The sequence below is a fragment of the Melanostigma gelatinosum genome, assembly GCF_949748355.1.
Source record: "Melanostigma gelatinosum genome assembly, chromosome: 20".
NCBI lineage: Eukaryota > Metazoa > Chordata > Actinopteri > Perciformes > Zoarcidae > Melanostigma > Melanostigma gelatinosum.
The window spans coordinates 19,168,477-19,240,565 of record NC_136653.1 but is presented as its reverse complement, the minus strand read 5'-3'; the positions used below and the strand labels follow the sequence as shown (position 1 = coordinate 19,240,565).

At 42.9% G+C, this 72,089-nt stretch overlaps 1 protein-coding gene across 1 annotated transcript; it reads left to right on the top strand.

Moving 5' to 3' along the window:
* Positions 1-18,334: 18,334 nt before the first annotated feature.
* On the top strand, positions 18,335-67,569 carry LOC306794138 (cadherin-12-like; the record flags this gene model as incomplete). The annotated part of the gene is made up of 11 exons (XM_079292070.1): positions 18,335-18,583; positions 32,589-32,883; positions 35,984-36,103; positions 38,025-38,192; positions 40,748-40,935; positions 51,253-51,506; positions 54,869-55,005; positions 59,078-59,199; positions 62,801-62,918; positions 64,643-64,894; positions 67,058-67,569. Exons 1-11 carry the CDS (start codon positions 18,338-18,340, stop codon positions 67,567-67,569), a joined length of 2,412 nt encoding a protein of 803 aa, XP_079148196.1. The 5' UTR covers positions 18,335-18,337.
* Between the last annotated feature and the right edge of the window lie 4,520 nt (positions 67,570-72,089).

Below are 72,089 nucleotides of genomic sequence, written 5' to 3'. Positions count from 1 at the left end.
CTGTGATGAAACACGACGCTGCTGGTTGAACATTGACATCCATCTCATAAAGCAATTATAAAACAACCTGGCAAGGCCAATTTTTTACAAGCGTTACAGCCCTCTCCAGGGGATGTCACTGAGCAACTCCTGCCTCCATGCCCCGTCTTCAGACCCCCCCCCCCCCCCACACACACACACACACACACACACCTGCTACCAACCCCTCTGAGCCCCTCGTTAACTTTTTTTTCAAAATGCTGCAGTAGGTGGTCTCGGGCACTTTAAATAAGTGCTGTAATGAGGATCTAATGTATGCCAATGTCAAGAGTGGTTCATGTGGATTTTGAAAAGTACCTCTTTGAAAAATGAACGGCTAAATATTTAAGTAGACGTTGATTCAACTTTCAAGTGTTGAGTTTAAGAACACAGTGTTGTGGTAGAATGAGAATACGTTTTTTTGCAACACGGAGAGAGATGAAAAGGAAAAAGTACGGCGTTGTATATATTTTTTAACAGTCGATACGACTTTCTCATTGCTAAAACGTGGGCATTGACTGCAGAGGGCCATTATAACTCCAATTAGGGACTTATTTGTGATAAAACAACCACTCAGTTGTCACTGGCAATCATCACCAGATGTCTGGATGCCTCTCATTGAGCACTCGGTATGCTGTCATATGATGAAACAAGGGATGAACATTCTGTAGGCTTTGAAAAGCCATAATCGTCTGGAATTCTAATTATATTACCTGTGAATACTACAGTCATGAATGTGACATTGTACACTTTCTAATTTGCCCTTGCAGTACGTGGGGGATGTTGCCGATACGATCCTCTGTCTAGCAAATTAATGGCATGGCATTAAAATCCATTTTGAAGCAGTTATTGTTTATGCATCAGACTTAATTTAGGCTTCGTTGCTCACAGAGGTATCACAATTAGAACCGAGCAGTCGGCATCTGCACTGCATCGAATACTGACATGAAAACACAGATGTGTTTAATGGTGTATGATGCTAACATTTTAATGTGCAATGCACTCGTTGCAGTGTGTTTGCTTGTTTATCAGCGGAACAGGAAAGTTGTTTAAGTGCACAATAACACTCTCTGCACTCCCCTTAATTCCCCTAATAAAGTCGTCATCGAGGAGGCAGACAGGTGTAGAATGTTGCTGACCTTAAGCGATGCATTCCCTCGTGTCCGTCCCTTGTGATCACACTGTTCCCTGCACTTGATGCCAAATGAGAAGGCCGCTCTGTCGGGAGGGTGGAGGGGAGAAAAGGACTTGTCGCGTGTGGAATGACTGAACCGGCGTGACACGCGGTTCTTCAGTTGATTACATTTGACTGAAATCTGTTGTGCTGACATTCTGACACTTTGAGCCGAGGGAAATATCGATCAGCAGACTCCAGGGGCATTTGCGTAACTACCTCTGCGTGTTATCTAAAACCTATCAAAATGTAGATTGTTGAAAATCTATTCATTATTAGAGCAAGACCAGCAAAACTGCATATTTCTGTCTGATGCCGGCACATTATTGCTCATCAGCCAGTCATGTCATCTGCCTCAGATTGAAAGGAACTTTCATCCTGGCTGCAGCCCGTTAAACCCACGCACTATATTTTCATAGAACTGGCCTTTGAGGTTTATTTTTATTAACTGTTCATTAATGCACATAATGTATCCCAGAGCTCTCTGCGCCATGGAAGAGATGCTTTGTGGCCCCTCTGCTTTGAAAGATTGTTTTTCTTTTCATGTACAGCACTATGGGCTTATGTTCTTAGTTTGATGGTTGTATTAATTAGCGTCAAAGAAAAGAGGAGCGCTCAGATAGCCCGGTAGGTTTGCTGTAAGTTAAACACAATTATCTAAAAATCATTATTTGGAGGAGAGACTTTAACCTTCTGAACCCAAAACTCACCAGCTGGATTGAAAAGCATGTTTTCTTCAAACAATCGCCAAAACTACACCGTTTATCCTCGCCAGAAGCTATGAAAACGGTTGTTATTGTCAGAGTTTTGTCTTTCTGACGGTCCTTGAACACATCATGTGCACAAAAAGCAACAAACGGAGCTTAAATTTTTTGATATTTCATTAAAACCATTTGTCATTTGAAATCTTGCCCCCAAAAAAACTGTTTGCTTTAATCAGGTAATGTGAAAAACAATAAATTCTTCACTCTTCAGCGCAACTAGGAAGCCATGACTGATTTGCCTGAGACCAAGAGTCACGTGACAAAAATTCCATGAAAGTTCCACTGAACTTCTGGCTGCTGAGGACAGGATGTATGTCACGGGAACCGTTATACTGCACGCAACACATTGTTGTCTCTATGATGGTGTTGTTGCCATAGAGATGCAGAAATGACATATAATATTTAATATATAGCAGTTAAAACCAAAGCCCCAGAGGGGAAAATGTGACAGGAGCAAAGAAACGCACCAAAACTGCTCGGTTCAGAGGGTTAAAGTGAATGCATTAAATGTCTGTTACAAGTGTTGGATGTATTACGTGGGAGCATGAATGCATAGCGACTAAGTAAAGGGTCAAGTTGAGCAGACAACTCTGCAATGTCTATTCATTGTTTGCAACAGTTGTGTCACTGCCAAGCAGTTTAGACCATGAAAACGTTTGTATTGTTCAGATGGAAAAGTGCAAAGATATTTGGAATCAATACATAACCCTCCCTCCCCACATTATTGGCAGATAAAGTGCAGCGCAAAAAAACCTGAAGAAGCCCATAGGTTGAAGGGTGGATGAAATGCCCTCCGAGTCCAACGTCTCAAACAATAGGAAAGGTGTGCAACGACATGGCACGTGTGATCCATGCTCATCTGTAATGACACTCATCCATCTGGACAAAGCTTTGCATGGGTTTCATAAGGTCAGGGTATCCTTGGTTGCCCCATAATAAAACATTAAACTTTTCATCCCTACAGCACCGATCAATAGTTTATTCCTTTGTCGCACCGGGTCATTAGGAGAACACTGAATCTGCTTAGTGGCTCTGTGTAATAAACCTCGATGTTAGGGCGCAGCTCTCGGTACCGGGATCACAGCAGACCTCCTGCAGTCACTCTGCATCTTCGGCATTATCTGCCGCAGCAGATGTAACCCAACAGCAGAGAGACATGTGGAGTTTGCTTACCTTGAATTTGTCAAAACCTGGAGACTCCAACATAATCAGAGCTTATCACAGCTTGCCTCTGTTGGTTTTGCATGTGTACCTTTGGGTTCTGCTAGTCGGCTGAGTAATAAAAAACGAGTTCATTAGTCTTTGCAGTCAGTGTCTGTGCTCCCTGGGATGTGCTTGTGTGCAGGTGAAAATTCAAAAGAAAATACATAATTGACAACAAATGATCAAACAAATGTGGCAAAGCCTCATCTTCTGTGTGTGATGGATTACATGCGTGTAAGAAACAATGTTCTCTTCCCACAAGATTCAGCTGATTCAGAAGTGCTGTGGTGGAATAACAGATCTCCTTATCCTCCGTTTGATGTTCATCCATTTGATCTAGCTTACTGAATCCATTTGATGTATTAAATAATTAAGCAGACCTTTCTTTGTGAGTAAAAAAGATTCTCATTGATTATTCTTACTGCTTCTTGTACTAGAGGATATGCCCTGAAACATACTCCTCAGCTGAAATGATTAGTGTTTGCATGAACTCATTTCTCTTTCTGAAGAGAAGCTCAACATGTGAATGTCAATATATATATTATTGGATTATTATCAAATGCTGACAAAACCTGAATTCCTACGTTTGCTGTGGGGAAGGTTCCTATCACAATTCAATGTCTATATGTTGCCTCGTTTGATAGAACTTACATAATTGAATTATATTAGTGTGTGTATTTATTTGCGCTGGTACTTGACTACCAGGGCTAACCTGGTGAGGGTGTTTGAGGCAGTTATGTGGTGAGAATCATTCACCTTATCAATGTCAGTGAGCTGTCCTTCATGACCATGCTGTGTTGATAATACAAGGGGAAGAAAGACTGTGAATTGTTTTTTTTGTATCGTTATGTGCACCTTCTAAAAACACTGAGTAGTGTTTGCCGATGCTTCTATCCGCGATGCTCATTCTACATTCTACATTCAACAAGACTCCCCCCAGCCCGCCTCACAATAATCTGGAGTTCATTCAGCCGTGGCTAAAGGGTAATTGCTAGTTCACCTTTAAGTGTGTTAAACTATTTCTGGGGTGAAATTGGGTCCAATCACTAGTAATTGTGTTTTCAAGAAAAATTCAATTCACACTCCTGCATACCTGCCGCTTTATCCTACACACCCTCGAGTCACTGACTGACGGTAGTCTGGCTCCAAAAAGCCAATATTTTTTCTCTTTTCTTTGATTCAATAAATATAGGAGCTCCGCTGCATTATTTAGTAGTACTTAGGCTCTTGTTACTGTACATCTGCCTCGTGTTGTACCAATCTACTCCTTAGCTGTTCTGAGTATCCATTAAATGCCAAGATATGAATTGAAACATGAAATCCAACTTTATGTTCCAACACCATGCACACAAACAGCTGAGTTTGTCAGCAGAGACTGTAAAAGGTATAATTCGCCTAAATTGAGAGCGCCGTCACTAATCAGTCTCCTATCAGGTACTTCTGCCAGCTCTCATAGCACCGACAGTGTTGGCGTTACTCAGGCCTTTTGATTCTCGTCTTCGATTAAAGGAAAAATACTACGCTTTCATGGTCGTCCTATTCAAACCTTCCTAGAGGACTTAAAAAAGATTTGGATTATCACAATACACCTGAATGTACCATAGGAATACCTCTACAAAATATTTTTTTATTCTGTCGCATGCTGTCTAACTGTATGTGTTATTCCTTCCCAAGACAGTTTAAATTCCTGCTGACAATGCACAAAAAAAGAAGGAAAATAAAACACACTGGCAAGCAGACATCTGAAATACTGTTCCATCGCTCTCCCCGAAAGTAAACAGAACAAGTTCTGTTGAGCAGACATTGTTCCCGCTGGAAGGTAAAACACAAAAAAGGCCAAATTGATAAAAAAAAACAATTTTAAACCGTGCATTGTGAAAGTTTTGGAAGACGTGGCTCGAATTCACTCAAAATAATCTTGTCTGAAAGCCCTCTAGACTGTGAAAAAGTAAAGAGTTTGCAGTCTTGTTTAAACAGCTTTGACATTTTATACCTGCGCGATGCAAGCTGATTTTTTTGTCGTATTTATCAGATACATTTTTGTAGGTTTGGCCTTCATACAATACTTCTGCTTTGCCAGCTCGGGCCAAGATTTGGCATTCAGTCCTGAACTACGAATATCCTGCGACCCTTCTGGGAAAGCTGTGATGCATTATTGGACACTAACTCTATGTTACAGGCCAACATTGTGATATCAGCTCATGCGCTTCCTTTCAGATAATTATGTTTTCCTGATACAAACAGAGCTTTGTTTCCAGAAGAGATGTTACAATTTAACAGTTTAACAATGATATTAGTTTATTTGAAAACTGAGGTTTCAGAGTAGTTTTATAAATGAGTACATGAGTACAGTATGGGACCAGATACAGGTATCGGTGAATCCCTATGACTGTGGCCTAGACAGTGAGTAAATGAATGATGCGGATGGAGACATTGAACAGCCTTCCCTCCGCTAATGACTAGGCGATGATAAACAAGGTCACAGCAGGCATCCCTGACCACGCTGATGGAGTACAATCGAGTGGCAATGCCGAAGCAGCGACGTGCAGAGGAAGATTCTTGGTATCAGACCACCAACACGTGGGTTTAAAGTTGCACGAGGACGGGCACGTTCCGGCTGCTGCGCCGCGGCTGTATTTACAGTGCCGAGGAAGAGCGGAGATAGGAGGAAGCGACTCACCGGGTGTCACTCAGGACCATATCCATGCAGGGACAAATTAATGGCAGGGCCAAGAAGGAAGGCAGGAATGATGGAGCCTTTCACTGCTACCAATCCTTATCAGTGCATCCAGGATAGCTGTGGCATCACAATGCGTGTACAGTGTGTATCGTGTGCATTGCCCCATTCCCAGTGCAAAAAAATAACTAGGCCGACACCTTAAGAGGGTAAAACTCTGCAACGCTTCCATTTAGGTACAGATGGCAAATGCAGCATGTCCCCAATTTACTACATTCAAACATCATATTTAACAAGGACTAGATGTGTGAGCCATACTTTGATTACATTTAAAATCTGGATCATCGAAGAGTACCACCATGGATCCATAATATGGTTATCTTAGTAGAACATTCCCCTCTTTACTCATCCCTGTGGTTCAAAGATGGTCTCCTGTAGTTTGACACAGCTGACTGCGTCTAGCTCTGTATACGCAGACAAGCAATGTCAGAATTTAACTGCAAGGCATTATTTTTCATTCAATTTCTGGCATCTCTTCTTTTACGTTTGTCAACATGATAAGCAGTCTCCATTCAAGATGAAATTCCCATGTAGAGGTGGAATAAAAGGGGGAGAACACGTCTCTATTCGAGTGCATACACTGTGCCAGAAGCATCATCCTGGTGGAAAAAGGGACAGTTCAAATTTGCATTTAGATTACTGTGGTAATAGAAAAAACCCATGGTGATGAATCCTGTCCTGAAAAAAAGAGGCTAATGTTGTATTCTGAATGAAACTGTAAAGTTAAACACTGAATCTGGATGAAAAGATGGGAATCTATCACAATTAAATTAAAAACAACAACAGCAGCGAAGTCATAGTTGTTCAACATGTAGGAAACTCGACCATGCGTGAATATGCACAGTGTTCATGCTGTACAGTGACGACTGTATATAGACCATTTCTAAACAATGACTGCGTACGCTGGGTGTGCGCACGCAGCTTGGAACTACGGCGGAGTGCAACAGTTTGGGATGAAGCCTGAGCAAAAGGACTTGCTAGATGCGTGAACTACGAGTGAGAATACATTAGTAAGTGGCGGGATATGGCTGTGTATTAGCTGGAGAAACAGAGCGTGAAATGTTACATGAGTCAAAAGGTACGAGGGTGAAAGTCATTCGATTTTTCCAGTTACATTTCAACACATAACAGCTTGCAGCCAGAGAAGCCATCCGGTGTTTCAGATAAACGAGTGACCGTGTTAACTGGTGACTCCATTGTAGCTTATAGTGACGGTGTTGAAAACAAACATCTGTGTTTACATCTACATCTGTGTTTACATCTACATCAACCAAATCAAGGCCACTCATTTAACTAAAGCAGCTGTTGCTCTGAAACAGGCAACACATTGTCACACCAACGCATAAAGCAATGCAGCCTGGTCGCTGGCAACAACCTTCAAACTATGATGCTCTTCATACACCTCTCGTGTAAGCAATACACGTTTGCAGTTGGCTCTATCTCAGGTCAAGTTAAACTGATTCTTAAATAAATACCAATGCCAGGTTGTAATGTCGGGTCATTTCCGACGTTCTTTCTGCTACCTTACCATCGACCTATCATGTCCACACAAGAAACAAGAACACCATATCCAGTGGGTAGCTGTGTGCATGTGATTATGTTACTGTAAGATGAGTTGAGGGTTATTCAATTAAGCTAAGTTCAATGTTTGTTTTGTTTGTATATATGTTTGGTAACACGTGTCGCAGGGCACTTTTGATAAATAAAACACCTTTTGATATCGGAACAAAGTCTCGCGTGTCTGCCTCCTACCACTTCAGAAGCCACTCAGGTCAGGTTTCACCACAAATACTCAAATTATAAGTTCATCGTCTGGGAGTTCCCCCTTCCACTGCACTCATTACCTTGGTGGGGAGAATGTAAACAAAAGGGGAAAAAAAGACACACAACTGAACACAAGTTGGGGAAAATGTATTGAGCCGTAACTTTGTCGAGTTAAGAGAACTTTATGATGCAGCACAGCGTGGCTACGAGCTGGCTGTTCCTCCGCACCGCACAGTAGAAGGAGTTTCATTCCTGTAATGTGTAAACACAAGTCTCACAAATGGCCAACCCTGTACTTTCACATTCCATTAGCATTCAGTGGGCTGCAGAGGTGAATATGTTTGCTTCAGTTAATGACCATGTTGAGGAGCTCGCCATTCATTTCTTTGTGAGTGCTTAAAATGAACAGTTGAGCGATTCTATTAGACACATACTTGCAAGATTCTTTTTCCACTTCGCCGACCTCAGGAGAGAGTTCCGTCGGTTCGGTGTGACATGTGAGTTATCGCAGAGGCTGTGTAGAGAAAGAACCTTTTGATCTAAATGTTGACTATGAAGCCATGCATAACAGCATCCGTTTCAAGTACGTAACCGGAGCGCTGATTGAGAAACACAATAACAGGAGGAGGGAGATGGTGTGAGGTGAAACGGCTCATAAAACTGATAATTGTTGATTAAAATACAGACTGGCACTTTCAAAAATGCCACGAGAGTAAACATGGCAGCTTCAGAATTCTGCTACCATTAAACAGGTATCCAGTAATTGTTTAGGCCACTGCCCTTTTTCTCTCTCTCTCCCTCATGTCTAATGTATTGCCATCTGCTCAGCCGGGCTGTTAATCTGAACGCAGGCTGACTTGCTCGCCCAAGCTTTATCTGTTAACATTTAGCAATGTCTAATTAAGCGAAAATGGGAAACGCATTGGCTGAGAAATGCTGCGGCCTGATAATGATAGTCATAATAGTTTGGGATGTATGTCTGTCACAGCAAGCAAATGCACTTATTAGATCAGGGTAATTAGAAGAAGACAACAGCTGTAATAGGCACGAGTGGATTGAGCTGTGGTTGACGAGGCAAACTCGCGCTACATCAATTGTTTTCTCATAAAAAGACTCCGCTGTGCGAATGAAGGATGAAGGTCACAAAAGACTTGAGGAATAATTACAAATACAGAAAATGTCCTTTTGGATCATCGGATGAAGACAACAGTGATTAACTGTGCTGAATCAGCACTATGTTGGCTCAATACAAGGTTGTATTGTGACGGTGCGTCCACCGGCAGCCAGCGAAACAGCTGAGCATTTAACTACATGCATTACTTTCTATCTCTACAGACAAGAATGGACAGGGTACATTTCTGTGCTTGCTGACTCAGTATTTTGTCTGTGACATGACACGCTGATGTTGCAAATAAAACAACATTGTCTGCTAAATAACAGCTGGTCCAACGTATCCTCATTTTAGGAAAGGTTACTTCTCATTTCCTGTGTGGTTTCCTACAAAAGCCTTCAACAGGCGTCAATGTCTGCTTCATGCGGCCTTTTCAAAATAACGCCTTCACAGTTAGGTTTAAAGCAAAAGATCGGGAAATACTTCGTTAGGTTTAGGAAAAGATCGTTGTTTGGGTTAAAATAACCACGGAAGTGCCGTTACTGAAGCACGCAAGTTAAAGGCGAACTCAGCACCAAGCACAACCACTGAGCAGAATAAGCCGATTCCAAACGCAATCACAAGAAGTCCTTTAGTGCAGGCTGTTTTGCATGTGTTTTAATGGGTGTGGCATGTAACAACGTTGCTTATTTTATTCTGATATTCCTGAAAAAGCCAAGAGAGCTTGTAGCGAAGGAAGTGAGCTCACCGCTTGCTGATCTTGCCTCAGCGTTCCTGTTACTGGTGCAATTGCAAACAGAGATAAAAGCCCTTTAAGGCAGGGGACTCAAACTCCCGGCCCGCGGGCCGAATCCGGCCCGCTACGTCATTTTATGTGGCCCGCGAATCCACCAGCAAAAAAAAAAAAAAAGTTTAAATTATTTATTATTATTATAATTTTTTTTAAGTTAGACTTGACAATAAAAATATCCCCAGAGTCGAAATTCTGAGATTGAAAGTCGAAGTTATGAGATAGAAAGTCATAACTATGCTAGAAAGTCAAAATTCTAGATAGAAAGTCAAAATTCTGAGATTGAAAGTCAAAAGTATGAGATTGAAAGTCAAAATGATGAGATTGAAAGTCAAAATTATGAGATTGAAAGTCAAAATTATGAGATACTTAAACAGTCATAGAAGCAGCTCTTTGGCTGGTTACTGTACGTTTAACATGGAAATGTATGTGAGTACATTGACGACTACTTTAAACTGTGAATGCAGACAGTTATTTAACAATATGTTACGAGTAGTGACATTTACAACCGGCCCTTTGTGGGCGACCATGATGCTGATGTGGCCCGGAGTGAAAATGAGTTTGAGACCCCTGCTTTAAGGTATGTCATTGGGGCGGGGGGGCGCTTCCTAGAAGTTCTTTTTAGGGAGTCTGCAGAACTGACTGAACACTACAGGACAAAAGCCTGTTTTTTGGAGACCATTACTTTTTTTGCTTTGCAGAGACAATGTGTGCTGATTACAAATCTGTTTTTTCCACCTAGAAAAGAGCAGGTGCTGGACCACTTGCCCAATGCAGTCCGTCTTGTTATAATCTGCTTGTCCTCCAATCACCTCCTCTGTCAATAGTTGGCATCGCCGCTGGCCAAACTTAATGACACACAAACAAAGCAACGGGGTTCAAAATGCAGCCTGGGAGTTTGTCTTTTCTTAGTTCACACCGAAGCAGCACCATGCGAGTCTGCAGTGCACATCCTGTAGTAGCAGGTACATCACCAGTCTTATGGCTGCTGGGTTCACAGTCAAGCTGAGTGCCGACAGGTTCTCCACGTTCACTGCTTTTATTGTAATGTACATTCATTAAGTTCAGATCAGAGAACAGCGGCAGCTCCGAGTCAAACAACAGGAAGGCTTTTATTCGTTTTTCGGAAGTGCACGCGTGTCAACAATATGTCACAGATTATCCACAGCATCTAACAGAGAAAAATCCATAATTCAGATCCTGGGTGCCCATCTGAAGTTAATGTTTCCTTTTTAATCACAACCTTTCATTGGAGCCATATCTGTTGCATCACACTCTGCTGGCAGGGGATCCAGACGCGTTCACGCTGGGGAGAGCTGAGTCAGTGTGCTGCTTCTTCTTTACCACCTCGGGCCACTTTTATCTCTGCAGCTCAGCCTTCCACATCTTCAGGGGGGAAAAGTTCAGCGACTAACGGAGAGGCAACCTTCGTTCAGTGGGACACGCGGCCAATTCATTTTTCATCATCACTGGAATATATTCAAGGTAATATACCATCTCAGGGAGCGCATGTGCCCAATGATATGCAGGCTTCCTAAGAGAATTGAATTGATGGAGCAGTTTCTCGTCAGTCTACAATCTAGTCCGTCTTTCCTGAATCAGAGTTTGATGGAAATATTCTAAGATGAGGTAACGTAGGGCTGCAACAACATGCCAGAGGCAACATGGCCTCTGAGAAGTCGCTTATCAGTATCCAATTGATTTGTGACAGAAACAGACTTCTCGTTATGTAAAAAAAACAACACAAACACACACGGGCAGAAGGATGAGGCCAAAAAGTACCAAGTGAGATAGGAGAGAAGAGCCTCCACCAAACAGGTTCAAGCAGTAGAAGTCCCAGGCCAGAAACTAGTGGTAGCGCTCCATGCTGGAGAGCTGTCAGCAGGGTCATGTGCACTGATGGAGCTCCATCCTTGGGGCAACAGGGCTGCTTCATTTCATCTCTGGCTGCCAGTCTTTCACTGCTCCTGAATGAGATCAGGCGTGCCTCCCGACTCTGAATAGTTGCATCTGTCAAAACGTCAGATGTCAAAGACATGATACAAGATAGCCGAGCACTGGATTATCAGGATAAAGAAAAGGAAATATGGTAAATGGACTTGCGCTTTACTTGCCTTGTCGAGGCTGAAACTCACACCCCACAGAGAGAAGGCCGGAGCACGTGTGTCCGGCTGCTTTGTGCAGTCGACACGCTCCAATAAGAAATCTACCAAGACTGGTTTACAATTATAAGGAATTTAATTCCACTGATGAAAGTACGATTACAGTTAAACATTGGAGTACATACTCCTACGAAATATTACAATATTAACCCCCTTTGGAAAAAAACTACCTCTGGTCCCATGAGACACAGCCGTCCCAGGAAACCGCATGCTAGTAAAAGGCAGAAAAACACTTCTAACCCCCCCACACATTCGTTCGCGACTCCTCCCCTTCCGTCTATCTCAATTGCTATTGGCCAATTTCCCTACGCACTTCTGTAAACGCCTATCTCACATCTCTCTCTCCCTGAGCAGCTAACACATTCAAATCCTGTCAGTTATGACTTACTCCCTTCTATGATAGTCCTTCAGTATATAAGCTAGACTTCTGCAACTTGGCAGAAGCTTCATTTCTTTTAGCTACTAATCCTACATCACTTTATGTTTATCTTAATTATGCATTCCCAAAACCCTTATGATTATGACTAATTATGAATTCTTAATTATGAATTATTAAACACTTTTATTATATCTACTAACTACAGTTTTTTGCTCAAATTTCTTACAGCCTTCCTAGCACTCAAAGCACTTTACTTAAAGTAAAAGTAATATCCTACCCCCCTCCCCCCCTGTTGATTTGCACTTAATTGGTTTGGGTTTCGGTAAACACCTTTGTATCCTGCAGAAAAGTGTCAAAGTGAAAACATAGCGGTGATTGAGTGAGACTTTTCATAGAATATATATAGAGACAAGTTGACACCTTTTGTGCTTCTGCTGTGACAAACCTAACCTTGTCCTGATGCTTTCATTGCCAGGCTCTGATTCCTGACAGTCACTCGTCACTATATTTCCATTGTGAACACTGTGCACATCGAACTCTAACATCTCCGAGTCCCCCGTCTGTCCTTCGATTTTCTAGACAGCCTTTCATCCGATCCTCTTCACACTTTGTGTTCGATGTTTTTGTGAGCTTTTGCACCCAAATGACACGTATACTTAAGCGCAGCCGGGGCATGCGGCTAACGTCACGGCAGGTGTACTGCTCAGGACCCGAGGAAGCGCAGTGTCAGGCGTGTCGCTTTTTAAGACTAGCAGTGCTCGAGAAAGCTTTAAGCAGAAATACTAAAGGCCAAGCAATCAACCTGTTCTGAACAGGGACTTTTGAATGGGCACTGCAGCACTAGTAGTTCCTTAAACTGGGTCCGAGTTGAACATTGGGTATTTATCGATTCAGAGTCTGATCCGATACTTTCACAGAGCTCCCTGCTCCACCAAAACCAACCTACGGTTTGGCTTCTGCAATGTCCGAACCATGTTTGAAGCTGGGAAGCATGTTGCTACCCTACGCGTCAGTGTAGATCAATGAGAGAAATCACAGCACTCTGTTGGAGTAGTTCAATCTACAAGAAGTCTCGTAGTTGTACAATGGTGCAACAGAGTGGAGGTTCTTCCCTCACAAGACAGAGAGCTCTTCAACCGACAAGTTGAGTTGTATCGTACAATCCTTAAAATCAGCAAGAGAGAGAGATAATCGGCACTAGCTAGGAATGAGAAGCTGCCGCCTAAATGGTTTGTAGAGTTTAATCTAGAGACAATAAGAATCACTGTCAAACAGAGAAGGACTTTTTTTAGAAGATCTAGCAACCTGTCGTTTGAATTGTTAACGATTGCCGTGTCATGTTTCAATAGCTTTTAACTTATGTGATGAATTACGCGTAACATTTCCTCGTTTGTGTTACCGCCAATGTTTTTTTCTTTTCTTTTATGTTTTTTTTCTGTGCATTTGTTGTTTGTTTTGATGTTTTTCTATACCGCTCTTGAAAATCTTCAAAGCCCAATAAGTGGTGATTAAATGTCTGTGTATTCTCTTTATTCTTTCTAATGTAGATACAATTTGCCACTGAGACTTCTTTTTTTTTTTTTTACGCCAACATATCCGTAGTCCAACATTTTCCAATATTAAGTGTGTCAAAAAAACACGACAGAAACCCTCTGCAAAGTCTCTTTCCAAGCTTGGTTCTGTCGACACAGCAATTTCAAAAAAGGCACATTCATCACAGAAATAGCCTTGGCAACAGGAGTAGTTGCTATTTATCACTATTAAAAGAATGTGCTTCGGCTTACTGTCTCCGTGTTCTAATGAAGTCAATGAAAGATAGAGGTGCTCTTCATCAGGACAAATCTATGGTTCAAAAAACGTAATAACGGCATTCAATAGTGGCATCATTTCTTTAAAAGGTTCTTATTTATGGCCGTTTTCAGTTTTTCAGCTAGGCAGTTCATTCCAAGTGTTTTGCTGGCAGACAAAAAGCCTGTAGTTTGTAAAACAAGCTGCACAAGGTGTGGACAAAAAAAGAGAAACTCTTTACACTAAAAAGATGAGTACAAAACCCAAATAAGTACAAAACCACTTTTTTTAAGGTTTGGGTGGAACATTATTATATATTAATTGGAGTTGTATCACTGGCACGCTGAGGGGCGACTTTATCTCAGTAAAATATCACAATATTGCTGGGATTAGTGGCCACTGTATATCACATCCACCACCAAGTTTAACAACTGGTCGGACATAATGTGAGTGGAAGGCATCACTCGGATCTCCCCAAACATAATGTGCGTGGGACGCGAGGAGAAGCCGGGAAGACAACTCATCACATCATATTAATGTTTCCATTGTTCAGAGAACCTTGTGCTGCTCACAGCTTTGTGCACAAGGCTCATCTCCGAGCAGCTCTCCAAAGAATACCTTCAAGAATATGAAACAGCCGCCAAGTATCGACTGCAGTGCTTCGCATCTACCAGCGCGATTGTTTCACACCTGGACGGGGATAAAACAGCTCGTTTCCTTTGTTTTGCCAAGCCAACAGAAGGGTCGAGGCCAAACTTCATCGTAAATGTATCCGAGTAACTGACGGAGCCATTTCATTGGCTATTACTTTGGTTGCGCTATAACCTACGCATGAGGATTTCTTTGATCATTTAGCTCGACTGGCCAGCTGCGTGGTTACTCCCATTTTCATTACATTGCTTCCACCTACACTTCTCGCCACCCACTCATCCCCCGAAGGGCTCCAAATGATATTACAGTCTCCTTTGGCCTGAGCCGTGCAAAAAGCAATGTCTTCACAGTGATTTCCCTGATTCCCTTTTTTTCCTCCGTCTCATCAGTCTCAACATATTTTCTCATGAGTCAAGAGCGTAGTTCAATTCCGGCCACTGTTGTGATCATTGTGGTGACAGTGCTGACCTCAACACATCTGTTATAATAATAGAAGCCTTCACTGTTATTACAATCAGGTACAAAAACAATATGATCCATACCAACATGCTGCAGCTCCTTTGATGCATGTGCAGAGAAACATTAACACAGTGACCTGAAGTATGTTGCCAGTCGGTTTCTACTTTTATTCTTTTAATTGACCGAAATGCATGCCTGATGTGGTGTTTATGACAGCCATACTCAGACAGGTGAATGCAAACGGGCAACTACACACACTTCTAGATTTTTGCATTTTTCTCTCGATCGTGTAATTTGAGAAGAAACACAAAATTAGTTGTTAAAATATTTAGTAATAAAAAACAATTACTATATTTGTGGTGTTTAAATAATTTGCATTCACCAACATTGATCAACAAATATATAAATATAGCGTGAAATATGTTTCTATAAACTGACAAACCAAGTGCTGAACCCTCATTTACACATGAAGATTTTTCATCAAAATGAAATATTGTAGTTCTACATTCACAAACTCTAACAAGCTTCTACTCTGAAGGTGAATCACAAAAACTAAATCACCAAACGAACGTCCCTGCCCACACATCCTTCAGGAAATGAAAGAGTATACAAAACAAGAACTTGATCCAGGTGACTCATCTCTCCCCTCCATTCCAGAAGTCAATGCCCACTTATTTGTTTGTCATGTTTATGGCAGCCTTGACGACGACTAACTTTCGGTGGGAGTCTCTTGTGGGTGGTGATCTGCTCCAGCAGATCGGCTGGCCATATGCTCTCCGGTTGTTGAAGGTGATGCGCGAGAGCGCTGTCAGCCCACTGCGCCACGTTGTCTGAAGTAGACGTGCGGGTCAAGGCTCGCAACCGGAGCCCAACACATGCTAATGAACTTACCTCATACAATATGCATGAGGTCCTCCCAGGGCCGTGCAGCGGCAGAGGCGTGATCTTGCAGGAATTACGGGAACAGTCATTTTCCATTATGTCGGCGCTAAATGAGGAGTGACCTGCGGGAGAGGCATGTCTGACCCGTGTCAAGACAGTTCCTGCCAATTTTGCACGGGGAACTTTGCAGATCAGTTCTGACTTTTAAGATAGTGCGATGACAGAGAATAAATGAATCTAGGTGCACCGCTAACCTTGTTCAAGTAATCTCCCTCTGAAGACGATGTTCCAAGTCAGGATAATTAATCAACAGACAATGATGTCAATGAGGGCCCCGGTTATGAAATTAGAGGCATGCTGTCTTCCATTACTGTACAGCTTATAAGTGCATCAGGAGGGAGAGCGGAACAATAAACCAGGTGTGGAAACCATTAGCTCCCTTCTTCATTCCAACCATTTGTGGCTCCCTTCTCTTGTTTTCAGCACAATTAAGTGTCTCGTGGCAAAGCCAGAGCCGAGCGCCTGGGTGTTGATATGGTCGCCTGGCTTGACAACGAGGTGTGAACAGCAACAGTTGTTTGCTCAATAATGAATGAGGCTTCAACAAATGAGGTTATTTCTGTAATATGTCTTTGTCTTTCTGTAACGTCTAATACGCATTCGTCTGTGTAATGAATGATGGTTAATTAAGAGATGACACTTAAGGCCTTTTCATGATTAAAAATGTGCTGCCTGTCCAAACATAAGTTAATACAGGTAAACAACTTAACAATACAATTTGTAGATTCAGCAGTTTATTAGCTGAGATTAATCTGCAAACAGCTTTCAAGGGTTGCAACGTGTAGAGCAACCTAATCTACCTAGATCGACTTTTGTAATCCTGTTTTTCACCTCATTTCTCTTATTGCTGTTGTAATAAATGCGCTTGCACGTACTGCTAATATGACAAGTTATATAGTACCTGCAGTCCTTATATGTTTGTATTCAAGAACAATGGATGCACTGTATTATGTCACTACTCTGAAGTATACCACACATGGTCTGTTTTAAGACCGATCAGAGATCAACGTGATCTCCTTGTATTGTTCTGAAATGGAAATATGCAGCATAAAGAAGTGAGGTATTGCCAAACTTTCTGAATATTTTTGGGGTTTTTTCCTGTCTCAATCGTGCTTCACTCATGCATCCCGAATCAGACTCAACGGCATGACATGAGACAGCCATCTCACAGCCCCGTTGGTAATTCAGCTGAGCTATGTGCAGACTAGAACAAAGCACATTGGAAGAAAAATAATTAAATATGCTTGTCTGTGAGCTGGATTATATATTAGTAATATTCTGTACGAGTTGCCTCTTTCATGGAACGTGTCTCTGACAAATGACATGCTGCGGCAACCGAGACAATCTCCTGTGGCCACCGCTTGTCAGAATATGTTGTGCTCCTCGCCGGAGCGATGTCTGAGAGAAAAGCACCTTAAAGGAGTCACTGCGAGCACCGGCATCCCGTACAGTACACACGTCAGTTTGATGTATGAACTGCCAATGCATCATGCTGCGGCTTATGATGGGAACAACTGCACGCGTGTGTGTTTTTGAGAAGGGTTCGTCGCCATTCACAGGGGCTTTCTGTCGGGTTTGATGAAAAGACATTAGGGCGAGGTTTGCCAGGCCAAAACAGAAAAGCTCCTCAGCACCCTCTCATCAAAGTCTCATTAAATAATATATGACTTTCGACCTCTCTGGGCAATCAAGGAACTGCAGTAACACAGACAGGCCTGCAGTAACACAGACAGTCACAGTTTCCACCGCAGAGACGAGTAATCTAGCTAATTAGAGGATAAATCCCAGAGAACTGTCTAGTACACTTGTGTTTATGATTGAGAACTCCAGTACAGCGGAAACCACGTCTGTACAAGTCAAATGAATCACTAGAAGCAGAACATTATAATTAGTACTTTTTGTGTTGTTTTCCTTTAGCCCCATTTCTCATACAGAAAACCATCTAATTGACATTAGTATATTTATCACATGAATACAAAATAATGCTTGGCTATTTATTGGCTCGCTGCCAGTTCTTGTGCCGTGTCCCTCACCAAGGGCTCACTCGGGGCGAGGCTTTCCTGTTCTTCCTGCTGGCTCGGTGTCACTGCAGCGTGGGTGGTGCATGCAGATGAATGGCGAGCCTTTTTGCCGGGGGATCCTCGCTCACCCAGTTAGCGGCACGGAGCAAGGCGTTGTGCTTGCCAGCCGGAGGTAAACAGCAAACGGCTAACTTTCTAACTATGTATTTGTTCTGTTTCCTTCAGGTGATGAGCTCCATATCTCTCTGAGTGGGATCCTGCTTTTTGGGCACCGGCTCACCCCTTCCCCATACCCACCCACACAAGTCGTTTCAGCGTGGCTCAGCTCTCGTTACTGGACTTTAACTTGGGGACCTGAACCTCACAGATCGCCAATGCTAACAAGGAACTGCCTGCTGCTGTTCCTTTGGATTCTCGTCGACGAAGGCTCCGTCTCTTCTTTACGTCCACCTTCGTCGGCACTGGGACGGAGCAGGCCGGGGCGGGAGCACGCCAGAGGCTTGGTGGGCCCGATGAGGAATGGGGCGGCTGGATTTCAACGGGTCAAAAGGGGCTGGGTGTGGAACCAGTTCTTTGTACTGGAGGAGTACATGGGGTCAGACCCGCAGTATGTGGGCAAGGTAAAAAGCCTTATTTTTCCAGCTTTTTATGGTGCAGGAGAAGTCATAAATCACATAGTAAGGAGCTCAGGAGAAATTGAATTGGTGGTAAATAGAGGGAGCGATAGAATGTGAGGGCGATAAAATAGAAGAAAACAGAAAAGCACTGTAATATATAGCGTTTGAACTACTTTGGCTTCAGATGGGCAATATCAACTCCATAAAATATCACAATATTTATTTATAATTTTACGTGTATAAAAGCACTATGTCACAATCGTTTGGGCAAGGCTGTCCTTCTGAAACAAAATAACATACAAACACATTCACACTACCCCATCTCTGATGGCAACTGTTGCCCATTTTCATTTGGCCCCTGGAACTAAGCCTGGACTTTTTTTAATCTAATAATGCCCTTGTTGTAAAGCTGTCCCCGTTTGTTAGTGTTTTAAGACATTAATGGTCTCAGGCTTTGGAGGAAAATCTATACATGCTAATGGAGCTGTGCGTTCATTTCTATGTTGGACTAAACATGACATTGAAGTGGTGAGAGAATCGATGGCCCGGTAGAAATAAATTAAAATGACGGCCCTTGTAAAGCTGTCAGAACATCACAGTTATGAGCCTGGGGATATGCTGACAGCAATAACAAAACAGCAGAGAGGGCCGATAGCCTGAACTGAATCCAGACTGAGATATACATCCAGTCAGACACACTTTTTCTGTCCCCACTCAAACCTCAGCCATCTTGGTTTTTGGTGATTCTATATATTTTTTTGGTCTCTGCTGTGGCTTAACACATTCATGAGTAAACTCTGTTGGGGTTTAAGTCTAAAGTTGTAATTTGGCACTCCTGTCTTACGTAGGATAATAGTAAGACTGACTTATCTGCCCCAGTGCCGCTGCAATCAGCCCTGACAAGCCATGCTGTTTGTGGAAGTCTCTGAGGCTAAGAGCTGCTGTCTGCTGCTCTCCTAAATCACTTAATCCTGGGCTGCTGCACTGCTTCAAAATAATTGACTGATTCTTCGCCATATGAAAAGCATTTGTAGATGACATCCTCAGACCTTTGTCAGGACAACCTTAAGGGAAGGGCTTCTGCTCCGAAATGATTCGTAGCTTTACCGGGATACAAGTTAGACAGAATGCCTGGAGACTGGGAGAGCAGGCTGTTAGTGATATGTCTTCCAAGGAGTTATCAGGTACTGTCACAGAGGCTTGTGAGGGTAACAGGTTTGCTTTCAAGGCACATAAATGAACTCTAATGGGCCGTGAGTCTCTGTGCAATGAATGCTCGTGCTATAATAAATCAATGCCTTATTGTGATAATGTATTCACTCTACAATGTAAACACGATTTCCATTCACTAACTTGCAGAGAGTGGCGCTATAGTGGCTCAAGAGACTACTGACCAATCATAGGAATAAGAAATGATCTAAATTATTTTAGGATAATTTCTTAGGCGTCAGCTTTCATTTCTTTCAGTGACTGGATTTAAGAAGAACTTACTTTTCCCCTCTACACCTTTCTTTCTTCTTGAAATGAAAGTTGTGACTATTACACTCTTTGGTTCTCATTTATCAGTTCATTAGCACACCAGATGGCTGCTGTCTAAAATAAGTCACGCAGCAACAACACACTTATTAATCAGACACTTATGGTATTGTAATTCCTGCCCATACATTCTGCTCAGAGTAAACGCATGTTTTTATTGTTAAATGCAATCATTTATTTGCTATTTGAACTTTATTTTTTATAGTTTGTACCGACTTCAGGATGGTTGAAATTATTTTTCAGGACTCTCTTTGAAGGTGGTGAAGTTAGTCTGGAGCCTTGCTGTAAATTGATCATTCTCTAAGCCCCGCCCCTTGCTGCTACTCTGCTAATCTTAGCTCCACAGGTGTATCTCCAGTCTTTATCAGTTGAATCGTGCAATTCTTTTTTTAACTGCATCATTGTTATAAGAGCCACACACGTGCAACACACATGTATTCTGTATGATGTCAGCGCTGACATCATACAGAATACAAGACAACCACTGACAGAGGAAGTGAGGAGGGGGACAACAACTACTGAGTGGAGCTTCAGAGTACGGGTGTTACGGATCAAATGGTTTGCCTATTAACTGGCGTCTGGATGCACCACTGGTTGCTTGTAGTGATGGCAGATGTTTGGAGACAACTTGATAACATTTGGTTGTCCTAGTGAATGCATAATTGTTTTCTTTTCATTCAAATTTCAAAACATACTCATCCCGAGTCTGAGACTGCACTGAACCCGTTGATCAACTGAAAAAGTATCCCCAACTATTTAAAATGAATATTTGTAATGAAAGTACACATTAGTTGCAGCTCTTCAAAAAACGAACTCTCTTGATTTGATTGTTTTGGTTTTACATTTTGACAGAGATGCATATTGAGCAGAATATTTCACAGTTGAAAAGTTAACTCGTCAGTGCTGCTTGATGTGAAGGTGACATGTTTAAATCACCTCAAGCCTAGTTTGGCATTTCTGTACTGCATTTTTATTGCATGACAACAATACTGATATATCTGGAATAGGCCAACATCAGCATATTGAAGGAATTATTATGACTGCATATTATTAAAACATACATCCACTGTTTATGTGTACCTTCTCATGTTGCAATCACATGAGGTAGAGGTAAAGACGATTAGTCCTGAGCAGGGAAGGAGTCCTAAAAACATCCATCTTTCCAGGCTGTGGTCTATTTCAGATTAATGAGTACAAGCAAAGCAACATTTATTTTGTTCTGCGACACCAAGAGAAAAATATGCCATGACTGCATTTCCACTTATTTTGGTGGTATGATAGGACTACAAAATAAGAGAATGAATTTATACTCTGGGTTTTATACCATTTAATGAATGCGACCCAATTTGAGAAATAAAACTGCAAAAAACAACAAGAAGCCGTAATATATTCATTTGACGCAGACTACATCTTGATATTTATGCCAGAATGTATGTATTATTGCTTCTTGGTCAGTTAAATTGAGGTGGAAACTTATTCGACACGTATAGACTCGGAGCCTGTTAGAAAACCTAGTCAGGCCTCAGACTGAGAGCTGCTCCTTGTGAGGTGCAAATAAGGTCATGACAAGATTCAGTGTGGTGTTTAGCACGACTAGTCCCTCCTGCATCCATTAAGAAGGGAGCAACTGCTCCGGGTCTCGAGAGTCTCTGAGGCAATAAGATTCCTCCATGGAAAATGCAACCAGAAATTTAGAGTGAATCAAATGTAACTGCAGTAATACTGCAACAAAGGGGTTCAAGTTTATTGTCAGCTCTGTGTAACTCAAGGGCGTTAACCTCCGGGTTGTGAAAGGTGAAAGCAATGCGGAGGTGCCTTAAACTTCCTTCTTTCAAATGGACATTAGAGGACTACTCCTCTGGGAGGAAAAAGAAGTTTGAGCAAGAGTGTATAGAAGTGTATGAGAAAATGATGCGACTTCTGACTTTTATTGATTTATTACGTCAGTAAACATGAGTTTATGGTCTCTAGCACGAGTTTCATTTCTGCTTCAATACAGCATGATGTTCATTTCGTAAATTATGCTCCAATGTAAAGTAAAATAGATGAAAAAGCTGGGTATACTTTAAGGCTTGGCTATGTCGTGATTGACAGGTCCTTACCACGGCGTTGTCCGGTCTGGGAGTTGTCTGTGATTTTGTAGAAGTAATTGTAACATTTTCTTTGCCAAAAACCGCAATGGCTAAAAAAATTTTAAAAATCAAGATAGCAAGAGTCAGAATGGCAAACTGAAGGCATTAAGACACACACCAATGGGTGACGTCAGGGTGAGTAGGTCCACTTATATACTCATACGCAGTCCAGGTTGACTCCGTACTTTCCAATGCCATTAACAATAAATAAACTGTGATAAATCATAAATTTATGACAGTCTTCCTCTACCGTTTTTAATAGATATGAATAAAGACCCGCAGGAACATATTTATTAATAGAACTCACTTTCAACCATTTCACATTGAATACAAGCCCACATGCTGTGAAACCTCCGACAATCTCCTGGTGACAACAACCACATTATTGCAGATTAGCAATTGAAGCCCAGAAGGCTTACAACGTAAATGTAACAACCCTGTGCGCTCACAATTAGATAATGCTGGGGCCTTTCCTATGCTGAGCAGTGATTATCTGCGAGAAAAATCAGCCATTAGTGGCGTGTCTAAAGCCAAGCCGCCTCATCTCACCCTCTATTAAACTCTCTGCAGCTATTTTCACCATTCGTTTCTAGCAACAAGCCACTCTCCATTTGAACATAATGGTCATAAATTAATGTTTGACATATTGTCTCTATTATTAAAATAATTTGGCAATTCGGAATTCACTTAAAGGAACGGTGCTCATCATTTCTGCGCAGGGCAACTATAATGAGCACTTACGACGCCTGAGGTTTCATTGAGTCTATATGTGGCTTTGCTGTTGTAAACATTACTGTTGCTGCTCTATAAACATTTAGTTGTATTTAACATCCAATATAAGTTATTATTACTTTAAATATGTTAAGAAGCACTTATTTAGTAATAAAAAAAGAGTATTGATAAATAAGCGTACAGAAAAGGAGCAACGAAAAGAGTCGATATAATCCGAACAATACCCGTCCCTACAAATTATACACAACAGCGCTGAAGGTTAAAGACAAATCCAATCAGTTTAGACAGTCACACTTAGGAAAGGGGAAAAAGTCTCAGTACCCTTTACTGCAATACAGAGCATGTGATGGCATGCAGTGGCATGCTCCAATGCCCCATTTCACACACTTGCAGACAAAAGGTCTCATTTAAATACAAGTCAATAAACTACTTTCCCTAGAAAGGGCAGCCCTGTTTCTCCCACAACTTGTTTATTCCTTGGCTTCCTGGCTGCCAAGGACGGACCATCCTTCTCTTTATTGATGGCTCTTCCTCAGTCCCACCCCACACCTGGCTGAGATGTATTACCGACGTGTAGCCCGCAATTTAATCTTTCAATGAGGACCTATAAGAAGGACATCAAAGACGTTTCAACAAGATGTATTCACCAGGCCCAACAAAGACGGATTCCACCACCTGACCGGATGAAATTTACCGGCCCTGCTGGTGATACCGTGTTACACGCTGTTAAATATAGTTCAGTTTAAGTGCTCAAGTGTAAAATGCATGAAAACCTGAAGAGGTCTGTATAAAAGCAGCAAACCTGTTTACACACTACGGTGATTATAGCCGCCGTTGCAAAAATCCTTCAGCTGGACTGACTGCAAAGCCAGCAGGTAATTAACACAGACTGCAAAATCTTTGTGACTTGATTGCTTTGCACTGTCCTGTGCAGAGGTCTATTCAGTGGCATAGAGCGGAGAGAGTCTGAGTGGCAGACAATAATCTCGTTGATCTGTCCATGACATCCATGAAGCATGTTTGAAGTAGTGACTGATTTTCTGACATAAATAATGTGGACGGGGAACAAGTAGCACACAAATACATCCTATATCAGCATAACCCCTTGACTCTATTGTTAATACAGTGATTTTATGTATCCACAGAATATCGGTTTAAATGCCAAAAAAACTGCAGTACAATGTGTGGATTGTGTGTATTAAACGCTCTCCGACAAAATGACGTGATCTTCTCCCTAAATTCATGTGGAAATGTGCTGCCGTAGTGATTCACTGTCAAGTGCAAAGTAATGTGAAAGGATAGCTCTGCTGCAGGTTTTGCACGGTGTGCCAGTGATTCAGCAGCTCGTTAGGACATATTAAGAGGTTGAGGGCCTTTACAATTGTATTGCGTGTTGATGAATGTCGCGGGGAAATTCTGAGAAGAACATGCGAAATAAAAGCTAATGACGCCATTCATCTGTCCTGCCAAAGTAATATATTTCACACATTTTTTGTCTTCGTGGATAATGGACTTTCCTCCTGAATTGCCTGGATCATATTTCCAAACGGTGTGCTAATGCCCCCAATCAGTATCACTTACAACCCTGGTCAACTTTTTCCATTTGTTCCTTGACATTGATGGGCAATATTGTTGCGATTCTGGGTAGAAAATTGCATTCTGTATGTTGTATCAATATCACTGGATAGTGTAATCAAGTGTGATATGAGAAAGGGGAATCAAGCCTTAACCGCGGCCTCCGAGATCAATAACAATCATGTACATTAATGTGATGTGTCAAAAATCATTCTTGTACCATGTTATTTGCTATGCGAAAGATAACCTCAGATGAAAACTCGTTTTTTGGAAAGGTTTTGTAATGTATGCTGAAGCTGCTGATGGAATCCTGTTAGTTCCTCAGATTGTTGACATAGGTAACCGTTATATCAACAACCATGTTTATGGGTTCTGATGAACACCTCTCAGCAACTGCAGGTGAGACGCACTGAATTTAAATTACTGTAATTCCAGAGGTAGCAGCTCAGGAGCTTCAACCTCGACTATAGATGAGTCAATCAATCAAATTTGGTCCTCTCTCCCTCATTACGAATACACACACATCCCTACATGTTTTCTTATGTTGCATATAAACCTCCTGTGAGTGTGTGCATTTTTCCTCCACCCCTATTACCTGACAGGCATGACACAACCCAGATAGCATCCTGAGCTGTCAGCAGCAAAGAAGAGGCCCGCCAGCCAATATCGATCAGCTATAATAAGCCCCGCGGAGTTTGACACAGAGGTTTCTTTCCACCAGCAGCTCCCCGACGCACCGACCGCCCGCCCGCCAAAACTTACCACGCAAGCAGCCGTGATGCGCTATGACAGGGCACTAGCAAGACGATGCACAAACTCGGAACATATACCGACACTCTGTCATCACTGGGTTGAACGCTTGTTGGATTGAAGGGTGGCGTCAGAGCTAATAATGAACAGCAGCATAAATTCATGACAGCGGTCGGGCCAGGGAAGCACAGAACGCCCCAACGGATGCAGAATGATTTACACTGATTAACAGCACGTTGTAGGAATTCTGATGGGGGATACGGAGTGCTTTTTTGCATAAAGCGTGATACGGAGAATGTATTTATTCACACTTTTAGAAATATACAATATGACTTGTGGCATCAGTAGGGTTTACATATTTATACTGCATGCCAGGAAATACCACTCCAACAAGGTGCAGGACAAGATGTGCGTTTGTGTTTGTCGGTTAGACAAGGAGACTTCAGTTAGTGTGCGTTAGTGTCGTCACAACACCAAGACTTCAGTAAGACACCCTGCCTACATATCTGTTTTTAACAGCAGGCTATTGGCCTACATGTCGAGTAGCGTGTCGTTGTGGCTCTAGTGTAGTGTAGCAGGCTGCTGCCTCGCTCACTGGGGCCGTCGGTCGCTGACGTCACTGCTTTATTCAAGATCTGATTGATTGTATTGAAATCAGGCAATCATCTATGTCTCTGTCTGATTAAGGCAAAACTAGGTAGCGCCATCATGAAAGCAACAAACACATTCAATGATCCATTTTGATTGATGATTTTCTCTTTTCTTTAAAGAGGAGAACACAGGACAAATGCTTTACAGTGCATTTATGTTTTAGATTAAAGACAATGCTATTTAATCTCTGTTGAACTTTACATGACATAATCCACACATATATTTAGACTAAAGTATGTTCCTGAGAGGAGCGCCACATTATCCTGGCTGCAGAAATCCAATTACAGCATTTTCTACAGCGGTTGGCTACATTCTCCTCCGAAATCACTCAAATTAATCAATATGCGTGTTTACTGCATAACAAATGAGGGGGCCGTGTGCTGCAAATCCTGGAAGTATAACCGGGAACGCCACAGAGCCAAGAATTCCCCCGTATGGTGCAATCACCGACCTACGTGTGTGACTGTTTCACAGCCAGCAGAGATGAGCCATCATTCGTCCCCGTAGTTGAGCAGCGTCGGTCAATACAAGTATTTTCCCTCATACGAGGTGAGTAATGGGCCTGCCGATATTTGTTTTGACAACAGTGCTGATGCACTGGGCTCTGCATTGCCTCTACAACGTCGAATGCAATGTCCATAAACAGCTACAAATCCGGGAAAGAATGAGGCGAAGAAAGACTCTGAGCAACACCTTTTGTGAAACAAACAGGCCAAAAATGCTAAACGTTTAATGGTCTCGGAAAATGTGTGAACACCGAGAAGAAGAAAACAACAGAAAAACACCCTGAATGCAAACACCATTACTCAAAACAGATGGTGCGAGTTTGGCTGCTAACAGGAATCTTACTCCATTTCCTCGCACTACCCGTTTCTTTTTATAGCTGCCGCCATGTCAACTGGTACCCGGAGCACAGCGTCTTGCTAATTACGCTTATCATGAAAAATGGAGAGTGGAGACATGCTCGCCGTAATACGGGTGCATATGATCACAGCGTCCGTACGAGCCGGCTCCCGCTCACTCATTCCCGTTAACCACATTTGCTTTTGGGATCGACACACTGTTATCACTGAAGCCATCGTTTGAATTCTGCACGCAGAGGCTCTCCTTTTTCTCCATGCGATTGTTGTAAATTGTGAACAACTGTTACGGGAGAGGAAAGGACATTTCTTCTCTTTGCTCTTTGGTGAAATCCCTCTCTCTTTTGACCTTCCTTTAAAGGCGACTGTGACTGTGATTCTGCCGCTCGTCTATTGAGCCCACTGAGTGCTTTGTAGTTTAAAAGAAGCCCTCGTCTGCCTCCCTGTTAATGAATCTTTTCTTCATATAATTAATTACCATTGTTAGAGTAATGGCATTTATAATTAATATCAGTCAACTTTCACTTGGCCTATAATTAATGAGGCAATGTGCATAATGCTTTTTAATGTTTGCATTTCTTCTTCATCTTTAACTGTGCGGAGTCTTTTGCGGGTGCCTCTCCTACTTGTATTGATTAAACTGCAAACGGGAAAAATACGCTCCAAGTTTATTTTCTTTTTCTGGTCAGTCAAAGGACAACCACATATAAACACCCCATTAAATCATAAATACAAAGTGATAATTCATCCAGCAGCACACACAAACATCAGTCTGTCTGTTACAGAGTACACTAATCCAGCTTCAGGTCATGCAAGTACTTTGGGCTGATGATGATGATTATTATTATTATTATTATTATTCGGACTGAACAGCTCGTTAAACTAAACAGCTCGAGGAGTTATCAACACACAGCAGTAATTATTATTTCCATGGAAATGGTAACATATGATGAACACCTAAGCAGCAGTATGCAATCAAGAAACAGCTGCTGCTGGGAGACGAGCAACGCTTCAGAAAGGTGTTGATTAAGCTCTACAAGGTACAGACTTCATTGTCAGGTTATTTTGTCCATTGGGAGCGGGTGACAGATACATATGAACATATTGTGACGCAATGCCCGTATCAAAGATTTTGACAACAGTATTTGTTGCAGTGTGTGAGTATGAGTGATAGGTCTTCTGTCAGCAACGCGTTTGTCTCGGCTCGTTGTGACAAGTAAAAGATTGCGGGCCCCATTATGCCTCCATTGTTGCTACAGTCCATCTGCCAGTCCGATCTCTCCTGCTACGCCTCGAGCACAAAGGAGCGACAACTTTCACCACGCTCACAAACGGGAGTGCTGCTCACGTGGCGTCGTCATGTCGTCGGCCCGATGGGACAGAAAGCCCACTGAATGACGCTGTGGGTCATGTGAATGGATTGTAGAAAGATTACGGGATTACAAAAACAAAAACTAGCGTCTGATGTAAGCGTGGGGCGCGGGAACGCACCGTTGTTTTATTAAAGACAAGAGTACACCTCGAAGCACAGGTTCCTGGGGAGCACCGGAGGGCAACAACACTAACCAGACTGCTGACAGACAAAAGGCTCACATGAAATAGTTTGCTGTTATTTGGCTCAACTGACAATGCAGTTGCCGGATGATTGTTTTCTGTCTGTATCATCTTTGGCTACAAAAATAACAAAAAACATCTTCTGGTGCATCGACACTTTACAAGTCAAAGCTTGCAAATGAGAACACTTAAGAAGATTCGTACCCCTCTCGCTCACTTTGTTTGTCCAGGATTTACACACACACACACACACACACACGGCTGAAATCTCAGTGGGTTTGTGTGAGTAATTATTCCTCTGCTGCCTCACCAACAGACGTGCCAGACGCTTCGTTTCACACAACCACACGGTGATAGAGTACTACGGTCATTACTGCTCCAATAAGCACTTCACAGCTCTTTTTTGTTGCTTTTTTTTCCCTGATGAGCACTTTAATTAGAGGGGGCTCTCTGCCCAATTTTACAGTAGACGGTGTAACCCATTTCCAACAAAGCCAGATACAAAGACACAGTTGGCAACACACACAAGCTAATGGTACAGTGACCAAGATAATGGCACAACGGACTGAACACAAGCAGCATTGACGAGATCAGAATAGAAAAGAAGAATAGATGTACGCACAGAAGACATGTTGAGGGCTTGGTGTACATGTGCTGCAGTTCAATCCATCACAGTAACCATTTGTAACTTGCCATCAAAGTTTCTTCCTGGGAATAAAACACTCCTGCAAGTACATTTCACAAGTCAACAATTACAACCCAAATCCCCCACAGCAGGTGGGAGAAAACCATGACATGCGTGCATGCATGTAACTGGGTGGTGCAGCGACCAACACTTGCATCATGGCACGGCGGCCAAGCAGCACAGAAGAGAATAGAAACACATTATCCGACCTTATTTGTAGTCAGAGGTGTGTGCGGAAAAAAAGACACATCAAAGAAGCAACGCAAGATTTGTGATCAGCAAACAATTCAAGCAAATGAGTGGCACAGCAGCCAGCCAGCCACAGCAGCATGGAACATGGAACCACACAGCATGGAATACATCAGCACAGCACGACATCAATATCCCACTATCAATATTGTTTTTACTACAATATCATGAGTCACATGAATAAAATAGGCTCTCGACTTTGATGAATGCAGTAGACTGAGTTGCACAGCATTACGTCAGACAACGTCAGCAAGTCATGTTGTTAGCCTCAGACAACTTAATGAATAGAATCCTGTTATACACACACACACACACACACACACACACACACACACACACACACACCAGTCCCTCTGCAGGTCAATGCATTGTTATGAGTTATCGCCCAGCCATTCATGTACTCTCACCACATACGCGCGCGCGCACACACACACACACACACACACACACACAATGTAGCAAATGTAAACACAGCCAGCAGCCGAATAATGATCAGCACGGCGGCTTTTCACCAAGCAGCACTGTATGCAACAGGAAAAAAAGACCCGTCGGCCTCCAAGAATTATGGAATATTATCCTACTTGTATGAAGTCACGAGCCACCCTGTCCACAGCCAGCTCCGTCCTCGGAATCCCGTGTTGACGTGAGGCCTACCTGGAGATGTCCACTGAAGCTCAGCCTCCGCAGTTGTGTCATTTCTAAGTTCCGGTGCAGAACAAGAAGCGGTTGTTCTGCTTGCACTGGTCCCGTCACTCATTCCGGTATTAGTTTAACGTGTCCCAGTGGGAAACCTGCACAATGTAACGTTAAGCTCGCGATGTAAAGTTAAGCACGGACGTTTACCTGCGTGGCTTTTGCACAAGAAAGGCATAAAAGTCAGCAACGTTACTTCCACATGCGTTTTCCTTAAACGGCATGCAATGCTCTATATCTGTATCCAGGTTGCATTTTTAACTTTCAATGCATTTTCTTTTTTGTAATGAGGGTTCTCATCTTCTTTCAGCTCCCTGTCCTCCTTCTGCACCTGCGCAGTACATTTACCGGTGCGTTTGTCCATTCGGCCCTTCTCATATGCAGTCTAGGATTCAGCCAAGTGAAACAGCCACACTCTGCAGCCTCGACGCGTGTCCGTGCGGGTCGTCTTGGCTTTGGTAAACCGCTGAGTTTGACTTCAACGCGTCCACCTGGAAGCAGATTGCTTCCCCTGGAAGTGAGGAGGGGAAACCCCAAATTGTCCGACATAACTATGGCCCCCTCGTTCGGTTCCATTTCTTTTGAACTCCCCTTGTTGTGTCTCCTTGCAGCAAGGGTACAACGTGTTGGCTGGATTGAATAATACAATAAACACCCTGGGGTTAATGCTACACTATTTTCCCGTTGTTCATGTTAATCACAGTGTGCCATAGATGGAGATATCAGTATAACACCAATACTAATAATTATGTTAACCCTCAGCTTTAGTGCCGACAATTCAATTGTAGATAATACACATTCTAAATAGGCTACATTGAGATACATGCTATATTTCATATTGCATGTATCTTAATTAACAAGTGTATCATGATAAATGAGTGAGTATAAATTATTAGTGATTTAAGTTTGCAATCTACGTTGATACATTGGTTTTGATTGTATTTATGTTTTATTATTTTTTTACAGAGGAGCAGTATATTGTCCACAGTATTCATAAAGACAATACTAATAATCTACATTTCAGATTTTGTGCTCATTGCATAAATTGTTGAGACTTGTCATGCAACAAGGGTCATACTTTGCACATTTCAATATCGATGAATAATGCATTATGGGTGAGGACATCTAACGCCCTGCTATGCTTGTGTGAACTGGGCAATTTGCACCGAAACACCAACGTCTGCGCTTGTGTCTGCGTGTCTTGGTTTGTGTTCAGTAACCTACAGAGCATTTATAGCTGCATCCCAAACATCCTCTCCTCTCCATGGCTGCAATTGTCACAGAGATACACCGGATAATTGGCCGTGTGCAAATGACAGCTTATTTACCTGTGGGGCAGAAAGACAACTACAAAAAGAAAGACAGTGTCAGTGTGAGGACTCATTCAGTCATTAGCTCGTGCATGGCAGCTGCACCATGGTCGAGGTTAACGAAAGCTCGCGGCTATGGCACTACATGCAACTAAATCATTTAGATAAGGACAGGGAAAGATTGTGGTCGGTGTGACGGGAGGCAAACTCACCAGCATCAAATTGTGCTGCGTTGGCCCTGAACATTGGCATTGGGCATGAATATAATGTTGTTATATTATATAATCATGTGTACGGCCCAATATGGACGTAATCCAAGGCTAATAAATCTGAATGTGATTACAGGAAAGACGCGGTTTGAAGCCAGCATACCAACAGTCCCAATATCCAATCAGATGAGTTTTACAAAACATCCAAAGCAACCGGAAAAAAAGTAGCCGTGGCCATTAGCAGTGCTAGAAAATAAGCCAAAGTGTAGAATTCAAGGTGGCTAAATGCCCCTGCTTCAGTGCTTAATATCTGTACTTGTCTCTCAGAATAATACTGCTATTCAACGGTGTAGGCGGAAATTCCATGCCATTGATAAGAAGGCAAAACATCCTCATCCATCTATGGTGACAATCACATTGCATTAGACCCCTTAAATATTTAAAAGGCTTTGAATTGTATGACTGATGTCCCCCGGGGAGGTAAACATAAGTAGGTCAATAGGCGTTCTGCCATTGGCCCAGAGTGTGTTTGTCTTGTACAAAGAGAGCTGCCGTGGCCCTGGATCTATATTAACAAAGATGTTCTCTGGCTGCAGTAGGGAGATTTGGCAACGCTGAGAGTCATCTGGTCACAGACCTCCGCTGTCAGGCGACAGAATTATAAATTGATCTCGTTGAGTATTTACCTCTATTTTTCACAGCCCAGATCTGTGCCACTTTGAGGGGGAAAAAACATCTCGCGGAGTCCTCCCTGAATAGAAATGGTCCATGATGTTGAAGAGTTATCACTGCAGCGTAATTGCACAGAGAAGGATACATTATTTATGAGAGATTTAGCCTCATTAATCTGTGAAACGTTCTGGAAGTACGATCATTTCATTTTTCCTCATGACTTAGTGTTTTGCAGATCTTTGCAGAGACATGAATTTGCCCTTTGATGCGCAGCCAGTTTCCTTGACTGTCTTGGTGAAATAGTGTTCTTTGACAGCTCTTCCCCAGTGCTTACAATGAATCATTATCTGTGCCAATGTTTGCACTCAACCTGTCTTTTCTTCTCTCTTTTGTCTTGCAGCTGCACACTGACCTCGATAGGGGGGACAGTGAGGTGAAGTACACTCTCTCGGGAGACGGGGCTGGCTCCATTTTCACAATTGACGCAACAACTGGGGACATCCATGCCTTAAGGAGCCTTGACAGGGAGGAGAAGCCTTACTACACCCTACGCGCCCAGGTTGTTGACATCGACACCAATAGGCCCCTAGAGCCTGAATCTGAATTTGTCATCAAGGTTCAAGACATCAACGACAATGAGCCAAAATTCCTGGAGGGACCATACACAGCCAGTGTCCCCGAGATGTCCCCAGTAGGTCAGTGACCATGTGTAGGGATTTGAGAGGCCAGTACTTTGCTTAATTAATAAGAATCATTTGCACTTTGTTTTCTCCTCTTGAACTACGGAATAAGAAAGTTTCAGGAGCATCACAGGTACCACAATGCTGCTCCCCACCAGATTTTGACACTTCACAGCTCGTTATTCTTGGTATGCCCTGAGTATTTTCCACAGCTTTATCTTCATACATTCCCCCCAACAGATCAACGTAATTTGCCGCAAGAATGGTTCCTCCTGATCTAAACGCAGATGAAACCCTCAAATCTCTGACACTCAGCAGTCTCTAGAGTATGTATGAGTATGATAAGAAAAAAACAAGCCAGTGAACAACAGTTCACTACAGAATCAGAGAAGCTTTCCTGTTTGTCTTCAACACATCTAGACGGGCGACCCGATGGGGTAGTGGCTAGCAATGGGTCTCGAACCCGCTGGCCGGACCTTGTGTGTGATGTTTGCACGTTCTCCCTGTGTCGGCGTGTCTTCCTCCCACAGTCCAGAGACATGCAGCTTAGCTTGATTGATGACTCTAAATTGCCCGTCGGCGTCAAATCATTTTCAAAATGTTTCGATCCTTATTATAGGATGCATGCTTCATGTATCAGTATTATTATCTAATTTGATGCTGGGCCATCTGCAAAAGCCATCGCTTTGATGCTTTCTTTGTATGAATGGAGACCTGCCATTAACTTTAAGAGGGTAGTCCATTGATGAAGGGTTTCATTTAGTTGTTGTACTTGTGAGAGACAGATTAAAAAAAAATGGTCAAAAGCAGAGGTAATGGTATCCTGACTTTCAGTCCCTATATAATGCTGCAGTTTTTGGAGGCCAACAGGAAGTCAGCATCGCTCTGGTTCCCCTGACATAAAGCCAATGGGATTTTTCCATTGGAATTTGGATTATTGCAGAAAATAAACTCTGTGGCAAACACAAGTTTGTGATACTTACACATTTTGTTCAGCAAGATAATCTCCACAAATTGTAATAACTTCAAAACTCACAAGTGACGTATTTACTGATTCACATTGACTTTGAGACGAGGGAACAGGAAGTGGAACTAATTTCTGAGGTTTAGGACTCATTTACTGCACTCTGTTATGAGTCATATCCCCAAACCTCTGGAACCCACATTTCCCATAATCCAACAGGATAGCACCTTTCATTAGATGCCCCCTGTCTCATGTAGTGCATAGCATGGTATGTCAGATGCATGAAGCATCAATTCATTTAAATGAATGAACAAATAAGTCTAACTGCACAAATCCTGAAGTGCTTCTGTGTCCTGGAACTGGAGATTTTGACTGATTAGAAAATATTTAATAGACAGTTAAAGCCATAAAAAAGTGGGAATGATAAGCATTGCAAAATGATGCAGAGTGACGCCACTATAGGAAATAGGTTCAATGGGTTCATTAACGTCCTCTTGATGTCTTTGGCTAGAATCCCCTTTGGATGTTTTTTTTATGTTAGCAGGGAGAAACAAAAACTAAAAGGGAGAGATGAGCATAAATATGCACTAATGGTTGTTAATGAAGACTATGGACAGATATTATGAAATCACCCATGGCAACAATCCCTTAGAGTTATGTGCAATTAGTTTATCCCTGAATCACGAAGAAAGCGACAGATTAAACAACAACAAAAAACAATTTCAGTGAGTGATGAATTAGTTGATTTCACTCCTCGTCTCCAAACATTCCAAATAGTTCATATCAGATTTGTACATGTAACTCCACAGAAGTCCTCCCCACATCGGATCAGCCTTTCAGTTGCACTCCTCTCTTTCTCCTCATAATACAAAATCGGTATGCATTATGTATTGTGCCATGTTAATTGGCTCCCCCTGCATTACATTTCAGTAATTTGTTGAATATTGTGATATAAACAACATTTAATTAAGTCAGATAGATAATCCATATTTCGCTGTACTCTGTATTCTCCTCCTGTGTTTATCAGCGATGACCTTTCAAGCCATTTCCTCCACCTAGCTCTCACTCACGCACCAGGAATTCCACGATTGCGTGAATAGAATTGAACCGTCTTGTTTATTGTCTCACACTGAGGAGAGAGGCTCTTGCCTTCGTCACCTGGATATGCGTGGGTGTCTACGAAGCTCAAAGGCATTCAAACTTTCCCTGCACCTGAGCTCACGTATCTGTGGATTTCCTCTCTGTAGCTGTACTGAAAAACATGTTATTATTATATATAAACATGTATCATCTCATCTGGTGTTGATGTGTGTTGGAGTACGATGCTGTCCTTCCCTGGTACGTCTAATCAGCCACGCGTTTAATGTACAGCAGGCTCTTTACAGACGACTAGGAGCTTACCGGAATTCAAAATGACCATGTAGATGCCCTCCCTCTGGTCAGTGTCTCCTGTTCACATAAGTCCTCCACAAACCCTGCGCTTGAAAAAACATTTTTCACACAGCATGTTTGTGATCGACACGTGTGCACCGAGCTGTCGGCCTGTGAAGTCATCCGTGTTAAACTTGTCTGCCACTAGTCTTTCTAAAAAAAACAGGCTTGTAGAGTTATAAAATAGTCCGGCTGACGAGGCACTTTTTTATTGGTTACCCCTCCCCTTCAACTGGAAACTTCGGATTGAGTCTGCTGAATTTAAATACATCGTAAATAAGTGTTCAATGTCAGCTAGTTGATGAGGATGAGCCAAACCTCCAACAATTAATTATTATGTCCTCTTTGGAACACTGCCACTAACGCTATTCTTGCCATGGCCCTTTGTTTTCTTCATGGTAGCATTGTTTCACAGGAGCCTTTTCTTTTTTTACCCTTCCTTTATTTGGTTTGTTAAAAATAATGGCCACTTAGTAATGCTACAAATGTGCAACTCCAAACATACAGCAGGACAATCGACACATCCCTTCTCCTCATTATACTGCATCAGCGACATCAGTGACAGTTCATTATTACCTGCGGCTCTCTCGGCTGTTCATCATTCATTCGTGTCAGGTGAGATCGCTCGGTAAACTGATGAACTTCAAAGAGTTTGGATTGCAGTCTCAGGAGGAAACAAATTAAGTCAAAGTCAATATGTCTTCCCGCTCCTTTCCCCAGGGACGTATGTGACGCAAGTGACAGCCACAGACGCAGACGACCCGACATATGGAAACAGTGCCCGAGTGGTTTACAGCATCCTCCATGGCCAGCCGTACTTCTCTGTTGATCCTAAAACAGGTAAAGCACCTCATCCCTTCCTGATTTATGTGACAGAAAAGTGATTCAGTCAGTGTAAAGTTCACAAACATCTGCACATTTACAAGTCAACAATAACTACCTCTGTTTCTTTGTGCACCTGGTGCAGTGACATAAGTTATATCGGCCATTAGTCCTGTAATATAATGTATGATTGAGTGTGTTCCAAACCGCTCATTCCCAAAGAATATATACGCAGGAGATTTTATTAGGGTAGCCAAACAAATTTGCATAAATTCTTCCAGTCTTTTATTTATTATTTATATCTGCACTACCCCTTTGAGTCACATAAGGTTGTTTGCATTGTTGTGTGATAATTACTACTTATAAGATTGAATATGAAAGGCTAGCTTTGTGTTTGTTATACTGAGAGAGCCTGTTAACTCTGCCTAGTGTTATGTTGTTTAACTTATACCTGAAAAGAATGAGATGCATTTATTTGCTCTCATTCATAAAGTATTTAAAATGAAACAAAGTTGCGATTTATAAACTCTGTATCTCTTGAAAATGGCTGGTTTACCTACTGAAGATAATATAAGGGGATGCGGAAATGATGTTAATAATACTCAAGAACGTTACTCACAAATTGTCTCCTCTCACAATTTATAGATTAGGCCTATGTCGTGAAAGGCCGACTGGGAATTGAGTCGTTTAGGAACACAGTTCTGCACAGTGTGGTGTGGACCAGTGCAAGCATATATCATGAGAATAAAACTGGTCCTAGAATCGACCCCACAAACTCAGATCTCAAAAACACCAGTGACTTTCTGAATCTTTTCCGCAAGGATACTGAGTAGTCAGTGTTGTGTGGAGTTAGCCAGCAAACCGCTATAGCTGGTAGCTTGAATTAAAACGACAAATAACACAATGACAATGACCGGTGCTGCGTTACAAACACGCGTAGGCGGCCGGTGTCGTAGGAGGGAAATGGCAGTAAAAAAGGTTGCGGAGTCGCAGCATGGCGGGGCTGAAAAACCCTGCTAAATCTGAAACACCTTCACACCACCAGTGTTCGCCGGCAGCGGGCTGCTGCTGGCTTCCTATCTGGGGCAGTTCAAAGCATAGGGAAATAGGTTGACACGTGGCAGATACGGTGGAATCTGTTGCTGATTACTTCGCTCATCCCTGAGCGTTACAGAGCGCGTACTGTGACTGTATTTCAAACTGATGCTGGGGAGGAAAAAAAAAAAATCAAAGTATGAAAGTAAATGTTTGCCCTGCTGGGCCTGCATATATATCTCCAAACGCACATCAGCAACAGGAGTAAACGCTGCAAGGAAAAGGTGAAGAAGGGGAGGGGGAGACAGCAGCATGCTGAAATCTACCTGCATGTTACAGAATTATTCATCTCAGAGACAGACACCACCCATGTCCAAAAAAAAGAAGAAGATGAACTGAATTGAATTGATTTTGTGTCCACGCATGTTAGGGGTCTGCGGATCAAATTGTACCTCCTCACATCCTCACTGTATTAAATGGGAAAAAGTGCAGACCCACCTCGCTGCCCACTTCCTTTTAGCCTGCCAACCTCCCACTGACCTAGCTATTAACCTGCAGTACAAACGCTCTCTGATCTCAGGGTCTCTGATCCTCAAGTGAATCATTATCTGGCTCCTCCAGAGTTCCCTATTGAATGTCAAGTGTCTCCAGGTTGTGAAATGACCTCTATTTTAGCCTTGGTGAGAGCCGCACAAGCAGCTTCTTCCTGGGGAGTGAGCTCCTTGGGTGGAAATACATTGTGCATTTTAAGGAAAATTGTGCAATTGGCATCAAATATATTTCAAAGGATTGTATGTTTACCATGTCTTCCCTTTTGTCTTTTTTATCCCACTGTCTCTTCTTCTCTTCCTCTACGTCTCTCTCCTTATTATCTTTATTCCCTATTCATCTTGCTGTACACCAGGTGTTATAAAGACAGCCTTGCCCAATATGGACAGAGAGGTGAAGGAACAGTACCAGGTACTAATCCAGGCCAAGGACATGGGGGGCCAGCTGGGGGGGCTGGCCGGGACCACCACCATCAACATCACCCTCAGCGACGTCAACGATAATCCGCCCAGGTTCTCTAAAAGTGAGTGAGCCCTTTTGTTGATTTCCAAAACAATATTAATGCAGATGACCTCACGCAGGTTCACTCGTTTTATGATCGGGGAATAAACACTGTGCAATTACAACAGGGCAGGGGGTGTTCATCACGTCTACTCCCTGTAATTGGCTTTCATTATTTGTCATTATGTGCTGTCGTAAGCAAACGCTGTTTATTTAACATGGTTGCACATACTGCTGGTGAATAAAGCAGGATTGGTGTTACTTTGCTCATGGGGCGGCCTTCTATATTTAGATCAGGTTTGAGCAGGATGGTGCTGCACCAGGGATTGAGTCAGTGTATTTAAACACTGTATTTCATCCGGTATTTTGAATAAGCTGCTAAACCAGATTAATTCGATTGTACCGTTCACCAGGTCATGTAGAAAGCCAAGCAGGGGAAAAAATATACTGTAAATACGTTGATCTGTAAAAGCGTCTCTGCTTATACTCAGCATAACGGTTAAATTGTGTGCAGAACATGCACTCCAAAATCAGCAAGTACGACAGGAAAGCAAAACTGCTGCTCTGTGTAAGGATGCGGTCTCTTCAGGTATTGTGAGGCGACACCGAGTGGTCTCCTCTGAATTTAAATACAAGCAGTCTGACGGTCAAGCTCCTGTGGCTGCGGGGAAAAGATGATATTTCCATGATGCTGTCACAGCACAGAGGTGTGGGCCAAGTATGGCGGCTCCTCTGCCCCGTCCCAAATCCTCGCTTTGTCGCCTTCTCTCTTCCATCTATAGAAGGCTTACAGGTTAGAACATAACAAGAAGAGACACGTGTGGTTGCCGTCCTGCTGGACCTCATCAGATGATTCAGTTTACTTATATTATTGCTGCATGGATCCATCCCACATCTGTCTTTTCTATAAAGACAGACATGTCTTTTTGGAAGCGTATCTAAATTAGCACATACATAGTAATACAATGGCTAATTTGCATATCTAAACGTACAATTTGAGAAAACTTGAATAATAATAGTTTAAATATAAGTAATGAACTGGGGAGTTTCCATGGAGGTGTATATATTATATATATATATTTATATCTTTCGCCCTGTTCATCTGGGGTGTCTGCCCTGAACAGCTGTTTGTTAACTGTTTACTTGTTAACTTCAACAGCAGCGCCCCGTTTTGGCACTGGCGCTGTGTCCTGTCTTTCAAAGGACATGAACCTATAAAAGACTTTTGAAATGAATGCATGTCCTTGAAAGTACTTGATTATTTATTGAAATCACGGCAGCCGAATTCATCCATTTGCCTCAGCTCACCTCTCAAAATCCTCGGATCAACACCGAGGGAAAAGCTCAGATCCATAGGAAAATTGAGGAATAACAAAGGAGAGGGAGTGCAATGACATGGTGTAGCGTAAAGTATCGTACTCATGAGAAACAACATGTATTTTATTTTCCAATAACCTAAGCAAAGGCTGGTATTTTGGTCTTGATTCAGAACCTATATTCCTCCACCAACAACAAGAAATGTCTCTGCCAAGCAGCTTCCCTTGTCACACTACGAGTGCCTCGACACTCTTATTGTAGACATGTGTGTTCAAGTTCATCCATCTCCAACGTTGATGCTGTTTTATGTCAAGCAGCACGATCCCCAGAAGGAGCTTCAAAGAGACTCGTACACACTCTTCTCTCCTGCACAGCCTTCCCCATTCGTCGGGTTTGTTTGTCACATCGGGGCCAAATGAAGCAAATTCCAGGAAGCAAATCATGTTTTTTTTTTTGGTTGTGGCTGATTGTCTGTTGCTGCAGCGGAGGAATGTATTAAATGAATGTTAACAATACAGTGAAGGATTGCGGGAGCTACACTGAGTTTGAGGAATTCATTCACAGCGAATAGTCCCAAATACACGTGTGTAACCTTTTGACTGAGCACCAGTTTCAGAATAAATGTTCAAAATGAATGGCACACTGAAGTCTGTAACATTTCCTGAACGAACAAGATGGAGTGCTACAATGAGGGATGTGAAACATTCCAAGTCCTGAGAATCATTTCAACACCATCATCGTGTTTTACTGGATTGCCAGCGGCGTCACCGTGATGCCACCAGGTGTTCTCACTGGATTTGTAGTGCAAAAGTTTTCCCGTCTCTGGCATGAGCAGATGCTGTTGTTCAAACAGCTAGCCGTCTCAGAGAGTGAAGCGCAGAAAGAAAAGATGAATTCCCACCCATTGTCTGGTGTAAGTGATAATCAATCAATCCACACAGTTTGTTTGGTTGTAGATTCATTCCCTCGTCTTGCTGCCGTTGGGAGCATCAGAGCCCCAAGGCTCTTGTGTTCGTAGTACAGGTTGAGCCCTCCAATTACAAGGAGCGAGCAGCCATGCTGGTCAAACACGTTAGCTTTGAATAATGTCGTGCCCACAGAGCCGGCTTCAGATAGAGCATATCAGCTGCTTGCCTATGGGTGATGAAGACCGGTGTGTGAGAGAGACTGCGTAAAGGACAGAGGATGTGAAGAGCTCAGTATTCCATCCGATGCCGAGTGATAATCAATAAGTCCGGTCTGATGTTTGTTCGCCGACAGGTTTCTTCCACCTACGAGTTCCCGAGTCTTCTTCAGTGGGGTCCGCTGTCGGCAGAATCAAAGCCCATGACTTGGACGTCGGGAGAAACGCCGAAGTGGAGTACACCATTGTGCCAGGTGACGGAGGCGCCATGTTTGACATCACCACCAATGAACACAACCAAGAGGGGATCATCATTCTCAGAAGGGTAAGGAGCCTCAGCAACTAAGACAAACATATGCTGTGAATGATCAGAGAAACCTGTATTCATTGTTATGAATACAACATGAACAAATACAAACTGCTCACTGATATAAAAGATTGTGAAATGACCTGCAGGCAACAGCAACGGTCAGACCACACTCACCACTTTTCTGCTCTGGGTTTCTGTTTTTAATGGACAAAGTATAGCGTACATCTGGATGTCCAAAAAGCAGGCAGGTAATAGGTTATAATCAAAATGCTAAACTAAACACAAAGTACAAGGCAGGAACACAGACAACCTGCCACTGAAACACAAGGACTCAATACACAAGAGGCTCATCAACCAATGAAACACGAGTGTGGTCGAAAACAGGGGGGAAAAGACAAAGACAGGAAATTAAATCAAACATGATCTTTCAAAATAAAACAGGAAACGGACTGAACAAAAACCCAAGATCACGACATTATGAAAAGATGATTGTGCATTACAACAATGGGAACTTTAATTCACTTTGATCCTTCGAAAAATATGTCATGAGTGCAATATTATGATACATTATAACACACTTTATAATATGTCTCAACTATTGTTACAAAGCATTTTTGAATATCTATGAGGGCTTTAACTATGATTAGCAATATTATAAGCAGTATGTTTCTGCATTATAGCCTTTTTTTTCCCTCATTTAATATTCAGGAAGTATTATGTTTGTCAATGTCATTGCACAGACCCATGGGAGAGAGGGGGTGTTAACATAACACACATTTATATTCAAGCTCAATGCAAAATATATATGCAAAACAGCGGCGTATGGGCTCCATGAAACATAAATCACATCACATCTTGACAGCAACATAGCGAGTGATGTCAGTAGACATCGACATCATTGGACAAAACAATGGAGGAAGCACCGATTGGAAATAGATCCTGGAATAAATGAAATGAGATGGCCAATATGATGAAATATATGCTAACGTGTGTGCAGGTAGCACTTCCTTGTGTTACATAAAGCTGTAGCAGCAGGACACTTGGCAGATGCCAGGGTTGAACCTGTGATCTCTCAGTTGCGTGATGTTGCTCGTGTCCTTGCTGTCCGTGCCTTAAAGCACAGCTCAGGGCAACGGCGTAGCTCTCTGCGAGTGCCTGTGCTGTATAAAGCATTCACTCAGCGCGTCAGGGCCCATTTACTATGCCATATGTTCTTTTTCGCCAAATGGATTAATGCATGGTGACCCATAGCAAGAGGCCCCGGCCTTTGGTCGCACTCTCTTTGACCCACATAGCATCGGTATCTCATTTCATATCCAACTTTTCCCGCACGCAGCATTTGTAGGGCTGTAATATCACCTCGCACAATGGCACAAGTGGCACACAGGCACCAGTGATATTAGAAACATGTATTTTTCCGAACCCTTTGAGATCCACCATCTCATTTTCAAGGAGGACCCAAAACTGCAGGAGGTGAGAGGAAAAGGACATTACAGCCACGGACTAAGATGAGAGGGAGAAATAGAGCGATCCAGCCGGTGCATTGAGTGTGCACTTTTCTCTCAACAATTCCTTTAATAACTATACTAATTTTAAACTTGGAAACAAGAACAAATAATAATAGAGTAAGCGCGATACAACCGCTTTATGGAAAAGCCAGCTTTCAAAAATGTATTCATGTTGTTTTGGTTTATGAAGTGAAAATCTCTCCATCTCCAGACCGCCTTCCCTTCATTTGTGTTTATTCTGAGCTCTCCTCAGGGTATGGCTGGTTAAAGACGCCAAGATCCAAAACATCCAAACACAATTAATATAAATATTATTATTACTCTACCCACAGGCTTGGCTGTAGAGAGCCAGAGCATTATTTCTCTTTGGACATCGAATGCATTGGGCTGGCGGACGGTGGGGGATAATATGCATTTATGAGAGAGTCGCAGTATTTCCTCATTAAGGTTCCAGGAGACTACTTTTAAAAGGCACACATACTTTTAAGATTGTGATCAGCGTCAAAGCGACACAGAGGGCATGAATAAGATCATTTGCATGAATGAAGTCATCATTCGACTGACTCCTAAGTGCTCACATGTGTGTTTCTTTGCCTCTTGAATCTGTCTGGTTTTAAGCTTTGCACACGAGCCAGGTTGGTGAAAAAGACCAAACTGTAATTTCTCTCTGCCATTTGAAGCCACTGCTAAATGACAGAGCTGCTGCTGCTTCCACGCGTCTGCCAGCATGCTATTCAAGTCTGCATCTCCAGAACAGCTGGCACATGTTTGGCTCGGTGTCTCCGAACGCGCCGCGTAACAGTCGAGAAGCACAATCACACGAATGCGTTGACGTTAGTGGGTCTCGCCCACACATCAGACTACACTGCAGGTGCACACATTCGCAATTCCTCATGTTGGATGCACAGTCTACGACTCCTTCACACTCTGCACTGCATTTCCCTTTCGGCAGGATGAGGTCGACCCCTGTGGTGAGTTTAAACGCTGTTTGTTGTCGGTGCTATTGAGCTTCAATAGGGGAAAAAGAAGCTGCGGAGCAATGCAGAGTTTGCATAATGCATCAGCCACGAAATGTCCCTCCGATATGAAAAGGAGAAAAATGTTCATGTCAGAAAGTGAGGATTTTTGTAAGCAATGCTGTGATGCGGAGAAGAAATGGATTTATTTTCCAGAATGACTCATCTTCTATTTTTCCCAAAATGCTTTACGAACCACTCATTCTGCTTTACCGTCATGTCGGCAGTGATTATGTAACAGCAACTATTGTTATTTACCATAAGTGGATACATCATTTTAATTAGTTTAATCATTTTAGTTTCGGTCACAATGAGTTGTATGTTAGAAAATAACTGCATCACCAAACTTTCTTGTTTAAAAAGTCCTTCAGACTTCGACGAAAACATTGTAGCTTTGAAACGCAAATTCACTTCTGGAAGATTCTCATTAAATCCCCGTTCTTTCATGCAAATTCACCTCTGCAAAACACTTTTAAGGAGTGGTAATGCGTCATTCTTTTGTCTCTTTTGTTTCATTTCGGGAATACAGGGTGTATTTCCTCTGATTGCAAAAGTTGCCAATTCTATCTGTTCTTCAGGGTGTTTCTGATGTAAGTGTCTCAAATATTATTTTTGGGAGAGTGCAAATCTGCATTTGTTTTGTTTTTTTTCAGATGTAACAGACTGAGGTATTTGTTAACTGGTACATTTTTAGTACATGCCCCTGCGCACAAAGGTGTGTGATCCTTTGATCCCCAAAGATATGCAGCTGAGTGAGTAATTGATTCCCTGCTCAGTGTAAAAGCTGCCTCGGGATGCTCCGTGCATGTGCATGAACACATGCCAAAGTATGTGTGTAAATCACGTATGCGCGCGTACATATATTGTACGCACTTAATGTGACCATAAGCACGGCTATAGATCATCATATAGCGACCTTCTCATTGGCGCTAATGGAATAACAGAATGAGACAAGAAGCAATTATGATGTTAATGAGGACAGTCGTTTGTTTACATCGTGTATACCCTCAATGGATGGCGAGGATGCATCTTTCCTCCCATTGTTTTCCTCGCAGTGTTTGATATCCTGCCATATAGCAACCAGGCAGCATGATGTATTCCCTGCAGTGGTAAGCTACCGCACAAAGGCATCGTCTACAGGGGATACTCTGAGCTCCTTAACTGACCAAGCCTTCCCACCGCCGTGTAATTTACGAAACAACATGTGCCTCTACGCGTGTGGGATTGTGATATTAGCAGGACATGGACAGAGTGAGATAGGGAGAGGAGCTGTGCCTTGGAAAGGTGTGGGGAGCTGGAGATGAAGCCTTTATGAGTTGTTCACCGTGTTCCAAGAATACTGACCCACCCACAGACTTGTCTCATTTCAGATTGGTGGAATATCCCCAGAGACAGGTGTGCAAATGCGTGCAGACGATCCATCTCCCTCCCTCTCTCTCTCTCTCTCTCTGTGTCTCTCTTTTGACTTCCCTCCCTTGCACCGACATTGAAAATAAATAAATAAAATAAAACCCACAGCGGGACGGAGACGAAAGCCACATTGTACACCGAGCACAGTTTGGCAGACCCAACATTAGAGACTCCGGAATGTTGGTTATGATAAGAGGATCAGGCTGAGTAATGGGTTCAAAGGATGATCATCCGTTTCCCACTCTGACGATACAGGGGGAGAGGAAAAAAAGAGTCACCGAGGCATGGAGGGGGTTTGCACATCCCATCTGCAAAACATAGGATTACGGGAGACAATAGGTAAATCCACCAGTGAATTCCCAGGAAAACGTGCAGACAAATGTGTGCACACAGAGCGTCGTGCTACTGGTGAACCACTGCAACACATACAGTTTACAGACAGCGATAGCACTCCCACATGTTGGCAGCATCGCCATGATAACCTTGGGTTGTGTTGGTAAAATAATTTTTGGTCAGATTAAATGTCATTTGTCCATTTGCATGTTTATTCGCCTCCTCCTGGGAGAAGAAGAGATGGCAGATATGCGTAATTGAAATGTGCTGTTCTAGGCCTAGAGGAACGGCTTTGTTCAATAGCAGCATGTGTGGCATAATATTTTCTGGCTCACATTCAGGGAATCCATTTTCAAACGGGACTATCTCCTCCCTGTACAAACTGAACGCCCCCAGCGGCCACAGTGCATTGAATGAAGAGCATCTGCTGCAGACCTCTGGCACTGCCTCCAAATCCGTTGCCCCAGAGCGCCAGAGGGGTTCAGAAAAACATTGTAGAGAAGGCAGGTGACTTGTGTTGTGCAAAGGGCCGCACTCACAAATCAACCACTGGTTTAATCTAGCATTTAATGGTGACATATTTAATGGAAGTCATATATACAGTAGTGTCTGTCATATAGCAAACAGCGAATGAGACAAGAAGCAAGGGAGAGACGTCTGACTCAACCAGAAACTACATTATAATGTTTCAGCACCATGGACAGAGACAGAAAAAGGCAGTCTGAAGGGTTCAGAACAATGGAAGGAGACAACTAAATATGTTATAATAACCCTCATTATTAAATGCTAAATTATAGTTATTAGCTATCCTGATAATGTTGATGACTGTTTACAAACACATTACTAATGAGTATTAGTGTTACAGCTATCTGGTCCATCAATCTATGTAAAGTTTATAGATGTTTAATCATTTCTTAGAGGTTTACAAATCATTTGGCGATCATCAAAAAAGAGTTGCTGCAGTAGATGAACAGTTGTAATGTGTGCAACAAGAAAGAAAATAGTTCCTACATAAAACTGCTCACAGCAAGATGTTGGTGCCATATAGTCCCGTTGTATTGGAGAGGAGGCTGATAACTCAAACACTAGGCAGCTCGCACCAAAACAATCTAGATTGATCAACAGCACAACAGGCAAGAGGGGATGTAAATACATTGATTATGGGGTGAACTGACCCTTTAAAATAACATAAATTATAGCATTACTAATAATTAGTAAACATTATCAGTTATCATTTCATTGTGTGCTAACAGTAAAATATCCATAAACTAAATGTGAATTCAAGTTTGGTGACACACTTAGAAAAGTGGCCGATGACTCATCCAGCTTGCATGAGGTGACATTGTTTCCAAAGTACAGCACATCCCGGTGATTAATGTTGTAGTGTTGCATGGCATTTAAGAAAAGAGCTCGTCACCGACAGCGAGCAACACTGATAAACATTTGCATCCGCAACAAAATGCCACAAATTGCCCAGATTGCCGTAGCTCAAACGTGGCCCTACTTAGACTTCCCTGAAGTCAGAGCCATTGGCAGTATCGAGGCAAGATGCCTTTTTCATCTTCCCTGCCATCAATTAAGGACTTAATTTCACTAAAGCCAGACAGTGACTGCCGTCTAATTTCTCTATCAGAAATGTCATTACTGGGCTCTTTGAACAGTAAATCATTTTCAGAGGACGGAAGCCATTACTGCCTTTCAATCTTGATGAGACACTTGCAGGCTGTAAAAAAAAAAGTAATGTTCAAATGACAAAAGTAATGAACAAATGGCTAACTTAACTGAGGGCCAGAAAACAGCAAAGGAATGTTGGTTTAATACAAAAAATGCAGTGGGCTCGAGTGTAATATAGCTCACAGCTCACACAAGGACACATCCATGCATTGTAAAATGACAAAACGTCCTTACCTTGTGAAAGTGGGTTGTATAATCTCAAAAAAGGGTGAATGCAATATATAATAGCTTAAAACTGGTAGCATTAAGAGCTCATCCGGCGGCATCCAACAGAGCCTTGCTCACAGACAGGGGTTGAATCTAATCTATTGATTCTAGGGCTCAATGTTCCAGTGGGAGGCGAAATGAGTTATTCCAGGCCCCGGTGTGAAAGGGAGTCGAAAGAAGGAGACGAGAAGGGAACAATACCTGAGAACAACAGGACGTCGAGCTGCCCAACACGGATGAATAACACCTCACCGAGCAACCAAGCAGGGAGCAATGTATTTGTGTGTGGTGTGTGTATTTGAGTGAATTAGTACAAAGAGGGGAAAAGAGGCGGCTGAGGTGGTGCTCGGAGTCGACGAAGTGCCTTCTCTCTGGCGGCCTGGGGAGGCGTGGGTGTAATAGATTAAACCAGTGTCTCGGGGCTCATCCCATGGCTAACCCTGCCCTATTAAGAGTGGCAGCGCAAGACTTTCACAGTCACTCCACTCCACTGCAGTGTGGCCAGGGCTGCTGGCAAGGCTCTCAGATTGCACTCCACTGTTGTGAGTACTCGGAGGGGGTGGGGGGGGGGGGAGATGCCTCGAGGCAGCCAAGGACACAAACCATGTGACTGATGGCAGCACAGTAAAGTGAACATCGCCTCTCCACAGTGCTTGGACCCCCCAAGTAGTCAGAGGGACAACAAATCACTCTCCGGGGCATGTAAGCTTTTCTCTGCTGCTGATAAGCTCATTGTGCTCCGTGGTCAGTTGACTGCTTATGGCGCAATGATGGCCAGAGGTCTTTAGCATTCTTCTGCATGGCAGGGTCTTGCTGAACTGTCAGTCAACGGCCGCAGTGACCTTATAAAGGAGGCACTCACACGCAACAGAACAAGCCGGGCCAGACTCAAACCACTGAGTCACGATGGCTTATCTCAAAATCTCAGCGCGATTTTTCTCACCTTGAAACGGTTTTGCATCCCAGAAAATAACTTGTTTCGCTTATCTGGTGTTGTTGGGACTATTGCCGCTTGCTGCAAGCCAACAGGCAAATCATGAGCATCCAGACGCCGCCCTAATGTGGCTATTCCTAGTTAACAACAGATATCCCAGACATACTTGGACATTGCCGAATCTCAGACACATTAACAAAGGCAGTGAAGCTCTCAACATCGCTGTTCTACACCTAAACCGGGATATGTAAATGAAGCCGCGAGACGCGCTTGACAGTTAATCATATGGCTGTCCATGCATTGTTCCAGGGGTGTCAGCAAGGCCGCTGTCTCCTCCATCTGCTGAGGAAATGAGCTGCAATGTGTCGTCATCTCTTTTCTTTGCTGCTACTTAATTAAGTACCTTTAAGAGCAAAGACCTTTCCTGTCCTGACCACAGTGTGTACTAAGATAGATAAATATGTCAAATGAACTGCTTTGTGTTCAGTGATGTGATAAATGAGTGTACACAATCATCGGACACAGTTCAGATGTGTGACGTCGTTCAGTGCAGAGACTTTTAAGGCCTGAGGCACACAACTCTTCGGGAAATAGAGAAAATAATCAGTTTGAGTTTGTTGACGCTGTTAGCTTATTAGCTACAGCTAATCAAAGCATTTGCTCAGCTAACAATGACTCCCAAGTGAAACTGTTGTATGTGTTTTAGTTTTCCTGTTCATTTGAACTAGTATACAGTACTTAAGAAAATAAACCTCATTTTGATCATTTGATCATTGGTATCTAATGTATATGTTTCACGAGCAAGCTCTTATAGCGCTTTAAGCTAGTTATCATTACTAACTTTCTTTTGTCCTTAACGATGGAGTTTCAGTGCACAGAGGCTAGCTTTTAGTTGCTAGCTATGTAGTTTTAGCTGCTTACTTGGCTCTACAAGCGCAACTTGTTGAGTACACTAAACCACTCTTCACTGGGTTTTGAACAAATATGTCGTTGTGTTTTTGGCTCAGTAATGCTGGATTAGCCTGCTAGCAATTATAGTCAGATCCAGATAACTGCATGAGTCTGACGAAGGCTTGAAACGTGTTAACTCAATGCATAGCAGAACACCACTGACCACCTGCACCTAAATAAAATGTGTAATGCTCAACTCTCAATTTAGAATATTATTTATATGCAGTAATTAGTCAAAGGTAACTCTTGGATGCAAGTTGTGCTAGCTCAGAGAGAGATTTGTGTCAAAACTGCAGAGTGTGTGAAAAGAGCATTTCCTCATCCCACTCACAACACCTTCCGGTAGCAGACCATTCTATACAAATTAGACGGTTATAAAGGTTGAGCGTTTGGGCCTGTATCCTAACTGTGGTGAATGATGCAGCATGTTGGGATGGAGAGCGCTGCGTCGCCTCGTCCCCGTGAGACGCGGGCTAATGAGGCCTGCGTCATGTACACCTCCTGCTGTCCACCTCACCAGCATCGCCTTCCATCCTCCTCCTCCACCTGTGCGTGGATTTCTGCTGAGCTACGCTGTCCATAGTGTGGTTCAGGCACATTATGATTTACAGTGCAAGAGGGCCTCTTATTAGGTAATCATTCATCCATATCATATTTAATTGCTCCTGGTTTAGAATCACATACATTCCAAACAGTAAAAATGTCTTAATTTAATGATTGACTTTTTTCTTTCGGTGTCCAAAAATCACTCTCTGAGAAGAAAAGTAGGTTGAGTTCCTTTTGATGCTGATTTTCCAGCGATTCTGAGCTCAGTAAACTGAGACAATGCTTTACAGTTTAGGCTGCTTTGGAGGTGTAAGTTGGCGGGAAGTCTTTTAGTTTGATTGTGGGGATCAGCATTTGAATGACACCCGCAACAAATCCCATTTTTATACGTGCCTGTTGCTTCGGGGAGCTCGGTCTTCTCCGTGTTGTCACTTCTTGAAAGAGATCGAAAGGGACAGAGTGTATTTCCTGTTGAAGGATCTTATAGCTGTGCCTAGCCAGTTGCATCTGGCGCACTGTAATCAAACCAATCATGGTGGTTGATGGTCAATGATTGCTTTCAGATTGGCTTGCCTTCACATATCTCTCGCTTCTTTTTTTTCTTGTTACGGACACCTGCTGTAGCAGCAAGACTGTGAAACCATGGAGATGGAGGGGAGACAGAAGGCTCAAGAAGCATCTGCTGCCGCCGTGAAATCACAACCGCACGGCCTCTGATCATTTCTAGTGGTTGGACTCTAATTAGATCCATAATTCATGTGCATTTAATTTGGAAAGACGACTGGCCGTGTTTATCTTTCCTCAAAAGAAAAACTTTCCTCCAGTGCACCTCCCCTCTCACGCTGTCTCTTAACATAAGGACGATTCGCTGAGTCGTTACCAGCTGTTTTCACTCGGTGTCCTTTGCAACAGCTTGCCAGAGGAGCCCAAGTCCTGGGGCGGGAAGATAGCATTGCTGCCATAGTGGTTACATGTTCGTCAATTTGAAATACACAGAAAGGAATGTCTCTCATGTGACTGCGGGGCAGCAGAGCGTGACCGACGGCAAGCTCATCAAGTACAGTCGGCCACACATGAGAGGGCGGGAGACGGGCAGGAGCGCGAACACGGGTGTCACTGGCGTCGGATGTTTACACCTCAGCCGCAGACATGCCGAGGATTCACATTCCACCCCTCGCCTCCGACTAACTGACCCTGAGCTGATATGTCAGGAGCTTGAGGAGGTAGAACATATGAACCCCGGAGCTCTTGTTGGGAGACGTCTTGTAAAGGGGCGTAGTTCTTGCTGAACGAAGAAAGAGCAGCTTGACTTATGTGTGGGCGTGGGGGGGCTCCTGCTCTATGGCCATGTTGAAAACAATGCTATTTCAATGTATTTTGAGTGACAACATAAACATTGGAAATCATCCCAACACTGACATTTATTGGATATGAGGAGGCTGATGTTTACAATTGATTGCAGTTACTCATCCTTGAAAACGCTGACAAAATAAGCAGAGGGCAATCTCGCTGTCAACACGGATGCTCTTGTTCACTTACTGCATTTCTTCAAGTGCTCTTACAGGATGAATGCTACAGAGAAAGTCAATTACTGCAGAAGTGCCTCAACGTGCTGTACTACGACACGATTACTATTTTAAAATGAGCTGTGAAAGCAACATTAACTGGCCTCTTTTTCTGTTTCCCTTTCAAGCCTCTGGACTATGAAAGCAAGAAGGCGTACACCTTTAAGGTAGATGCCTCCAATGTTCATCTGGATCCACGATTCCAAAGCTTTGGGGCCTTCAAAGACGCAGCAACGGTGAAGATTAACGTTCTGGATGTGGATGAGCCCCCGGTGTTCAACAGGCCCTCCTATGTGATGGATGTGTACGAGGACACACCCGCGGGCACCATTATTGGCGCGGTGACGGCACAGGATTTAGATGCCAGCAGCAGTCATGTCAGGTAAAGTTAAACTCTGCAGTCTAACACAGGCAACACTTTACACACGAGTTCTAGTAACAAATGTGTTGAACAAGAAAAGTATCAAATTAAATGCCGGAAACATTTACATTATACATTTCTTTTAGAAATGAGTTAGAAGAATACATGTTTCCATTGCTGTAGATGGGATAGATAGAAATAGAGAGACTGTCAGAGACCACCGTTATGTATTCTTCCATCATCCAGAAGGACTAGATGTTACTCTGGGGTAAATACTGATCGTGAATGAAGCGGATCTGACTGCACATCTTCTTCTTGAGAGGCTTTACTATTGAACCAAATATCCCTCGTTACTCCCGCGAGGATAAAAGAGCTGCAGGGAGAAGCACTGCGAAACTGCAGCCAGTGATTGAAGGTTTTAGAACTCTAATCCATCCGTCAATGTCTCTCGTCTCCATTCATCGATGTCATCGCGGCTTTAATCTTGAGAGTATTGTCAGCTTTACTCATCAGCGGACTAATCAATCCATGGAGAACGTTTGACGTCATTGTCGTGTAAAGTCCTGTCTGCATCATCTCTTGGCAGCTCAGGACGTGTTCGTGACGTTATGTTGCAGAGATAAAATTATAACTTTATTAGAGGCCCCATATTTGCATTTCTACAATTTTTAGTTTGAGAATGAACTCATATATTCAGTTAAAATGTTTTGTATGTTTACTGGAATCAATTAAAGCATATGTTTTGCCCTATGACTCATTGAACAACCCTAACGTCCTCTTTTAACCAGCCGGGCGGTTTATTGTTGCATCCTTACTGTTGGATGCAGAGCCTTTGTGTTGGTGAGATTACGTTTAAAAACGTTTCAATTGAACCATTTTAAAGTCCCAGTGAAACAAGTTAGCACGTCTTTAGCTTCTGTATTGTGTATTTTTTTATTTATATCTATATATATATATATTTGTGTAGTTGTGGCACTACATAACATTGAGCACATTGTCTGTGTAGCTGTATAGCGAAGTGGATGTATTGTGTTTTTGTCAGAGTTCTTTTGTACAACATTCATGGTATTAATTCAAATGGACCAATGGACAAAACTGTCTTTTCTGCAGTTTTATTTCACATGCTTGAATACATTTTGATTGTTTTTCACATAACTCAAACATTAATCCTCATCTAATGAAATTCATAACCTAACAAAATGTCCCCAGGGTCCTAATTCATTTTACAAGGCCCTGTGCTGTAGACCGCTCGTCTCTCCTGGGTAATTATCAGCTGGGACATTCCAACATCGCTGCTCTGTTTTTTTTTAGATCAGACATGCTGGACTCGAATCCCGATTTATACTCCGTCTCGCTGTGTTCGCGCTACCACACAAGCACACACACGCTATATATAAAACTTGAGTGGCAGATAACAATAGACCGTCATTGGCAAAGACAAAAGAAGTGCATTCTTAAAAAATGCATGAGAACCCTTTTGTTTTTGACCTCGTCTTACAGCCGCTACTTCTGCTCAGGCACATTGGAGGAATGGTTCTTGGAAGATGTATCGCTCAAGCGTAGTGCAGATACAGCAAAAATATCTGTTGCATGCACAGAAGTTGTTTTATTATGAATATTTTATTCCGGAGAAAACAAAAGAACAGAAGAAGTAGCACATCTGTATAAAAAGGAATCGCATTTGTCTCCAGCACTTTAAATATTCAACAGTAGTACATCTGACAATGTTCATTTGTGTGCATTCGGAGAGCAGCCTTGCATTCTTCACTTCAAAATAATAGACCCGATGACCCATCATGCATAGGGAATTATGCTTTTAGACTTTAGTCTTGGGCCGATTCTGCTATTTAGCGGCATAGAGCAGAGTTAACTCTCGCCGGGGAAACAAAGGGGCCTCATGAATTCTGCATTGTTGGCCGCTTCTCAAGAGCTTCCGAAAGTTTGAATGACTTTTAAAGACCAAACTTTCGGCCTTTGTCTAAAATGGTGGTGTCACAAATCACAGCGAAGACATGAACACTGCAGCAAAACTGAAAGCTCTAAAAATCGATAGCTGTGGAAAATGAACACAGATTCTGCCTCAACTGTTTCTTGGATCGCGCGTAATCTTCTCTCGGCTGAATTAACGTTGCGTCAGTTCAAAGTAGGTGATAACGCCGTAATTAATTTTCATATCTGCCGTTCTCAGTACTGAGTTGAGCTTAAGTAGTCTCTTTAGATCTGTGATTTCTTTCTCACAACTGTTGATGAGCTCTATTCTCCTTGAAGATGAATCAGAGATTGATCCAATTACAAGTAAAACAGTTTTGATGCTTTCTTTCTCACATGAATATAAAAAGGGAAATGTAATTTCTGAAACTTATTTTTTTTGTCATATATCTTTACAGATTGCAAGTGCGGTGGTTGGGGTGTGTTTTCTTGCTCAAGGAAATTTCCAAAACATTCATATTATGTGATCTAATCTGTAGTATTCTGGCTGTGAGGCGGGCTGTGTAACCACTGGGTCACACTGACACTGTAACGTACGCTTTAGTAGCAGCTTGACTCCAATAATACCAACCCCCCCCCCCCACCCAAAGAAGCGTGTGTGTCCCGAGGATAAATGGTGAACCATTGATCTGTTGAACTCTTGATGGGAATTTGGCCGTAATATTTATCAAAGAGACTCACACTAAACTAGTTTGGACACGTTCATGGCTTCACCGTGGCTTACTGGGTAGAGAGGGTTGTCCGCCAACCGAAAGGTCACCGGTTCGATCCTCGGCTGCACCGTGTCCTGTGTCGAAGTGTCCCTGAGCAAGACACTGTACCCCGAACTGCTCCCTATATATACAGGGATGGGTCAAACGCAGAGAATAATATCCCCACTGTGGGACGAATAAAGGAATGTTTCTTCTTCTTTTAAGATCAAATAGCATGGCATGATGAATGGCGCTGTCGCCGGCATGCTGTTTGGTTTCAGATCTCTTTTGTGCGTCATCGTTTGCATTCAGAGCGACTGGGCGAGACCGAAGATGTAATTCTCAGAGAGGACATTGCACCCTCTGTTCTCAGACACCAAACCAACATTTTACGCCCGTGTGGTACGTCGGCTGTGCGAGATTGTTACAGTTTCGACGGTGCCTAAAATTCATTTACGTTCCCAAGAAATCTGTTTGCTCAGCATTGGCCAAAGTACATGCATACATTATAGGATTGGAATGTATATGCGATCCTCAGCACATTCTCTGGAAATGACCATTCAGAATGAGTAATGACGGCCACGCCAACATCACATTACACCTAACTCATATCCATGAGCCCGGAGGGGAAATCACTGTGGTTTAATTCTCTGGTTTATGTTGGAAATGGACGCCATTAAACAAACGTTTCTTTCCTTCCAGGTATTCCATTGACTGGAAGAGTGACTTGGACAGCTACTTTGACATTGATCCAGTGGAGGGAACCATTTCCACGAACGAACTCCTTGACAGAGAGAGCATCGCCCGGCACAATATCTCCATCGTGGCGACCAAACTTAGTAAGTATGACAACAAGATCGATGGTGATTCATGCAGGTGTCGTTGTCCTTCCCCTGCCATAATCTGTGTGAAGGATTTAACACACTTTTACTCAAGTCAATCCCATTTTGCTGGAAAGGTTTATAGGTGACTATAAACCATGATGGCTCTCCCGCAGGAATGTATCTTCAGGACATTGTCTCCTCGAGCATACCCTCCTCAACTCTGTTTTCATTTTTTTCTACCTTTTTAACACATTTGATGACATTGGCATGGCGAGGGAGCGTGTCTTGGCAGAATCAACTTTTACTCACACCGCAGGAAAATTTGAACCTTCTGGAGCTTTACAGCAAGCAGATGCAGTGGCGTCACAGCATGTTGTGAAAGGAGGAACAGACGCGGGGCTGCGGTTTTTAAGACGTGTCATCAGGCTAATTATGTTTTTATGAAGGAAGTGGAGCAAATTTCCGGATAAATAAGCAAATCCATCGTCATCAAGTCATCAAATCTGCTGAGAACCGTCAAAGTCATTATCCCAGAGGCTGGCTGGTGCTCAATCAAAATCACACACGCCGTATATTCATCAGGACAGACTGTGAAATATGAGCCGTTAAAACTTGAGTCATTGTCGCCTTGGAAACTGATATTACTCACTTCCCCTCAAGGTCATGGTAGTGACATGCTAATTCTGCTTCCAGTGTGTGTGTGTGTGTGTGTGTGTGTGGCTTTTGTGCATAAATGTCAAGAGACTGGAGGATGAGATAGACTGAAAGGATGCGGGGTGATGGTAGGACGGAGTTGGTGGAGTATTAAGACCTAATCTTAAGGGAAGGCGTATAAATAATCTCCAAAAATGAATACGCCTTTTATTGGTTTAAAATTAGCGTGTAAACTGGCTACTTGTGAGGTAATCCTGTCAAACACGTCGTCCCTAAAGTCTAACTCCAGTCGGAGTGTAAACAATGAGCAGCGCACGGAAAAGGAAGCCTTGGCCCGGATATCTGGTGGCATTACCAGAAACCCAGACGTACAGACTCTTGCCCCCAGAGGCTTGTCTGTCATCAGCTGATGGGCTCCGGTGTGTAAACAGCAAAACATTTTAAAGACATTTTGCATGTGACGATAACACGTTTTAGGCTTTCCACATGTCACCTTTACGCCATGTTGTTAACGGGAAACGGCGGCGGTTAGGTTTAGTCTACAAAACCACTCATGGTTGAGTTTTTAAATAAGTACATTAGTAAAACCTAAACAGCATAATATTAGTATGAAAAACACATCACAATAACTTCTAAATAACTCAACACTTTGGGGCACAAACAGCGGCCTCCTAGTTGAAAGTCCTGTGTTTGTTCGCACCATAAGTTGTCTTTCTCACTCTTTGTGCTATGGCACTGCTCCGAGCGTAGCATGTTCTGTATTCTGTGTTTGCGTTGCAGTTAGCACAGAGTACATGGCGTAACGTATCACGCAGAAAGCAAGAAAGACGTTGTCATGGCACGCTAAATGACTTACAAATGGTTGACCTGGTTCATCATACTTGATGCAGGAATCGAGAAGCATTTCTGCTCACCTTGCCGTTGCCCACGTTCTCATAACCTCCCCCAAGTCAGCCTCTGATCCCGGCCTCTGCCTCCTCTGGTTCCGCTCTGGAGACTATTTTCACCGTGAGAGAAAAGAACAGAATTCACATCCAAAGCCATGTGTGAAAGAAAAATCATGGTTGAACTGGTGGATGGAGATAAAACCCAGCAGCCTGGAGTTTATATCCCAACTCTTGAGTTGATATCTGCGTTTGACCTCGAGTGAGATTTGGCAGAACGTTGTGCTCCGAGTATTGGAAAGCTGTTACGGCTCCTCTGAGGTGCATTCTATTATCATCTTCGGGATGCTGTCCGGCTGTTATTCAGACTTTAAAATCATAAAGAACAGCAATAAATACTGGAGCAAGACACCTTGAAAACCCACAGTAATAATGCATTGTGTGAGGAGAGGTTATGCACTGGAAAAAAACCAAAACGTTCTTACACTCTCGAGCACCCTCAGTTGGCCCCGCAGAGCAGTTTGCAATAAATAGTAAATTCATACAGCGCTCCACATTTGACCCGTTTCTGCTTCGACTGTGTGTCCTTGCTGCTAATGCTCTTCAACATGTCTCCACCCACACCTTTTACTGCGACTCAGAGGAAAATATCCAACAACAGGAGTTGTCTGATGACATTCGCCTGGAATAAAAGGCCTGTGTACACGGCTGTGATTAGTGCGACACCTGAGTTGGAGACTTTTCACTTCAGAACAGCCTCAGAGATTAGTCCGGTCACTGCTAGACACGGCAGTCATGCAGCAAAATGAGAGCAGTCTCTGCTGCTCTCCCGAGACTCAGTGCACAGCAGAGAGCGTGCTAAATAAGAGCCGGGGTTAAATTCACGGTTTTGGCATTTAAGCCCAGTGGCAATTTTTAGGAGTCAAAGAGAGGAGAAGAGCTGTTAAATGCAATAATAACCTTGGCAGGAGCACGCTCTCTATCTGTTTACAGCAATTGAGTGTAGTTTCACACCGAAGATGGAGTTTGTGTCGTGAGTTTGCTCACTTATTCTAACCAACGTTGCACTTTCAACAGATTGCTGAACATAAGGAATGCTTCTATCTCTGTTTTGCAGCACATTTCATAGATTTGTGGTTGATTGCGTGCTTGCTTGGTTGATTATTTCTTTTAATAAAACGAGCTCAATCAAAAAAAGCAATATCCAGTTATAAAAGAAGTAAAAAGCAGGCAGCTTCATGGCTGACCAATCAAGCGTTCTGTAGCAATTCAGAATTTGGTTAAATAAATTAAAGTTAAATGGAGCATTTGCTGTGGAGCTGAAACGCTGACTCCAGTCAGATTTGAATATGATCGCTGTCCCATTGCTCCATCTAGTGGGCTGAAAGATGGATCACCGATGACACACAGAGGCAGTCAACAGTTATGGAGATGAGGTTTTGAGATGAGGGGGAAACCATAAACTCTTGTGTCCAGCAGCCAAGGACTTTAAAGACATTCCTCTTTTTTCACACATTTCATTGATCTAGATTTGAAGTCGTTCAAACTTTTTAGAGGCCAAAAAACTCAGGACCTCGCTGACAGGAGAGATCAGTATTTTTCGCTGGCTGAGCATCAATGTCAGTAGTTCAGTCAGTTCAAAGCAGCAAATCCCATGCTCAGTGTCACTGTTACATCGGCGGCAAGATTGCTTTTTCCATCAAGGTCAGACACAGGTTACTAACTGAGCTGTGGCTGCGTCTCCAATCCCCTTGAGACGACCCCCCCCCCCCCCCCCGTCTTGCATTCTTCTCAACCACCCGCCCACGCACCCATACACTCACACAAACAAGTGCACACTAAGCCCCCCCACTGCAGAGCAAAGCCTATTCCCACACAAAATCCATAAAGTTTACCTTACTTGGGCACTTTTGCACAAACAGAACATTTCCCCGCTGTGCCCCTGCAGTGAGGAAACATTGTAACAAACAACCCAGGATTCAAGTGGGTCCCTCTCAAGGGGGCTTTCACACTATAATTAATATGGGCTGCACATCTCATGGCTAAAACCCATGACACAACCAGAGGAAAACAAAAAAAGAAGCTTGTAAAGAAAATATTCTCTCCAAAGAGCCATATCCCATAATGAGAGGCGTGCTTTATTTGTAGTCAGCGCACGGGATGCATCTACGGTGTGTTTTTATTTAATTCTGCTTTACATCGTCAATCAAAAGCGCCATAAAACGGCAGCGTCCGGGTGCAATCCATGCACCAACATGTCCCAGACACATCACAGGTTTCTCGAGCAGTTAGGCGGTTTAGTATCCGCTCTGACACTTTGACTGGACACTCGGGCATGACTGCCTCTTTAACCACGTGGCCATCTTACTGCAACAGTGACAAACCTTTATGCTAGCGCTCATCATCTGATGGTCGTCCTTTCCTTATCCATGATGTCAGTGCTTTGAAAATAAAATATATACCAACTCCTGCATTGTATTCTTTTCTGCATTGGTGTCACAGTGTGCCCACTGTATTTAAACACTCGTGTGTTGTGTTTTCTTCTCCAGATAGTCCGGTTCTGACCAGTCGGGTGGCCGTCACCGTCAACGTGCTGGACATCAACGAGTTCCCGCCTAAACTCGCCAGTCCTCATGAGACCTTTGTTTGTGAAAATGCCAAAGTGGGACAGGTACTTTCACATTCACTCTCTCCTCTGCCTCGGTCTATGCACACGTCATGCGGTCGTGGCATTTAACACGGCAGATTTTAAAGACGTGTTGATTCTTCAGTGAGTTGACAACTGTTGAGTGGAGTGTTTCGTCCTCACACAAAGATGATGCAAAAAGTGTTAAACTGAAGCTGAAAGGTGCGGATATCGAAATAAATGCTGGCAAAGTGTCAATGTTTACACATCGGCTGATCTTGAGGTGTGTGGAGATAATTTGTTCTACCTTTTCGAGCGTGTCGCTGTAATAAATACACATATTTAGCTCTCACTTTGACGCCGAACAGAAGGTTGGTTTCCAGTGTTCTACTCAAGGTGACTTGAATAAAACCTTTCATTTCAAGGGAGATCGCAGACTATGGATCTAAATCTCGAACAGATTGTGGCGTAGAGTTCGACTCAGCAGAAGAAGCAATCATAAAGCACAGCGGTACTTTGCATATCAGCAGCCTGGAGTACATTTCAGATGATATATTTGAGATGCAGTGGAGAAGTTGCCTGTGCGCATTGTAAACCACCTGTGCCTGTAAATTAGCCCATTAACCAGCATCTATATGCAGTTAGCGTTCGGAGGGAGCAGCTTCCTTGGCAGTCAATCAAATAGCTGTAGACTCCTCATCACATCGAGGATGTGTTTGTTGGTCCTCGGGCCTGGCGCAATCAAAACAACGGCTGTGCCCTGCAACAGGAAGTTGGCTGTGATTTTTTTGTCACGTTGTCAGTTTAAGATTAACTCAGAACACTTTGAAATCCAGCATCGAATTGGCCTCAAACCCCATTTCTAACAAATCAAATTCCAAATTCAAAAAATGCAGAAATCAAATGCAAGACAGACAACCACAGCCTTATGTTCAGATCAGCTGCAATCACCATGCAATATGTGCCGTGTATTCAAAAGGCATCCCCTCTCTCGTCTTCGCCTCCCTGGCCCTCCATTGAAGAACGTACACGTCCTTACAGTGTTTCCACAGCATGAGTCCTCCAGGTGTTGTGCACAGCTGCTGGATTATAAAGAACTGCAGAGCCTCTCTTGAAAAAAAATCCACCACACGTCTCCCTAGACGATTATCTGAACTCACGCTGCTGAAAAACATGCAAACCGCCAGAATTAAGAGAGCCTCCCGCTGTGCCACAACCTCCCATTCGAAATAATCTGTAAGCAGGACACAGCCAATCAAGAGAACGGACTATTTCCATGTAAACATGTGGGACGATCAGGAGGGAGAGTTGCCTGAGACCTTAAAACCACTACTTAGATTTGCTAATTCAAATGGCGGTGGCAAAGTCATACAGCAGACTGTTCCCTTATTTCCTGATTTATTGCACTCAGAGTCCTGACCGGTCAACTGGTCAAGTGTGAAATGAGAAAAAGCAACCACAAAGGAAACATAAAACAAGAATAGTTACTGCTCTTCGCATTAGATATACTTAGGACAGGACTATTATGTGTTCCTCACTCTTTAATGCATTTCGTTTCACAGGCTTTTTATAATGCCACGTTGAAATGCTAACCCACCGAATCAGTCTTTTATGCTGGCATAATTACATTTACATTTACAGCATTTAGCTGCCACTCTTATCTAGCGTAAATTACAATGCGGCTGAGTGCAAGAAGCAGAATGCACTTAAAGCCATTAAACATATACAATAGAAGGCAGCAGCAGTTACAGCATCCACAGCTCCACTTGTAATCGAGGAGACGTGAGAAGCACTTTAAAGTCCAAGAAAAGGAGCATTTCTGGCACGGAAGATTATAATTAAACTGTAATTAGAAAATCAAACACACCTCATGGCTTTTAAAGGCTAATGCCAAATACTGATGATGAATTCTCCCTTGAGGGATTAATACAGTATGCCTGCTTTCTCCTTCTTCTTTATAGCTCTGAAGCTGTTAGACAGACTCTCCACACATTTCCATATGCTTAGCAGCAAAAAGGTGCTTAATATGAAATTCAGAGCGGATCTATTGACTCCACATGGCTGTCAACATGGCGACAGCTAAGCTAACATTGCCCACGGATCTAACAGTGCTGACAGAGCTAACGGTGTTTATATGAGGGGGGGGGGGGGGGGGTACGCTTAGATCGTAGAACCTTTGAAGTCCCAGTGAAACAGAAGATGGAGCATCTTTTGGCTCTGCACTGAGAGCTATTCCCCCGTGAACCGCACTATTTGAGCAGTGCACAGTTAAAAAAAAGGATTTAAATCAAATCCTTTCACATTTGATTAGACTGCTAAAAAAGCGGTCGGGCTTACTGTGACCGTGGATATGATCTAAAAAGGTTCAAAAGGGCATTTTTTAGGGGCAAATGAAACTAAAAATTTGAGATAAGGTTCGTCAGAAACGTCACTAAGCAATTGTTTTACCGTCGTATTTGTTAATTTAACAACTGGGCAGTCGACAGATCATGAATTAATAGCAGTTTTGATGAAACATTTGTCAGTTTTTGTCTTATCTGTTATTGTAAATTGAATACATTTAGTGTTTTCTTTGGACAGACAATAGAACAACGAGTCAGAAAATGATGGCAGAGAGACAGTTGCATGACATCACAGGTCCCTGGCCAGTTCCAATCCAATCAGGGACGCAGCGGCTTCATGGTATGCAACTGCTTGTCCTCTGGAGCACCCTGCACAACATGCAGTTTCGCTCTGTGGTCAATTTTGATGGACATTCGACGATATTTGGGGAAAAAAGGATTGATAGATTCGATGCAATTAAAAGTAATTGCTATTTGCAGCTTTAGATTTATTCATCAACAAGCTCATTTGGTCGCTCAAACGATGTGTACAGCAACAACAGTGCATTCATCACACCTGGTGTCAGGTTAGCTCCTCTGGAGGGGATTTTGTTCAACATTGGGGGTGATGTAACAAGGCAGGGGGGCTGATTGGTGGCGCAGAGGCATCAGGTCTGCAGCAGGTCAAGCCCTGTGAGCGGGGGGGGGGGGGGGGGGGGGAGCAGACTGGTGGCACAGCCGGCAGGACAGCCGGTTTCAGGCGAAGCTCTGAGACGTTTGGGGAAATGAAGAAAGTCGTCAGCAGTCTGGTACGGAGGCGGCTCAATCAGCAGTCTGTGTCTGACACGGTGGAAAAAGTGTTTCAGTAAATGCTGTCACGCAGTTTCAAATACAAGTCATCCTGTTTGTTGACGTGTCGTAGTTGTACAGTGTATAAAATAACTGCTTTCTGTTCTGAATTACCTTTATCCATCACACTATGTGCCGAGGCGATCGAGAAATGTATCTGAGAAATATTCACTGCCTTGGTTCAGCGCCGACAGGTCTGACATGCAGTCGGTTCAGGACTAGTTGACACCTTCTGTTCAACGGTGAATACTTTCACATTTTCAAGCCAGAGCATTTTGACCTGTAGGAGTTTTATTCCCCATTAGAAAGACATATTTCACATTAATAACACAAAACCTTCCAACTGTCAACATCTGGACAGTTTCCTGTTCACCAGTGTACCGATACAGGACAACTAGAAAATTAAAAGCAAGTGAGAGAAGAATGCCTTCCCTTTCACCATCTAAGTACGTGATTTGTATTTTTATTTTTAACAGGTGATTCAGACATTCAGTGCAAAAGACCAGGATCTACCGACTGCTGGACAACAGTTCTCCTTCAAATCACCAAAGGAAGACACGAAAAACAAGAATTTCACCATTCGGGACTTTGGAAGTAAGTCTTCCTGTATTTTAACACATTTTGCTGACATGGCAAATCAGTGCAGTACAGTGTGAAACGGCAGACTGATTATATAATCTGGAGAGATGTTTTTATTTATATGAGCTTTATTTTACCAGGATATTCCAATTGAGATGTGGAATCTCTGTTTTGAGGGGGTTACACAACACGTGTTTTTACACTTTCTGCAGCTTCATCATGTGAACGATGGAAACCACGTTTCCATCAAGTTAGCAGTATGAACGGTAAAGACATGGCGCCTGCAGGCAATCACAGTTTCGCATAAAGAAATCAGATGATAAATAGAAACTTTTTTTAAGGAAATAAACACAATTTTTAAAAAACACAGCTTTAAAATATCTGTAAATGGTATTGCAAGTGGAGTTGATCGTGATTAAAGAAATCTACTTGTTGTATATTGTTAACAGCTGAATTTGGGGGCAAATAATCCAACAAATAGAACCATTATTCTTACTATTGCATCTCTACATGAAGCTAGTTAGGTTGTTGCTCATAGCTCATGGAGTGACATGTCCCAGTGCTAAAAATAAGTTAAACACATGCAGTCAGTCGTCGTCTTATGATAAGGGCATCTATGACACTCTGCAATGTGCGCTGGCCGAGCCCTTTGAAGTCGAACCAGAAAGACGGGTCGTGAAAAGTGAGACATGGCAGGATGAAGCCAGGGGAAACGAATGCATTCACCATCCTCGACAACACCGGGTCCGAACCTCTGATCCAGTTTTCCCTTTTGGACACACCGTCGTGCAGTTCCCTGACTGCCAGAGGCCCCTGCAAGCACACTCTCCAGATACAGAGGGAGATCTGATGGGCAGGGACAGGAAGCACAAACACCACAGGCACCGCAGGACAGGTTCGGCAAGAGAGGGGGAGAGAGAGAGAGAGAGAGAGAGCCCAGAACAAGATCACGGTTGTGCACAACATGCAAGGTGTGCTAAAACGCCCGACCCGTCAGGCTCTGTCAGTGGAACAAACCCGGCGTGACAGGGGTCAGACGGTCTCGCTGTAGAGACCCGACATGTTCCCTCTCGTACGCACTCTCGGCCTCTATTCCACTCGCCCATCCTCACGCCCAAGTTGTTGCCATTGTGCGTGTTTATTTATATTCTGCATCTATCATCTCTCATTGCTAATCTGCTGTTTCTCTGGAGTGATGCTGCCTGCACTCAGAGATAACAAAATAACAACCGATCCCAACAGTCGGCGCGGTGCAGACGCAGAACGCTTTGCAGTGTTTCGGGGGGGATGATGTACTGGGTGTGGTTGGGCTCGATCGGCTTTGAAAGAAAGCGGCGTAAAACGGCGAGAGCTTGGATAAGACCACTCTTTGATACGTTGCAGTTTCTCATCACGTTCAGGGAGGCACATTGGGTAGAGGATTTGATATCAAACATAAAGAGTTATCAGACATTGAAAAGTTGTATCTCTCTCATACTTGGACCTCCCGACTTGTAATGTAGCTCAGGAGGATCGTCTGATTGATGTGAGGTCATACTTGGGGTTGAATTTTATTTTGCTTTGGTCAGAAAAGTCTCTCACCTATAGATCAAGGAATAAGCACTTGCTGCACTACTTCAGGCCCCCCCATGCAAATTTGGAAGATTCGTTGAATCTAAGACCACATGCCCTTTGTAAATACCAAAAAAATCACGCCTGTTTTGAAGATGTCTTTTTGATTTCCCCCCCTAATCATCTAGACAACACAGCTGGGATTGTGACAAAGCGGAATGGCTTCAGACGGCGTTTGCAGGAGATCTTCTTCCTTCCTGTGGTGATTGACGATAATGGCTACCCTCCTAAGAGCAGCACCGGCACTCTGACCATCCGTGTATGTGGCTGCGAATCAAACGGCTCCCTGCTAACCTGCAGCGCCGAGGCCATCTTTCTCCCCGTGGGCCTCAGCACAGGAGCTCTGGTCGCCATCCTTCTGTGTATCATCATCCTGTTAGGTGAGACCTTCTGGCTTTGAAACATTCTTGGGTCATTCGTGATCATAATAATATCAGAAAGTTATTGAGGTTATTGCTTATAAAATACACATGTAAACTGTATTCTAAGTGTCCATATTACTACTTTGTCCAAACCAGCAAATCTGTGGCGTCTCAGCAAACACATTTAAATCATTTAAATTGACATGTTCGGTGAATTTGTGCCTTTAAAATCTGCCCTGGAGTAGATTCTAGACTTTGATTGGCTCGTGAGACACTGAGCTCGACACAGAGATCCAGACCCAGATCTATTAACAGTTTCTACATCAATCCAAACACGCTGAGCTGACCGTCAGACTTGGTCTGGCGTCTCTCCAGGAGTGTCCGCAGTTAATTACAGAACCCATATGAATTTGGTCATTCAATGAGACGCTCAAGATTGGAGGGAGGGACGCTTGGCTCTACAAACTAAATCCAATCCTGCTGCTCTGTGGCCGCTTCCCAGGCTACAGCTTTTACATTCCCCACAAGGTCATGGTTGTAAAACTCCTCCTTCATTCTCCGCTGTTAATGTCCAAACTCATTCACATAGCAGGGAGGAAGTAAATGTAGCTTTATGTGATCATTTTCTGAATCATGAATATGAGCTAGTCCGTTGTATATGCGGTCTGGAGCTGTGACGGTGTGTACCCTGGATCTCGGAGGAATGACTTCAAAGCTCCAAATTGACTCCCCCCCTCCCCTCCCCTAAAGGCTGAGGCTGACGCCAAACAGAACTCACACTGAGAACATTTCCACAGAGCCACTTAGTTCCTGTGCAGGATTTGTCAGGATGATGACCCAGTTGTCCTGTGAGGAGACATGATGAGGTAAATTAAACAGATCAGCGCAGGGGCTTTCGTCTGCATTGCCGTTTTCTCCCAAACTGGTGTGGATTGGCTGCACACAGTGACGAGCTGTGTTCAACCGGTGTGTCCTCCAATAACTGACTCTTGCTGAAGTCTACGCTGGAGCCACTGGGGGGAGCTGGCACACTATACACAGGTAGATATAGTCACATGGTAGTCAAGGGAGGCAGATAGGAAGTGAGATTCAGCAAGGATTGAAAGAAGGGACCTTCTTAAGCCGTTTATTTTCTTATTTATTGGGCTCATTCACATGAATGATTACAGTTTTATCCATTGCTCTTGTGCCTGGATGCAACTGTATATTAAAAACCCAAAGGAAAAGATTATTTTACTGCATATTTCACTGAGGAGACAGAGAGAGGGACACAGAGGGAGACAGATTGCACTGACAGGAGAAAGGCAGGGAAGGAAATTCATTGTAACCCTGATATGTTGAAAATCACACTGTGGCACTACAGCGTCTGAAATATGCAGAACCTCAGGCAACCGCTGAAGGGTTGCATGAAAAAAGAGTAAACTGTGTGCTTTGGGTAAATTCTCAGCGGTACAATTTTACCCAACAGTGCTTGCAGTTCTCGTGCCATCTATTGAAAGCATATAATGCTGCCAGCACACTTCATTTGCCTTGAGCCACAAAAAGCAGTTCGACTCCCAGAAGGCATTGAATTGCAGGTCAAACTGTGTTTTCGATGTCTAGCTTACTTATAACCATAGTTTCAATGGGATTGCATTCACTGTATGTTCACAGCCACAGTACTTAGGCACAGAGGTGCTTCGAGCTTACTGTCAACATGCTAACATGCTCACAACCTTATCTCAGTTTGTAAGCATGCAAAAGATAAACACAAATTACAGCTGAGGCTGATGGGAATGTTACTAGTTTTCCACATACGTGTATAAACCAAAGTGAAAACAACATTTAGAGCTGCTGGTGGTACTACAGCTACGATGTCAAGGTATCATCGAAGTCATAACAATTCATGCTGACGGGGGGATCAACTTCAATATCTGAACAAAATTCCATGGCAATCTTTCCAAACGCTGTTTAAATATTTAAGTCTGGTGGTGGACTGACCGAGCCTGACATCCCTAGAGCCATGCTGGTAACATGGATAAAAAGCACAAACCACATTTGACCCAGTTTTAACCCAAAGACCATAACTTGTACCCCATAATCTCTTTTTCTCCGGACAGGAAACGTGTTTAATAAAGCTCAGTTATGTGGATGTGTCAACAGTGGACTAACATGTCATTTTCTCGATTTCTTTCCCTCCAGTAATCGTGGTCCTCTATGTGGGCTTGAGGCGGCAGAAGAAAAAGGAAACCCTCATGTCATCCAAAGAGGACATCCGGGATAATGTGATCCACTATGACGACGAAGGTGGCGGTGAGGAGGACACGCACGCATTTGACATGGGGACACTTCGCAATCCCAAGGTCGTCAAAGAGAATCTGTTCCGCAGGGACGTTAAACCTGAGATGAAGAGAGGTCCCAGGCCGCCGGTCTCGCAGGACAGCGCCGACATCAGAGATTTCATCAACCAGCGTCTGACAGAGCACGACGTGGACAACGCGGCACCGCCCTACGACTCCCTGGCCACGTACGCTTACGAGGGCGACGGCTCTGTGGCAGAGTCGCTCAGCTCCATCGACTCTCTTGCCGTAGACCTCGAGGAGGACTATGATTACCTCAATGACTGGGGGCCCCGCTTCAAGACACTGGCAGGGATATTTGGGGAACAGTCAGAAACGCAGTCGGACTCAGCGACTACGGAGAATACACATTGATGTTATTCACAGACTCGAAAAGCAAATATGTAACAATGTTCTTTAAGTTGGCGTCTCACACACACGACCACGTTTTCCCAATGTTTTCCTCCCATGTTATCAGTTTTCATCTTTTTCCAGCTCACCGGTTTCTATTTTACGTGGTACTTTACCGTGCTCAGTCCCAAAATTGTAAAAAGAAAAAAGAGGGAACATATGGTAACACGATTAGATGAGCCAAGCAGCCAATCAATTACCTTTCGATTGAACGTTCTTGTCTTACATTTCGTTTCCTGTTGGGGAATACGCATACACGCGGAAATGTTGTCATTTCCTTGAACATCCTTAAAAGTGCCTCAATATAATTGTTCTTTCACTCGCTATTTCATGCCACATACCCAGTGTTGTTTCTTAGAACCCCATAGGTTAAGCTGATTCAGTCGGCATACTGTGCTCTGACTGGCTGAATCATCCACCAACACCAATGTCAACTCTGTGGGGACAATGAAGTGGCCCGAGTTTGGCCAAAGATGTTTTGAATGTTATTTATTGTTCTATTTATTTATTGGCTGATTGAGTTCAATTCAATTTTGTGTATTTATCTATTTATGTCTCAGTCATCAACCTGTATTTTTTATTTTTGGAGACACTCGAGGAATTTTGTAATTAAAAAGGCCCACATGAAAATGTATGTTTCTGTTCAGTGGGTCCTGTGAATAGACTTGTACTAGAGTTGTAAAAAAAATATATTAGGGCTAAATACTGCAGTTCAGTCATGTAATAAACAGTTTTCTTAAATAAACCACACTTGGACAAAATCCCTTTCTGTGTTCACTTATTTTGCTCTGTGAATATGTAAAGCCCATCCACCACTGGATTACAAAAACAATGTAATGTGCATGATGACGACTTTGAAGTAGCCTATTCCTTCTATGCCGCCAATATTTAGCAACATTACGAATGACCACTTTGGTCCAAAATAAAATATCTCAACAAATATAAATTGCCGAGGAGATTTGTAAAGTCATTCTCAAGACAAGCCTACTTTGGTGATGCTCTGACTCTTCCTCGAGTGCCACCAGTGGGAGTTTTGGTTTTGTGTGAAATGAATGGATCAACATCACATTTAGTACAAACACATTTGCTGCCCAGAGGATGAATCCTGATGATTTTGGTGCTCCCTTTACTTTTGATGTAGCACCAGCAGCAGGTCAAATGTATTGATCATCAAGTTGGATATCTACACATCTACCTGATGGATTGGCAAATAATTTAGTCCACGGACATTCATGGTTTCTACACGATGTATCCAAATGGCTCTGGGTGTCACTGATATTTCCTCTAGAGCTATCAGAGGGATGGGATCGGTTGTGAGGAACTTTGGTACAGATATTTATCTTTTCATGTCTGTGTGATGCCCTCACGTTTAATCCAGCCCCATCATCAGGTCAAACATTGAATTTGCCCAATATTTTTCGATCGTATCAGCCTGTATTATGTCATTGGGAGTGTTGACATATCGCTGCTAGCAGTTAGCTTATAGCAGCTATTTTAACTCATAGTAGCTCAAAGTGCAGCCTCACAGAGCCACTAAGGTGGCTGCAAAAATGATCTCTTAAATCCCTACCTTTTATATTCTTTATATTTTGTAAATTCGGTTTAATTTGCACTGCCTGCATTGCATGTATTACAGTTCTGTCCCTACTCCCACCTTCAAGACAGCACAACCTTCCTGTAAGAGAGACATTACTCAACAGTCGACTGGTTTTCTTCAGACAAATCGACAAACAAATGCTTTTAAAGTGAGTGTTTCCGGATTTGGTGAAACGTCCCCATGCCAAGGAGAGACAATCAAAATCCAAGAATTGCAAGTCACACCAAGGCTTCCGTAAAGTATCAAGAGGGCCAATTTCCCCTGTCTTTGAATGGAGTAGCTCAGACCTCTCTCTCCACGGTCTGGTGACGACATAATGGAAGTTCTGGATGAAAGCCAAAGCAGTCAGTGACACACAATGCAGAGCCTCTACCAATGGATGCGAGGCGATTCTCCTTTCTGTCTCTCTCTATCACATCCAATCGGTATCCCTCAAGGCCGAGCTTCAGTAAATGTGCAATGACGTGTTTGAATTGACATTAAGCAATCTATGACCCTTGCTGACAGCAGGAATTACAACAACAGTGACATAACTGACCTTCTACTACACCCATGCCATCCTTTTGAGTTATAGTGGTCTGAGACTGACTCCAACAATGTGGTCACATTGTCAACGACAAATGAGTGATTTAGAGCCAATTAGAGCAGAAATCCAACTGATATATCACCATGAAACAAACTCCAGGTCTAATGGAAACTGCTGTACTGTGGTCATTGTTGTACTACCTAGTTTATTGGAACTAAAGTGACCTGCAATCTTCCTCTTCCTCAAAACTGTGAGTGTGATCAGTCAATTATTCGCTTAGAGGATCAACAGAAACGTGTAAGCTCCAGCTTTTCCACTGTGAGGATTTGCAGTTCTTGTATATCTCGTACCATTACAAGCTCAATGGCTTTGGATTTTTAGGCATACTAGTGACTTATCATTTGAAATATCTCAAGATGTACATTATCAATTGGCTTCAAATTTAGTAAAGGCATTAATTGTTTTCAGGAAATAAATCCAAATGACTTTGGAGATCCTCTGACTTAATAGATACAGCAGGCATTTCGATATCTGAGTCATGCAAGTCTGGACGAGCGGCGCTGTCACGATTCAACAAAGACGAGATTTCACAGCACCTTTTGAATAAACCCTTCTATTGTTGTAGTCACTGAACAATTTGCTTAGCCCAAAAGAAATGAATACACAACATCGCCGAGGCCGCTCTCTGTTATTACTTCTCAGTTTGCTGTGGAATATATGCTTGAGTTTATAATGAACCCCTGTATTGCACACTTCTGTGGTTAGGGTTTGTAGTGTTGATGCATATGGGTGCTTTAATTAATACCAGTCACTTTGCATTATTCTGCATCTGAGGGTATTTTCTCAGAGTGCTTATGCATATGGAAATCAAGCTGTCACCACTGCTGCCGCGTGCTCTCTAAGCCGACAGGTTTTCTTTACAGAAATGTGCTGATCTTGGTGTGCATATATTTGTAGCCACGAACCTTTCTTAACCCTCTTAATAAGGCAGCAGCAGAGGTGACCAGCCTTGAGACAGCGGCACGTTAGTAAACACAGCAGTCACACTTTGAGAATATGCTTACTGAGTGTTGTGCAATAATTAAGGCATTAACTGATGGAGAAAGAAAATCAGTTGATAAAAAAATCACCCTGTTAATTAGGTAAACCTAGATGGCGTAAATGTGATGCAATTTAATTGGAAATTCCCACAAGGTGTTTTATCTTTAAAAAGTATAAAATGCTGACTTGTTGACAATATGTCAGAGAAGTGTTGATTGAAGGGGTGCTTTTGAAGGGAGTGGGTCTTTGTTCCCTCTGAACGGTACCTCCCCAAACCCCAATAGTCTGAAAAATGTCACATTGGACTGAAAGCTCAAAGCAGGCACAAAGTTAATGAGGGACCGTTGTGCTGAGGGGCCATAGGGCCCTTTCTTGGATGGAAAATAAAATGATAAGTGTTGTGGGCACACAGAGCTGAGGGAACATACATATTGGTGTCGAACTCAATTTAAATGAGGAGGGGTGATAACTAATAGTGCACCGCCAATGCCACTATAAAGTACACGTGCAGCTCTGCCACTTAATCACGTAAGAAGTCTCAGCTACCAAACACAGCCCTTTCCCTGGTATTACACTGGAGGCGGGGGTGAAAAGGATAGGGTGAAAAAGTCAGCCGGTGAATAAAAAGCTTTGTATTTTTTACTTTAAAGGTATTACAGAAACGTTAAGCTGCAAAGGAAGGTTTTAAAACCGTCCACACATTTCTGAAGGACGTGTGGAATTCGAAATTCTTCTTCTATGTAGCAACTTTATTTTTCAACTTGTCACTGTTCTCCTGCAGCGCTGTGATTCTTGACTTAAAAAAGAAAAAAATCAATGTACCAACAATGAGACATTGTAAAGTCACACAACACTTGGCAAGGGACAATATATAGTTACATTTTAAAATCCACAGCTAGATGCGTAGTTGTAGTTAGTAGTTTAGCACAACACTTCTTTATGACACTCATTGCTTAGCCTCGGGAGCGCATCGTATATTTCATGGCAAAAAGGCAAAAGGAATATTTGCGGAGACAAAGAGGAGCCATACAGTACAATAAAGATAGCAAGGTGAGTTTATTTGTATCGGACCTGTCAGATACAGAGGCCAGCAATAGATTATACCTGGAAAAACACATCCAGGGTGAAACATGGCGACAGAATGGAATAAAATAGAACTCTCAGATCTTCCATAGGACAACAAAACTTTGCTTCAGTGACATTTTGTTTTAAATTCATCAAGCAACATGTAGAGGTGGAGAAAGTTCTCCGTTGAATATTGATCTTCACCTCAATCCCAACTGACACTTCTGTAGTTCAGAATGTCCTGGATATTACTGC